The 60,948-nt window shown below is 42.5% G+C and overlaps 2 protein-coding genes across 2 annotated transcripts in view; one reads left to right on the forward strand and one right to left on the reverse strand.

The window, feature by feature from the left end:
- The window catches only part of asph (aspartate beta-hydroxylase), a 29,246-nt gene extending 23,736 nt beyond the window's left edge, over nt 1–5,510 (forward strand). The window contains exons 10-15 of the mRNA XM_083991342.1: nt 1–68; nt 191–268; nt 1,807–2,629; nt 2,768–2,818; nt 2,905–2,955; nt 4,641–5,510. The exon at nt 1–68 is cut by the window's left edge and continues 36 nt beyond it. Coding sequence (XP_083847468.1) covers nt 1–68; nt 191–268; nt 1,807–2,629; nt 2,768–2,818; nt 2,905–2,955; nt 4,641–4,648 — 1,079 coding nt within the window. The 3' untranslated portion in view covers nt 4,649–5,510. The remainder of the gene's footprint in view (nt 69–190; nt 269–1,806; nt 2,630–2,767; nt 2,819–2,904; nt 2,956–4,640) is intronic.
- Nucleotides 5,511–23,963: 18,453 nt separating this feature from the next.
- On the reverse strand, nt 23,964–56,413 carry plppr4a (phospholipid phosphatase related 4a; the record flags this gene model as incomplete). The annotated part of the gene is given in 13 exon segments (XM_083991017.1): nt 23,964–24,075; nt 24,265–25,056; nt 25,058–25,060; nt 28,473–28,630; nt 30,230–30,845; nt 33,971–34,199; nt 34,963–35,098; nt 37,512–37,685; nt 37,769–37,826; nt 44,211–44,406; nt 44,487–44,616; nt 45,337–45,522; nt 56,330–56,413. Coding segments are annotated over 13 exon segments (2,874 nt in total).
- Between the last annotated feature and the right edge of the window lie 4,535 nt (nt 56,414–60,948).

A 60,948-nucleotide genomic window follows, 5' to 3' on the forward strand; every position in this document is an offset into this window, starting at 1 on the left:
TCGCTGAGCCGGAACCAGAACCTGAGGCTGAACCAGAACCAGAGCCAGAGGTCGTGGAGACTCCTGAGGTTTGTACAGGACACACGCACACTCACAAAGACTGAAATTGTCTTCTAGACGTAATCAGTCGTGAACTAACACAGAAGCATGAGTGAACCTGTTGATGATGTTTGGGTGTTTCCGCTCCCAGGTGATTGAGGAGGATCCCGAGGTGCTGGAGGAGGAGCCTGCTGTTGAGGAGGAGGAAGATTCCCCTGTGGAGGAGGAGGTACACGCTTTTGTTCCTGGCTTCATGAACACTGCACTGTCCTGACTGAAATGTCTCTTATCTCCTGTGCAGGGTCAAAACCAGCATTAATGAACAGGTGTCTCAGTCAATAATCTGATCTTAACTTCCCTGTCAGTCTACCTTTGTTCCACCTGCGTCACAGCAGGAGTGTCGACCTTCAGCATGTCCTCCCACAAACAAAACAATAGCTGTTAAACAGGGAAACCTGCACCTCCTGCTGGTGAAGAGGATCACACCTGGAGCTGGTCGTTTTACAGCTGCTGGTTTATTCCCAGGATTTACACGTGGGCACTGACTAAATAAATAGATAATATCAATATTAATATAAATAATTCAATTAATATTTACTGTTGTCAAAAATGACAGCTTTTGTTCTAATATCTTAGTTTGGGATGAGTCGGTGTGAAGCCCCTGTCAGTTGACTGCCGTTTTATACGTTACAGTACAAAAAAATCAGCATCTAATTCCCACATGTCCTGGAAAAGCTTGAGTTGTCCTGGAAAATTACTTATTACACCTTGACATCAGCTACCAGCGCTCTGTTAGGATTTCTTTTCCAAAGAAGTGCCTATAGTGAGAAAACTAGAGACTTTGAGTTGATGAGTGTTTCCACTGGACCTGACAGATAGAGGAGCAGTGGAGAGCTGTAGTGGATGTGATTTAAAAACAAAAATGTTGTTTTATGATGAATTTGTCATAATTTCTAAGCATGTAAGAGATGATTTTATAGATAAGATAAGTTAGAACCATCTTTAAATCAGACTTCTGAGGATGAGAGAGGAATAAACATAGAAACAAACTGGTTAAATGTACAAAAAGCATGAATGGGATGTGTTAGTGTATGGTGTGATAACATGTCAAGAATGTCAGACTGTAGCAGCTGAAAAAAAAGCCTTGTAATATTATAGATCAATGGTTCTCAAAGTGGGGTCCTTTTTTTCTAGAATTGTTTTTGAGACATTTTACCACTTTTTTCTAGAAAATGTTAAACTTAAAAAATATATATATTTATATATCTTACTACTTTTTTCCAGAAATTTCTCCAAATTATTTCCAAAAATCACACAATTGGCCCTTATTTGAACAAACATTGACTAAAAAAAGTAACGTTCTCCAGTCTCAGAACAATTATTTGTGTATTTCTGGTGTTTGCTTCAAAATTTTGTCCAATGGTGGTCCATGTTCTAATTTGTGTCAATTTAGCGGTCCTTGATGTAAAAGAGTTTGAGAACCACTGTTATCCATCCACCCTCTAGTACTGGGGCAGAGTAACAGTTGGTCACCAAAAACCTTTGAAGAGACATGCAGTGGATTTAATTGTTGTTGATTATAAGTAAATACAACAGTCACAATGTAAATATGATTATGGAGGATCATCCGCTGACAGCACAGATCCTCAGGACTCATCTATCAACACACTGCGCTGTACATCTACAGTAACTGTGCTGTTGCTAGGCAGCTAAGTGAAGGAGCTTCAAGTACCTGCAGGTGTAACTCACTCATTGTTCTCTATGCAGGCTGTTCCCGTGGAGGAGGAGGCAGCAGCGGAGGAGATGATGGCAGATGAGCCTGCAGAGGAGGCAGCAGCTGAAGAGCCTGTGGAGGAGGAACCTGCAACAGAGGAAGAAGTGGCTGCAGAAGAGGTGGCCCAGGTGGTAGAGGAGGAGGTCGCTCCCTCTGAGGAGGAGGAGACTCCTGCTGCAGAGGAACCAGCTCAGGAGGAGGCAGCTGAGGAAGCTGCTGAGGAGGAGGTAGCAGAGGAAGAGGAGGTTGCACCTGCTGAGGACACTGCTGTAGAAGAGGAGGTGGAGGAGGAGGAGGAGGCAGCTCCTTCAGAAGAAACCGTGGAGGAGGAGGCAGCTACTGAGGAGGCTGTTGAGGAGGAGGTAGCAGAAGAAGAGGCAGCTCCTTCAGAAGAAGCCGCAGAGGAGGAGGCAGCTCCTTTAGAAGAAGCTGCAGAGGAGGAGGCCGCTCCTTTAGAAGAAGCTGCAGAGGAGGAGGAGGAGGAGGAGGAGGAAGCCGCTCCATCAGAAGAAGCTGTAGAGGAGGAGGCAGCTCCTGCAGAGGAACCTGCTGAAGAGCCCATGGAAGAGGAGGCAGCTCCTGAAGAAGCTGTGGAGGAGGTGGCAGAAGAGGAGGAGGCAGCACCTGCAGATGAACCTGCTGCAGAGGAGGAGGAGGAGGAGGAGGCAGCTCCTTCTGAAGAAGCTGTAGAGGAGGCAGTAGAGGAGGCAGTAGAGGAGGAAGCAGAGGAGGAAGCAGAGGAGGAAGCAGAGGAGGAGGCAGCAGACACAGAGGCTGCTCCAGAGGAGGAGGAGGAGGAGGAACAAACAGTCCCAGGTGAGAAGGGTGCAGATGAAGGTTCACTAGTTAGACACACATGGTTAGTTGTTGATATCAATAGTGATAATCTGTGAGTGGTTGATCCGTACATATAGAACATGCGAGCATTGGGCTGAGCTGTTTGTTTCCCCACAGTCACAGAGACAGAGGAAGCAGCAGAGGAGCTGGAGGAAGCAGCAGAGGAAGGTAGGTACACACACACATTTAGCCTCAAAGGAGCATTATGAGGTAAAATGATCACACTTGACTCAGCATCTTACTTTGTTTTTCAGTAACAGCAGAGTTTGTGGAGGCAGAGGATCAGAATCAGGACGAGCCCACAGGTAAATATAGTTTGATGCTCATGATCAACATTTACCTGTAACATGTGTCCCAGCGGTGTTGACAGCCAGCTGCTGCTATCTCCTCTCCTTGTTACTGGAAAAACCTCTTGAGTCCAAGTCTCAGAGAAGGATCTCACTGATACTGAGCTGATTACACTGTGTTGAATCCAGCTTTATTAACCCTGTGTGGAGGGAATATGATCACTCAGTGATAGAGAACTGGGATTAAACAGCATGAAGCAGCTGCAGAGGGTCTGTAGTAGAAACAGTACAGTGACCAATAAACAACAGAACAACAAGCTACAATCAAATACCTTCCAGTAGAGATGGGCACAGCTCAGGTTTAATTTTGGCAGCACTGAGCCTCTGTGGTGCAGGAGTGTGTGTGGAGTTGGTTTGATTTCAGAGGCTGACGGGCCTTTATGGACACGTTTACATCTCCAGTCTGATATTTAGCCAGAGATTCTCTTTCTTTGTCCCGGAAAACCTGGAAAATGAGAAAAAAAAAAGTCAAATGTCCTGGAAAAGTTTGCGTTGTCTTGGAAAATTATTTAGAGCTCTATTTGACTTTTTCAGATCCCAGTAGAGATTTCTACTTGTGTTCCCAGTATTAGACTGCAAGCAGGAGGATTTTCATTCCCATAACCGCAGGCTCCTTGTCTCCTCTGCTGAGTGACAGATCGAGGAGCAGCACAGAGCTGGAGGGACAACATGTTTGGGTTGTTCCATGATAAATTAGTCATAATATCTAAGCATGTAAGAGATGATTTCATAGATCAGTTAGATGCATAGACTGCACATGTTTAAATCAGACTTCTGGGGGCGAGAGAGGAATGAACATAGAAACAATCCTTGTAAATGTACAAAATAAGGTTCCACTGTGGAAAAGAACATGGTTTCAGTAGCTGTCATAGTCGTGGGAAAACTGCTGGATCTATTAACTCTGGCTTTTAACTATGGATATCACACAAATGGACAAACATCTGAGGTGGATATTGTACACAGTACAGACGTTTTAAAAATATTTATTTTTCTCTGTTACTGCCCCCTTTTATCCCTTATTTCAGACCTTGCTAATGGGTTGTGCAATATGATGTTGTTGTGTATTCTATGTACGATGCGTGTGTGTGGTCTTCTGTCTGGTGCTGCTGTGGTAACAAAGGGTTGATAAAGTATCTTTAACTGTAACTTTAAAGTGGTCAGGATAGTTGTGTATCAGTGGAGCTGCATGAGCAGGATGGACAGTGCAGCGCCGTCCTCAATGGATATATGTAATATCCATAGTTAACAGATCCATGCCTTTACTGCGACTATGACAGCTACTGAAACCATGGAAACACAAACATACAATTCCACCGGAAGAGCAAAAGCAGCTTCGGTTTGTGGAGTTGGGAACAAGGTGGATAACAGTACAGTAGTTGTCATGAGCTGCACGGCAACTTCCTGTGTCGACTACTGCTGCAGTGAAGCAGGGAAGGAGAAGGGATTTGTGGGGAAGCTGCTATTTTACCGTTCAGATCCAGGATCAGATCCTGGGTCAGTGTTAACGCCTCCAGACGGAGGAGGAGGAGGAGGAGGAGGAGGAGGAGGAGGAGGAGGAGGAGGAGGAGGAGGAGGAGGAGGAGGAGGAGGAGGAGGAGTATTGACAGCATCACTGAACCCCATCCTGTCTGTTCTCCCCACAGAGACGTAGAGGCTGCTGCGGTCGTCGTGGCGACGGAGAAGGGACCCACTGACATAGCATCGGCACCATCTGAGCACGCTCAGAGCGATAATGCATCTCTCCACCTCCAGAGAAACGAGTCGTTATGACAACCCCCCCTCCCTCCACCACCCCGCCGCCACCTCCTTTCCCCTCCCCTCCCCCCTCCCCTCCCTCCTCTGTTTCCACACCCTCCTTTACATTTCCCTCTTAGTGTCAAAGTGTGAGCTATGGGATGGAACCAGTTTACTAATCCGGTACTCCTGTTTGTCTTTTCCTCTAGTTTTGTTCTTTTCTCCTCCAGTCGAGCCCCCGTCTGCATTGTGCTTCAGGGTGGTTCATCTCAGTGTGTGTGTGTGTGTGTGTGCGTGTGTGTGGCCGTGTGAAGTGTGTGTGCTCTGCAGGTCTACCAAAACACACCTTCCTCTTGGTTTTGACCAGCGTCAGTAACACGGTTAAATGAATTCAACCAGGTCAGAGTGTGAACTGGACCAGCAGCTGATTGGTCAGTGAAGTAGAGGAGCTCCAGCCTCAGACAGCTACACATCCCCTCCCTCCCTCCCTCCCCCCTCCTCACCCTGCCATTTTATTTACCACTCAGTATGTGTTGACTCCAGGATGAGCCATATGCTAGCACGTGAACTTCAGAGAGAAAGTGTGTGTGTGTGCGTGTGTGTGCGTGCGCGCGTGTGTGTGTGTGTGTGTGTGTGTGTGTGTGTGTGTGTGTGTGTGTGTGTGTGGTTGTGTTGACACATCTCTTGCTAATCAATCCTTTCTGTGATGTCATGGTGTAGTTTTGGAGACTGTTAAACATTTATTTTCTTTTTGGGTTTTTTTGTACCCTGTTTGTGTGTGATTGTGTGTTTGTGTGGGGTGGGGTGGGGTGGGGTGGGGGTGGGGGTAAGGTTAGGGTTCTATATCGTTTTGTTTTTTTTCTTCTGTCTAGTTGTGAATGACAGAATAAAATCAGAGCTGAATGATGACGAGGTTAAAGTGGAGTGTGATGTACATGTTAACCAGCTCATTCCTCCTGCTCTTGTGTTTTCTAAAAACTTTGTTAAAGGGAAAGTTTCTTTCTCCATTTCCTTTGTAACATCATGATGATTTTTCTTTTCTTTTTTTTTGAATCATTGATAATTGTAAAGCAGATCAGAGCACAAAATGATTCCATCATACAACTCAACTGTGAGCATTCAGAAGCCAAATGAGAAGTTTTTGTATTTTCCTTTGGAGCTGCTGAACAGATTAGCAGGCGATGATCCTCTGTGATGTAACTGTGACTCTAAGCTGGTGTTGTGAGACCATCCATACAACGTCAGTTGTGTGTTTTTTTTTGTAGGAGTGAATTCCAACAGGACAGCGCTACAGTCAGAGGAACAGTAGAGAAACATTCCTCCGTTTTGAACCTCACAGTCCCACTCTGTGTCTAGTCCTCAGCGTCTCTAACTCCAGGTGGTCTGTAGGGACGGGCTGCGTCCCCGTGGTGTGCAGTAGCTCTTCTTCTCTAGGATGTCTTTGTCTTTTCTCTTTGTAACACTAGTTGGCCTTTTCTACTTCCTAATACTTTGTAAGTCAATGTGAACTGTTTTTAACATTGAGGATTTCATTCTTTACAGAGAGAGAGCTTCTAGATTTTTAAGAGGAACCTTTTTAAAAACCAACTTGGAGTTAAGTAAAGAGCCTCATTTTCTGACAAAATGCTTTAAAAGCTTTTTTACAAAGCCATAAGCTGTTGATGACAGGCAGGTTGAAGGGGCTGTGCTGCTTCAGGACAACGTTTTTACTCTCCAAGACCACGAGGAAGAGCAATAAAATAAAAAGAGAGCACGCAGCAGCAGCAGCAGCAGCCCGGTGAAAATTATTTCAGGTTTTCATGACTCATCTCTTTCCAGAAGACATGCACAGGCTGGGAAGGTTGTGATACAAGCAGTGAAGTATGTGGGGGTATAAAATCTGCCCCACTGCTCAGTCAGAACCTCCAGTCTGCAGATCTCATTACTGTCCTTTAGACGTTGATGATGGCGATTAAATTATTGTAAAGTACTGACAATGTGGATGATGAGATTTGATGTGTCACAGTTTTCTGAAAGTGATCTGTTCTGGGAGCTGCAATAAAAGGTTTGTGACAACACAGCAAAGACTCTGACCTTTTTATTCCTCCACACCGGACACAGCCAGAACCAGAGCCGCACTGTTCCACAACACCTGTCAACAGCTGTGGCAGGACAAGTTTATTTGTTTAACCCATTTTTACAAACAGTTTGTCTCAAAGGTCTTTACACAGCATCATAACATAACATAACATAACATCCTCTGTCCTTAGACCCTCACATCCACTGAGGAAAAAACCTCAGGGTGACAGACATGACACAGATGTTGTATACAGACAAGAAAACTGTTCATAACATGGATTATGGGGGAAGTGGAACCAGTCAGTTAACAAGAGCTGAGAAGACATCCAAGAAGAGACTAGTTGAACTCTGAGCTCAGGTTCATGGTCTGTAGAGAGCAAGGGAGCTGGCTAATGAGATATCAGGGGATGAGCAGACTGTCAATTACATAACTCATGCATGGAGGTTAGTGCACTGCCTGTGAAGTGGTGAGGCTGGATGACAGGCTTCAGATGCTGAGGGTGCCAGGGTCAAATGACTGGGAACTTATTGGGAAAATCTGTTCTAACAAATGATAAGTACCTGGTAGAGAGGAAGTACAGAGCAGCCTGATTGATATTTCATTTCAAAATGGCAGGCAGGAAGTCTGTTGGAAAAGATGGAACCTCTACATGGGAACAATACTGACTGAGCAGATGATGCTCCGTGTCTTCATTTTTTCTTTATTTTTGTTATTTTTCTCTGTTTTCAGAGTTTGTGAGTTGTTGTTTTTTTTGTAGTTAGTCGTTTTAATTAGTTTAGTTTTTAGGTTTTATTTATTCGCACCATAGAAATCAAGGACAATTACAAAAACTGAAATTAAACAGAAAAGTACGTGCGGGAGAGGTTAAAACCCTATATGGGCTTAAACAAAATTCAAAAATAATTCAACAACAACAAAAAAGAAAACAATACAAGTGCCTTATTATAAGAAAAAGAGTTGAAATACAATTATGAGTCTGTATAAGTGTAAAATGTTTGTGTATGAGTGTAATTCCAAAGTGAGGAACCTCTGTAAGTAAAAGAAAACAGACCTGAGAGTTAACAGTAAATAATTCATTGAAAGATTTAGGAAGCAACACATTTCTTTTGTGTGATGAATCATTTCTGTAAGTTAGTAGGATATGTGCTAGCCCAAACAATATTACAATAACTGAGATGTGGATAAATTAAACTATAATACAGTATGCTGACTGAGGGCATTCTGAGTTATGAAACCACTATTTTTTCTGATGATACGAATAGACAAATATGCTCAGTCTCTGAAAACCTCTCATCGATTCAAATGTTACTGTTAGTTGTTGTTGTTTTTTTTTAGCTTGCACTGGTACAAATGTATGCATTATGAACTCAGGAATGAGTTTGTTTCAAGGAGTCATGTGATGGTCGGTTGTGAAACATTTTTCAGCGCATCAGTTTCTCCAGCTCTGACCAGCAGAGGTCCTCATCAGCTCATCAAACCCAGAACCTTTTGGTTGAGAGGCAACAATACAAACCTCAGTTTGTGTGTGTGTGTGTGTGTGTGTGTGTGTGTGTGTGTGTGTGTGTGTGTGTGTGTGTGTGTGTGTGTGTGTGTGTGTGTGTGTGTGTGTGTGTGTGTGTGTGTGTGTGTGTGTGTGTGTGTGCTCTAGTGTGCTGAATTCATACTGAGCTCTGTGACAACATAGTTGCCATGGTGAATTTGTACACAACCTTTGCACACACACACACACACACACACACACACACACACACACACACACACACACACACACACACACACACACACACACACACACAGCAAAGTAAAATGGAACACAGATATTACATTTGTGCTCAGAAATCTCTCTCTCTGCTCTCTATCCACCACCCACCCCCAGGCTGTCCAGCCTCCACTCTCATCATGTTATTGCCATGGAAACTCAGCTGAGATCACAGGTCTGCAGCAGCACTGAGGACGGACAGGTAGACGCTGAGACAGAGGAGGTGAACTGGTGTAAATGGACGGAGTAAAAATATATTCTAATGAGGATGTATGTTTATTTATTCCAAACCCCATCTCTTCCTCCCTGTCTAGACTCTCCTCCCCTTTATGCTTCCATGGCAACACAGTAACCTTGATGCTGTAGTTTTGATTCCTTCCACAATGAAGGTAAATATGAGCTCAGCCTCAGCAAACATCCTCATGTTTCTCCCACAGTGAAGATTCTGAAGGAGAAAACAGGTATGAGGGAGGAAGAGGAGGCAGGCCATTAAAGATGATTTACCAGTAAATGGTAAATGAACTTGCACTTCTATAGCGTTTTTCTAGTCACTCAGACCATTCAAAGCACTTTACACTGTTTTTGTCTCATTCACCCTTTCACACAGTATTCTCTAACCTGTGCTGCAGGAACTGTGACTATAAATATGCATTTAACCATCAAATAGACAGTCACTGCCGTCTACTCGTGCATGCTTCATTTTAAAGGTGTACAGAAAAGAAAATTCAATTTAAGCCCACTCTGGGTCATAAAATTAGTGTAATAACTCATCTATCAGACGATGTAGGCCAAACTTTGTGCAAAATTCTATTTTTGAGTAAATCCGGGATGAAAGTGTGTATTTTTGTTTTCGCATTGGATAATGCAGGCGCACGGATTATACGTCAGCCTGTACACGATTCACCAGCCACTGATATTGGATCCGTAATCCGTCATTCAAACGTCTGAGACACACACACGGAGCTCGGTCTCGCCCCAAGTTTTGAATATCCCGCCCGCTGGATAACGACCAATCAAATTCGTTTTCCTTACTCGGGTAAACTCGTGTTGCAGCTCGTGACAACTCGGCGCGACAAACAGGACAAACGGCCATTTCTGTACACCTTTAACATGACCATTAAAGGGATAGTTAAATTTTTTGCAAAATTCCCCTATTGCTAAAAGCTGAGCAGCTCGCGTCTCTGCCCCGCCAATCTCAAAACAGCTTGCACTGACAATTAAAGATATACTGCTACGATAGGGATTATGGCGATAGGCAAATTTGCCAATATGTTGAACTATCCCTTATTTCATGTTCTTATGTACATATTGGCCTGATTTATAAACAAACTAAATACATTTACCATAATCAAAAAACATGAAACATTTACAATATTTATTAGGTTATTTTTCTTTTTTTCATAATTAGGCCTATTCATGTGCTTCTCACACTGAATCTTTGCATCTGCCAGCGCTGCCTGCTTCTTCAGATGCAGGGCATAAAGATGTCTGACGGTTTGTGAAATCTGTAAAACACATTAGCACAGAATTGTGCACACCGTTCTTCCGTCAATACTCACTATTTTCGATATCTGTGACCCATGATATTTTCTATGACCACTAGTACTACATGGCTTCTCATAAAAAGCAATGGAGCAAAAATAGCAATAGATTTATTTTTATTTTTATAAAATATGTTACAAAATACAGTATATTGGCCGAATATTGGTTGAGGGAAGAAAACAAGAATACAATTGTTTGAGCAGGCACCTTCCAAATAATTTATACACCTCATTTGAACATTGTTATCGGCAATTTATTGAAGCATCAAACTGCATAATGTTCTTATACTTAATTAATTTTCACCTATTGCACTTTTGGCCACTTCTATTTGTGCTGTATGAACTTTACTTTAGATGATAAGAGATTTGTGCAATGTATCAACTTCCACTGCTCATCATTAAGGCAAAGTGCACAGCTGGTAATTTGTGAAAGGAATTTAAATTGTGATTATAATTTTGGATTAGGCTACTTCCACATTCAATCAGTCCGCAGTTGTCCGCTCTCTCTGAGCTTTACGACAGCAGCGGTGCTTTTTCTTTTTTTCTAAGAGGTGTGTCACCTTACGTCAAGGTTGTTGATTGGAGGAAAGTAGCCACACCTGTCCTCTCATCGGTGATTCTGTGATCAATCTCTGTGGTCTACTGACGAGAATTAGTTACACCTGGCTTGACAAAGCTGCTCCTCCTCAGCCTGGCTCATCTACAAACCTCTATGATTGAAACATAAACAAACAGATCGCACATTGGATCAATAAGAAAAAGTAGCGAGTAGCGACCGGAATGCAGCTCAATGTAACGGAGTAAAAGTACCGCTTCTTCTGAAGAAATATACTCAAGTAAAAGTAAGAAGTATGCTGCACTGAAACTACTCTTAGAAGTACAATTTACTTTGAAAAGTTAAAATTTAAACTATATTTAATTGCTGTTTTTTAAGTAGCCAGGAATCAAAGAAAGTTTAAAATGACAAGAAATGATGTTGTGCCATCTCAGGCTGTGAAATTCCATATTTTATTACAGTTTTAATGTTTTCCTAATCTTGTCAACCCTGTTACCGACATAAACTTTACAATATACAGTATTTCTAATTAGAGTTTATTGAGAATTTTTTCTATATATAGTCTATATAGTTTTAATTATAATGGTAACAGTTGAAATACCAAGAAAGCCACCATGTCCTGCCTGACATGTTTGGCGTCTTACTGTCCATTTCACCTGGAGTCTCACACTACTCCAGTGCTGAGGACACACCAGTTGGTCGCAGCGACGGTACCACTGCAGGCCAAGACATGTACCAGCACAACCAGCTAATGGAGCTCTACTGCCAGACGGACAAGAAGTTAATCTGCTATCTGTGCAGTTTCCATAGCCATAAGCACCACAATATGACCACAGCTACAGCAGTGAGAGCTATCGAACAGGTAGAATCAAGAATACAGCAAAATTAGTAAACAGAAACTGTAGACAGAGTAGATTTTTATCAGCAGGAAAGATTAACAGTGTTGCACTCTCAAAATCAAAACAACAAAATCCTTTCAGAAACAACTGACTGAGACAAAAGGTGGTACAGAAGAATTTCCAGGAGAGGGAAGATGAGCTGAAAGAGCTGGGGAAAGCTGCTCTCAAGGATTTCAAGGTATGGATATGGAATCGGTGTACACCACTCAAGCCACAGATTTTATCAGCTAATATTTCTGTTGAAGCTACAGAATTAACTGCATGTTTGCATAACTAGTTTCCCTATCACTTCCCCATTTGCATATTTTATCACTTGAATAACAAACATTTAACTAGTACAGTGTCTATTTGCCGGCTACTGGATTTAGTTACACATGCACATTAGTATACTGGACCACTGGATGTTAATTTGTCTTGAATATACTATGTAATAGGTAATGTGGAATCTAAACTACCAGTCTCAAAGAAGGACTCTGCCACGCAGAGAGCATATTGTATAATAGAATCTGGTCTGTCTCTGTGAACAGCTCTGTACCCGAACTACAGTGAAGTCCTGCGATAAGATCTTTGAAGAGCTGTTCTCTTCCGTAAGCAAAAGACATGCAGAGATGAAGGCGCTGATTGAAGCACAGCATGAAAATGCAGTGGCTCAGGCTGAAGATCTGCAGCTGCACCTGGAGGAGGAGATCGCCAGGCTGAAGAAGAGACACACCGACCTGGAAGAGCTCTCTCTTACAAAGGACCACATCCATTTCATTCAGGTGTCAGATACTTTCTGTGTTGAGACGGGCAACTTTAAAAGTATCTTTATAGCTTGTATTCCTCATGTTGTGTCCAAGTTTCAATCCATTACCATCTGTACCTGAACAAAGATGGAGTACATCTCGGCTCATTAAATTAGGGCAAATGCATTACCCAAAGGTGACATCTGCTGGTCAATTTTTGACATAACAATAAATGAGGCTGAGGATGATTCTGGTTTCATTCAGTGCACCGGTTTATTGAATGCCCAGTCGTCTACCCGATTAAAGCAGAAGTAAGTGATATATTTGTGTTAATATAAGTCTTAAATAGTTATATCTTCCGACAGCAATCACTTACATAGAGTGTTTGGACTGAAACACGGGTCTGTCAGTCCCTCTGCTCTGCTCTGAGCCGAGGAGAAAACATTTATCGTATCCTACAGTTTTTATCCAATGAGGAGAGAGAACGGCATGCAGGGCTGTGTGTGCAGCCAAGGAACGCCGTGAATGTGGCGACGTAGGGACGAGGACTGTTATGGTGCGTTCAAGGAAACTCGTATTTTTCAGACCGTGAAGTGGTACCAGTTCGATCTGGTACGAGTTCACCGGTCGGAAGTTACGAGTGGCCGTTATAGTGACTTTCACCGGTAAAACAGGTCGGAAAAACACGAGTGGGTTGTCTGGAACGCTACAAAGTCGTAAGTTGTGACTTGAAGCTGTAATTTACGATTTCAAAAGCCTGCCTGGAACGCAGCATTAGCGAAAATGACCGGACCACTTACTTCTGCTTTAAGTGAAATCAGTTGTAGTCAAAAACGCATTTGCATAATAAACAAATGACTCATCATGTTGGAGTGCTGTTACAGTGTGCCCTGTGCATGCTAGATAGCCTATCAGACAGCAGCGTCATTAAATTCAAAAGTACAAACTGAGAAAGACAGGTAGCTTGATATCAAACTTTTATTTTGTTACAGAGACACCACTGGAAAACAGGAAAGTTAGGATGTCTGTCATTATCAGTACACTGTCACAGAGTCAGTCCAAATGTAAAAGTTCAGTAGATAAGTCACATGGTTCACTCTGAAGAGTGTGTGTGTCGTGTGTCTGGTGTGTGGAGGAGCGAGTGTGGAGTGTCTCACACAGTGGGGAGGATATTTTTTTTTTTTTTTTTTTTTTTACATGTTACCTGTCTCAGATCCCAGTTTAGTGACAGAGAAGATGATTAGCATTAGCCAGAAATATATAAGAAATAAAGGTAAAACTTGGAAAACATGGGTCAAAATGAGATTGACAGAAGAATCTGAGAAGTGAGATTATGAAAACACATGTACTGTACTCAATGTTGAACAGAATACAAATATAAACATCAAGAGAGTGGCTGCACAGAGACTGATCTTTATGAATATAAGCAGTGATTATCACCATCACGTAACATCCCCCCTCTGCTCTTCTTATTACAGTTGGACATGTTTTGATGTGTGTGTGTTGCAGCTGCAGCTGCAGAGAGCACCAACATTCACACACACACCTGCAGTGGCCACTGACAAACCGTTCAATGAGGAGGCCTGAGAATGTGATGCTGATAAAAAGACACCTTCAAAGTGGAGTTAGTGAGTCAGTGTTTCCTGGAGCTGTCAGCAAAGCACAATCTGTTTGGATGGTTTTTGACTGAAGTCCACTGTGAAAACAGCTCCAAAACCGACTTTTAAAAATGAGAACGTATGGTTGTTTGTGTTTGAGAAATGAGAAAATTATTTTTCAGTAGTTGAATTTAAAAATGAGCATAAACAACAATGAGAGCACAACAAACACTGGGGGAAATGGAAGAGCCACCTCCAATGTTCCATAAGGTGGAGAAGTCAAAAGAACAGCAGTAACACATTAACAGAGCAGGACACAGTTTGTGGCCTAACCCCTCTGATGAAAGACACAACTTTTTCTTTGTAAGGTCTGTGGTTCCACACTGAACTCTGGTATCTGGTAAGATTGTGATGGACTGACTGCTTTGCTGAAAATATTTATAAGTCTATATCACATTAATCTCCCCCACCCCCTGATCAGTCTGGGGTCACATACAAGATATAGTGATGAGTATAAAGATACAAATGTCTATTTACAGCAATAGAAACAGAAAACTGTTACTGTACTCCATCATTATAAACAGCTAGTAGCGCATGTCTTCAACTGATTACAAATCTGATTGGAAAACAAAACAAACCTAAACCTACATCAAGTATCCAATAAGACTTTGTCATCTTCTGTATATTGTAACAGCTCTGTTTGGCTCCTATTGAACTTTTCCTCTGTGTTGATTATATTGAGAGATAGGGTAAGGCTAACCATGACCTGACTCCAGTTCTGTTTAAGGAGGAACTATGCAAGTCTGGTCGCTTTTCCGTTGTTTTGCTAACCCTCCTCCTGGCCATGTGCATTTGTTTTGAACAAAGCTGGTGAAAAATCAATCAATAGAGCGGGAGATAACACTATATATACAATGTTACGACACGTATCTGTGTCGTCTTAAGTGTCATAAACAAAAGATTGTGGGTTACGGAGCGTGTTTGTGTCGCGGTGCCGCAGAGACGAGAGCTGGGACACCGGGGCAGCGACCGAGTAACTGCACTGATGCAAGGTTAGTTTTCAGCCGTGAGACGCCAGGTGGAAGGCAGAGAGCCGTTCTCACTCGTAACAAGTCACAAGTCATGTAGTTAACTATCACAATTAGTCTGGAGCTTTTTAGTTAAGGTAAAAATGTAGCATAGCCACTGGAAAAATCTGCTTAGTTCCTCTTTAAAGCACAGAAGAGATTCAAGCTTCTCTATTATCCCCAACAGAGAGAAAACACCTGTAATTTTCTTAAATACCAAACTATTTCTCAAAAACATATCCAAGACTGATTGTATGATCAGATCATTCACAGCTGTTCCTTAGTCCTTCGTCTCATAAAAACCAAACTGCCGTCAGCTGACCCCACCAGCGGCTTTATGAAACGACTTTTCAGTAGAAATGCAAAGTGACTTTCTTGGCCAGACTGTAAGATATATACCAAGCATATGAGTGGAAATGGTTTCCATGGAAATTACCAACAACTTGGATGAGCAAATATAAAAAGATCTCTTTCACATACACTAATCAAAAATATCTATATACTGTATCATATTCATAGAGATTTAATAAAAGAGAAAGACAAAGAAACATTGATTATCTACATATGACAAAAGTATTAAATAGTCATCTGTTCATTCACATTCAGTCTATCTTCAGCTGGTTTTTATCTATGAACATATTGGTTGTAACCAGCAGGTCACTCATTGTGTAACAATAGGTAGTATGGAGGCTAGCTGTATCCTTTTCATGTCTGCTACCCACATCTCTACTAGTACCTGACCCAAACCCATTTCTTACATCTACTAAGATCAAGAGCTGAACTGAAATTTGGTTGTTAAGGCCACAGACAAGTCTTGCTCCAGTGTTAGAGGGTTTAAAAGAAACCCGGGGGTCATGTTTGATGACCAGCTCTCCTCCATGTTGCATCCATCTCTTTACTCTATATCAGAAAAGCCAGGCCTTAATATACTCAGTCATCACCTTCCCTACTTTCTACTTTTCTACTTGACCTAAGTCTTTTCAGCCTCATGCTCCTTCACAGCCACTGCGTTTCAAAATGTCAGTCCAGACTGTTGTCATCTGTGGTTTTCTGATGGTGGAACAAGCTACTGGATACTATCAGAGTCTCCTCAACACTCTCCACGAGGCTGCTCACACGTTCTTCACTTGTAAGTTGTCTTGGATGAAAACATCTGCCAAATAACTAAATACAAATGTAATGTACGAGCTGACGTTACTGATGCAGCTAGGCACTGTTGAGGGCTTTAGTTTTATGGAGTGGCGAACGGCACTCTGAGCTGGACTGTTTGTAAAAATGGGCGACACAAATAAAACTGCCTTGTCTTGATTATGATTTGATTTCATGTAACAATTATTTCCAAATAGTGTACCATATATCAGTGGTAGATTTGCAGGTTAAAACAGTGTGTTGCTAACCCAGGTTTTGCTCTCTGATTCCAGTTTGTGGGTTCTGGTCATCAGAAATTAAAGGGGTGTGTGGTTGTAATGACTACTTGTAGCCTCGCACGACTTGGTGCTGGTCAACCCAATCTGCTTGGACACATGTAGCTGTTCTTTCTCTAACTGTTCTTTAGCACAACTGTAGCTGCTGTGTGGTGTAACCACAATTCATTCAAAACACCTGGCAGTAAAACTGATCTGAAATCATAGGATAATAGAAAACTAAGTATATTGGATCAGATGACAAGAATTTCTCTATAAAGACATTCTCCAGCACTGTGAGTTTTTATCTTACTGATCTTGGAAGTAGCATGGCACATCATGACCTACAGCCACTGCAACCATGACAACATGTCACTTCATTTGCTCATCATCAGAGATGTTAAACAGAAAGATAAACCACTGGAGGAATCCTGAACAGAAAAGTCTGAAGGTCCCCTGTAAGTCTTGCACTGACACCTCCTGATCTGTATAAACACAGAATCACTCCCGACAGTTTTTAGTTTTATTGTTTTACCCCCCAAAATGTATGTTCCTTCACCACTGATGATTCAGGGAGTTCACTTCCCAAGCCAAATGGAAAGCAGGCTGTGTTTTCCCACCAAGGACCAAGATGATCTTTAATCACAAACGTTACAGAAAATCTCTGATGGCCCTTTGGCCTTCTGAATATTGACCTTAGATCTTACCACAATGGTGATAACATGGTCATGTGATGCAGGTGCAGTGTGCCATGCTATACCTGGAGCAAATCCACTGCTGATCCTGTCCAGTTTGTCACAGAGGATTGCAGCTTGGATTCTGAGCCTCAGAGTGTGATATATCACTTTCCTTGAGGAATGAGGAGAATACGGCAGCTGTACACTGTGGTCTAAGGACCCCAGGTCAACGTAGGGGCTGAAGAATTCAACCTAACATACTGTCTCAATTGAAGATGTGTAGTGAACGCAACCCTGGGCCACTCTGAGAGCAATCAGTGAAAGTAATTGCAAACCATGTTGTGGATTGACAGGGTGTCAGGTAGAGGTGCAGGCTGCAGTGGTATCTCTAAAACTGTTGCAGCCAACATTGTTGTTCCAGACACACCGATCTAGAATATGTTGACCTCTTTGTATTTTTTATGACATTTTTTGTTGACTGATTCACATTTCTGATTTACCAGTGGGTATTGGGGTAGGATTTTCATTTTCTCTGTATATTAGCCAACATATCTATAGATTACCCAACATGTCTATGGTCAACCTACAGGATGTTGACCAGAAATGTCAGCGTTGTTTTTCTTTGTTTCATATACACCACATGTTGATTTATTCAGCACTGAGTTAAATTAGTATATTTAAATGAGTATGTTTAGCTGTAGTTTTACAAACTACATTTCTCCCGGGGTGGAAATGTAGTTTGTTCAAACTACTGCCAGGCTGAATTACATGAAGTTGTACACTTGCAAAGTAGCTTCCCCAATGCTGAGTACAACCAAGTGTGACCCCCAGACTAAACTAACTAACACTAAACTGCCCTTTCACACAGTTTATGCCTTATCTTGATGTGAGGCAGCAGCACTGGTTTCACAGCTTGTAGAGAGAGCGACCACCACAGAGGCAATCTAACGGCAGGAGGAGGAAGCACCTTCAGAGTCACCCACAGACTCTGAGACAGCAGAGCCGCCAGCTCAGGCTCTGAAGGGGGTCAGCAGGCGGAGGTAAGTCTGAGAGGCAGCCCCCCCCTGCAAAACTCCATGAACCAGCACCATACTAAACATGACAGGTGAAACAGAGGCGGCACCAAGACCATCCCTGCACCGTCAGTCCTGTCTGTCCTAGAAGAGGAAGTGCACAGTGTAACGGACTAGTAAGTCCTCCATTCCTGCACATGCAGCCCCTACCAGTGTCCTAGTACAGTGGTTCCCAACCTTTTTTGTCTCGTGTACCCCTTGAGCCTTTTTGCCATACCGTAAGTACCCCCACACTCATACATGTTGATGATTCTCAAAGTGGTCATATACACTGTCCGTGAAGGTTCTCAGTCATCCAGGTCATCTTATTCTTGTGGAGTTGTAGTAAAAAGGCAAGTGGACCACAACTGGAAGAGAAAAAGTCCAGTTGCCTTTTTACTACAACTCCACAAAAAGTCATATACACTGCCCGTCCAAAAAAAAGACACCACTTGGGTTTAACTAAGCTAATGGGTCAGAGCCTCCCATTGGATAATTACTGCATGGATGATTATGTCTCAGCTAGCAACAACTAATTTAACCCTAACTGATGCAGTCTCATTTCTTAAACAACAATGTCAGAAGCATCCCATCCTGTGGTCGTGAGAAAGATGTTAATCTGTTTCAGAAGGGTCAAATTATTGACATCAAGCAAATAAAACAAATGAGGAGATTGCTGAGAAAATTGAACTGTCCAACACATGATTAAAAACTGGAATAAGAGTGAGAAACCATCATCTTCAAGGAAGAAACATGGTCCAGTGTGACCACAGAGTCGAGACCTGAACCCCACTGAGAATCTTTGGAAAATGGATGCAACTCTGGACCAAAATAAATGTTGTGACATTGCAGAAGCTTATTGAAACGATGCCACAGCGTAATCAAAGCTAAAGGCAGTCCAACAAAATATTAGAGTGTGTGACTTTTGTTTTGGATGGGCAGTGTAGGCCTATAATGTAAGACAACTGATTATGAAATGAAAATCATTTTAATTTCTCTCTTTAATTTATACAAAGACATTTTACACGCATTCTCCTACATTTTAGTTGTTTCTGGTTCTCATAGAGCTTGGCGTGGCCAAATGTCTTCACAGAGCTGTAGGATTGTCACAATACTAACTAACTAACTCGATACTGATACCCAGGGAAATATTCACTTGATACCATATTCAATTATCCCGCAGCAGAGCTTCCCTTACAGCTTACTTTGGTATGTGTGGGGGGGATTCCTTTATTTTATTTTATTTCCAATCAAAATGACCTATAACAGGTGTTCTTTTTTTAAAACAAAAAGCTAACTCTGACTTGTGCATTTTCAGAGTCTAATATGTTGCTATTGTTTCATTACAATGCATTCCTGCTCTTAATTACCATCTTTTAAAATAAATAAATAAATCTTTCCACGTCCCCCCTGCAATGTGCTCACGTACCCAGGTTGGGAATCACTGTCCTAGTAGATGCAGCCTGGAGTCGCCCACAAGCAGCTGTTCCTCAGTCAGAAGCAGCTCGGAGCCTCATCAATCAAATGGAGCCTGTTAACACAGGGAGGCACAGAAAGATCCCACTACTACAGGACAGTTAGGTATGGACTTCACCTTCACCACTTCCAAATTGTTCAGTTCCTTCTCATTGTCAGTTTAAGAGTTTAATTAGAAATCTGTATGAAAAAATTCAATTACTCATGAAAATATATTTACAGTCCTTCACATTTAGTTCTAATATTGGCACATCTGTACCCTGCAATTTACAAATGGATCTAAAAAATGGTTTAGGCAGATTAAGCAGCTTTGGTTAAGGGGTGAACTATTCAATCAAACAGCTAAAGAAAGACTTTGATTCTATTTTAAGGAGTGAGACTAATCACATACTTGTTTCATCACCACAAAGCCTTGCCATTTCATTACTCTCGCAGTCAGAGTCCTGCACTGAGTTATAGTTTTGGGCAAATAACGTGAGATAGACCACACCCACTTGCCCCAGTCATTATAGAAGTTAATGTACTGGTTACCATTTGCCCCCAGAGCTCAGTTAGATTTCATGTGTTCAGATACAGGCCTGGGCTCATAATAACGCTGATTAAACCAACCCACAGTTACTGTCGGACCACAGTTTTCACCAAGCTTGCTCATTTACCACAGAAGTGTGATTTTTACTTGTGTGGCAAAAGACCAGAAATACACAGGTACAGTGGGCAGGTCAAAGCCAGGGGAAGCTGTGGTCTCTATGTGCAAACTGAGCAATATACTGTCACATGACATTGTTACTTGGAAACTCCTCTTTCAAAATGCTATTTCCATTTTTTTTTTAAATTCCTTGTCTCTAGCTGAAGCGTTGGCGAACATCCAGTCCTGGATGATGTGGCTGGTACCCTCCACTGAGTCACACACCACTAAACATTCACTCCAGCCACACACATCCGGCGGAATTTAACAGCACAGAACAAGAACATGCACTGAAACTTCCTAGAATCCTTTTCCATCAGACCATGTTCATGTTTCTGGTTATGGTCTCATATGATTGTTGGGTAGAAAAACAAACACCTGTAAAACTCCTCAACCCTTGTCTAATGCTGCGTTCACATGGAGTCCGGCAGACGGCAGACGGCAAACTGGATGTCATGTTAGTGGACGAGAAGACGACGGTAAAACTTGGGGGAGCACGGCAAAAAATACCATGGACGACAACCATTAGTTTGTTTTTTACCGTTCCGTCCAGAGGCATTTGCCGTTTACCGTCTGCTGTCTACCGGACTCCATGTGAACACAGCATAAGTGTTAAAAAATTAATTAATTAATTAAAAAATTAAAAAGCATCTGTGACATTCAACCATAATCTCTTGATACTGCACACCAGCCCCACATAATACAAACTACTATCTATGTCCTGTCCTTCAAAAACATATCAACACTTTACAAGGCAACTAGCAGCATCATCATTATCTCCACCAACATTATCATCATTATCTTTATCATGGTCCTGCCTACGACTCTTAATAAGCAAAGCGACATCTGACCAAAAGACAACAGCTGTAGCCTCCTGTGTTCTCTTTTCATATCAGCACCGTCATGGAGCTGCGTTAATTGTGCTTTAGTGAACTCTTAATAATCGTAATGCGAGGAGCTTTGTGTTCTCAGGCAGGTTTCTGAAAGTCTGCATTAACACAGTATATCTATGCGACTAGCCTACAGCCACATGACTTCTCTTTTGATGGCACTTTGGCACTAAGTTAAACAAAGAGTGTAAACACTGGGCTAAGAAAAGGATAAGTAGTGTCTGCTGAAGAGGCTGTATGCTGTCCTGTGGCTGATAATTGGTAACTTATACAAATTCTAGATATTAGATATTTTTTAATTTATTTATTTATTTTTTTATTTTCTTCAGCATCACTGGAGTGGAAATGTTAGAATGTTTAATAATTGATGAAATCAACCACACATGCAAAATACTACAACAAAGGTAGTGTGGAATTTTACAATGGTAAAGATGGAGGAGAGAGAAATAGAGTCACTTTTAATGGGATTAACTAAGATAATAATAGCTATCGTACAAGAAAAAATAGAACTATATATGAATGATGTTGTAGTTGAATGAAAATGTTACATTTAACATAACAAGTCATGATGTTCTAAAATGAAGCTAAAGCTTTATAAAAAATGCGAAGGTATCACCTTTTTTAGATGAAAATCCCATTGTAGTGAACAAGCGCAGAGATGGGAATTGTTAGAATTTAAACTTAAATGAAAGATGATCTTGTTTGGTGGATAGTTTGCATTGATATTAACAATGCAGGCAGGCCTGGCCTTACTGTATGAACAGCTGACTTCTTTAGGTTGGTCTTTTTGCTGTCATATTTCCTGTATCACGTGTGATGAAGAAATGAAAAATACTTGAAACTACATCAAATTGATTCCAATTTCAAAATGGTACAAAAATTGTTTAGATTTCTATATAACAAAAATACCTTTACTATTAAGTGTTAACTAAACATTCACAAAGTAAATAGTATTTACTATTTAATATTATTCACTACAATAAAATATACGATCCACAGATATGTGCATTACAAATACTGAAGTTCAATGTAAAGCATTTAATTAAACTTAATTTTTTTTTATTACCTGGTGCTTAGCATCTTGTCACTGATTAGAGGAGCTGAGTGTTGCTTCTCAACCTTAAACATGTTCTGTCAGAACATTTGATTGTTTTCACAACATGAATCTTTCAATTCTTGAAATCTTGCTTTGTCACATGTATTGTTTCTTGAATGCAAGAACTTTCTTCTAAATCTGCGACTTCATTATTGTAATTTTTGCAACATTATGTTTTTCTTTTAAAATTATGTTATTATCTGTATTGTGGTATTTTTTTTTAATCTACATAATTAAAACCATTCTTGTTAAATATAACTTTATTCCAGTAATATTAAACTTTTGTAACTGTATTTACTATATAATACTGTACTTTATCGTAAAATTACACTTGACAATTTATCATTGGCAACTTTCTCTCTGTATTGTTATGACTTGAGTTTTAAAAATTATATCTATACTTTTGTTATATTGTCCACCCATACATCCATTTCTAAGTGAAATTTGGTTGTAATATTGTATGGTTATTGTTAAAATACATTTTAATATTTAAATTGGTTTGGAATTAACTACTCTCGTAAAATATTATGTGCTATTTTCAGCTGCTCTGTCTCATAAGATTGCTTTTTTTTTCTCAAAATACCTCAACTTTTGCTGAAATACTAGATTTCATTCTTTTTCTAAACAGTGGCCTGAATACTGCATCAGAATTAAATCCATAATTCTGTGAGTCATGATGAGCTGCTAAAATAAAGTGAAAACAAGACTCATGCTGTATGTGCCAGAGTACAGTACAGCTACTCAGTAAGGATAATTCAGTTACTGCACATCATTAAAATACAGCATGTAAGAAATAGAATGCTTGTTGTAGCATATTCAAGCACGATGTATGTCCCAGAACAAACACAATACCACCATGAAAATTAGATACTCTTATTGCCCCTCGTAGCCCAGACACTATTAAGACTATGGGTTTCATTTCCACTGTGGCCACCCATTCTCATATGTACAAACACAGCACAGTTATGGGCTTTGAGAACAGTTTCCATCTAATGGCCTGTTGATACACTAGAAAATTTTATATAACAATACATTACCTGTGCTTGACAACAGGATGAGAGCTGAGAATATATGTCAAAATGTTAGTGGTAGAAATGTAATCCCATTCACGGCTGACTGGGCAGCCAGACAGGAAGGGGAGCACAGCCATTATGAGCAATCCATCCTCGCTGACAGGGAGCTGTGGGCCACACCGAGGAGGCTGGACTCTCAGCTTCTGAGCGGGGCAAAGGATCAGCAGTCCAATTAGCCCATTATCCTTGTCTCGTGAAGAAGAGAACTCAGTTTTTCACTTATACAAAAACAGTGGTTTATCCAGCAGTCCAACAGAAATAAATACATTAAAAAAAACAGGAAAAATGTTGAATCAAAGTCACACTAGACTACAGTCTTCTCCTTATTGCCCTGTTGGACTAATTGTGTTTGTACTCTCTATGGCTTGTGACCCAAAGGGGATCTAATAAGCCTACAGTACATCTCCTTGCAAGACCCAACAATTATTCAATATGGTACTAAATCAGCTGGACACCTGACAGGGACAATTGGCCATACAGTACGCCCTAACTGTCTAGGTGAGGGGTTGTGGGTAGGACGAGGGAGTTTCTGGTCATCCCCTACTGGTTGACCCTGGGTGGTGAACAGCTTTCAGAGAACTTCCAGTCCAAACTTCTCCTCTTGATTGGGTGGTGTTGGTCTAATTGGACGAATATTTTATCATGGATGTAGGTTGATGAAATCAAGGCTGATCCGTCATTCTTTATAGACCAACCCCAGAGTTGGAGGTGGAGTGTGAGTCAGGATGGGGCGGGGTAAAGTAGGGGGAGGGGTTGGGCTGGGACGGCCAAACATCCCCTGCAGCTGCCTGTTGGGATGGTTGGGATGGTTGGGGTGGTTGGGGTTGTTGGGGTGATTGGGATAATTGGGATGGTTGGGGTGATTGGGATAATTGGGATGGTTGGGATAGTTGGGATGGTTGGGATAGTTGGGGTGGTTGGGATGGTTGGGGTGGTTGGGATAGTTGGGATGGTTGGGGTGGTTGGGATAGTTGGGATGGTTGGGGTGGTTGGGGTGCATTGGGTGGATGGGGTGAATGGGGTTTTCTTGAAAATTTCTCAGGTTTTCATGGAAACGACTGCTGCTGTCGTTGTCTAGGTTGCTGTCGTCACAGATGCGGTGGTTGTTATGGAGATCCGGGGTGGGCCCTCGTTCGGGGACATGGCCCATGTTGTTGGTGCTGCCCTTCCTCCTCAGGGTGGACTCCCGGCTCGATGAGGCCATCGACTGGCAGTCCGAGCCGCCATCGCTGCTGGCTGCTGCCCCCTCTACTGGGGTGACCCTGATCGTGGTGAGCGCCTGAGGGTGGGGGTGGAAAGGAGGGGCAAAGGTGGCAGTGGGGGTGAATGGCATAGTGGCGTTGGTTGAAATGGGGCTGAAGTTGTGGTGATCATTGTTGAAGTTGGGGTTATTGGGGTTGTTGGGGTGCTGGTAGTTGTTGGGGTTATTTGGATGTAAGGGGTGCACAGGGTGAACAACATGTGGATGGTTTGTATATACACCTCCTCCTCCACCCATTCCTTCTCCCCCTTCACTCTCACTTTCTGTCCCTGTCACACTCCTCCGTCCATCCACTGAGCTGCCGTCCCTCAGTGAGTCACAGCTGTCCGTGTGTCTGTTCAGGTCATTGAGGGTGAAGGCTGACTCTCTGAGAGATCCTCGTTGATCTGGAGGTTTCCATCGCCACGAGCCGCTGCCGTCCGTGCTTGGAGGTTTCACCACAGGCTTGTTTGATCTGGACTCTGGATGGGCTTCAACACGGACTATACTGCCACTTCTTTCCAAACCTCCCCCTGAAGTGAAACACAATCAAATGAAATCCATCAAGTGACTGAGAAAAAACAAGAAATAGGAAACACAAAAATGACCAATACACCAGTCTGTCTCTCAGTACTTTGGTTTCCTTGTGAATATATACAGTAGATCGTCAAAACCAGAGAAATACTATATTAGTTGGAGACCACTGATTCATCCACATCTGCTGCCCCTGAGATTATTTGGGGAAAGACAAGTCCCAATTATAGCTGCTGCGCAGCAATGGGTCGGGTCCGGGCTAATTTTGGCAAATTTAGGCAAATTCTGAGCAACAAACAGGAGAATAGGAAGACAGAACAGTTGACCTTATAATGTTCATTTTGCATCAGTTGTGGATTGAACCCACAACCTCTGGAACCAAAGACCATTGTCTATCACACTGAGCTAATTGACAAGTGGCAGTTCAATAGTGGCTTCACAAATTGAGTAAGCCATTTACTGTCGTGCAGGCAGATTTGAAACCACAGTAAAAACAAAAATCAGTTTTTGAGGTAAAATTCTGATATGTATTTGTCAAAATCTACTATGAGTCTAAGATGTTAGGAGCCTTCGCACATGGTCCAGTCCAAGCTATTTGGATTTTTAAGTTTAGAGGCTTGCTGTGATGCCACCATCAGTACAACTGTCTTGTGTTTTGTGTGTCTTGTTGAGGACATCTGACATTTTGATCTGTCATCATCATCATCACCCTTGCTGGGTCTCGAACTCACAATCTCTGACACCAAGAACCAGCTCTTAACTCGCTGGCTAATTAGTTGGTATTGAGACCTGCTGTGTAGCTTCATTTATCCACTCAGGTGAGTCAGTGCCCGGGCAGCTGTTGTGATGAAATGGTCAAAATGTCAGAAATTCAGTTATCTAAACAAAAATCTGATAAAACATAAATTGCATCTTGACAGCATGGAAATGTTGGTGATTTGTTTTTAACTCTAAGTGTTTTGCTTCATAAGAGAAAATATGATGTTTAAAAATTCCACTCTCACATTGGCTGCAGTTGTTCCCATGAGAGCAGAATTCAAAATGTTCTCAAAAATTCAGTTTTTGAGATAAAATTCTGATATTTGCCAAACTTCATCAACCATGACTCCAGAATATTCTCAATTTTTTTCAGGAAGATTGAAAATGTATTTATCAAGAATTTGATGGTATACGTTTACAGTACTGTTTACAGTCAAACGTTTTCATGTACTGTAGGCTCAATTTTTGCTTAATCAAAAATCCAAGAAACAAGTTTTGTGGAGGACAGTCTGGAGATGCTCTGTAGCAAGTTTGGTGACAATTGAGCAAAAATTGTGGGAGGAGATACATTTTAGTTTAAAAAAGTTTAAAAGTTTTACAGTTATTGAAAAAAACAGAGTGATGGACGTCATAAGTGGACAAAAGTTTCAGCAGTATCTGGGCTACATTGTGGTGAAGTTTCAAAACTGTAGCATCTACCGTTGGTTTGGTAGGAATTTTTTTGAGTTTTTAAATTTAAACGCTTATTGTGCCCCCCCTAGGAGGGGGGGGGGGGGGGGGGGGGGCACATGTCCTTGGAGTTGAGTGAATCTGGCATGGGACTGGACCTTTGTGCAAAGTTTGGTGACTTTTCACCCATGGGAAGTATGACTTCCTTGGAGGAAGAAGAAAGAAGAAGAAGAAAGAATTCCTAGGAATACAATAGGTTCCCGGCAGCTTAGCTGCCCGGACCCTAATAAACTACAGTGAGGAATAAGATATATTTGTTAGTAGGATAAACTCATTGATGATTTTGGTCTCAATGGTTTTATACTTTGTGGACAATAGAAAAAGAGACCTCACATACATGTATCCTTTAGGGGTGTAACGATACACAAAAATCACGGTTCGGTACGTACCTCGGTTTTGAGGTCTCGGTTCGGTTCATTTTCGGTACAGTAAGAGAACAAAATGCAAAACATAAATTTGCTTGTTGTTTATTAGGAATTTTTCTAAACCAAATTTACATGTTTTAGTCAAATGTAATTATTTTACTCACCTACTAATGTTATGTTGTAGGTATTGTCCCTGGTACAAATAAACATATTAAACTAAACTAAGCCGTTATACAAAATATGAAAAAATATAATACTGTTGTAAAGTGCTACCTAATAAGTTCAATAAATTATTCTCAAAATAACAAAACATATAAAATATGATTTTAAAAAAAGCTTCTTTTTTTTTTTTTTACATGTAAAGTGCAGCACTAACAGTTCAGGCCAGTGACGGACTGACCATAGGGCAATGTGGGCAAATGCCACAACGGCTGCCTGACAATGCAACCGTTCGGCCGCAAATAAATAAATAAATGAATGAATAATGCGGATCATCACGACGGCACAGTGCGTAGTGTCAACACAGCAGCGACATGCGCCTGCTCTTGGCGCATCTGCAGCAGATCCACAGGTGCTGGAGCTCGTGTGCAACACAGACACAGAGAGAGAGATAGAGAGAGAGGGACGGACAGAGGGACAGGCAGACAGACAGAGAGGAGATAGGAGCCACAGCCCCCACCTCCACTCCTCCTACAAACAGGAAGGGTCTTCAAGCCTCTGTTTTCTCGCTAGCTGTAGCATTAGCTGTAGCATTAGGGATAGCCACAACGTAAACGGGCTGCACGTGTAGCTGCAGGCGGACTGTAAACACACACAACTTCTGTACCGAAACTCACTCGTTCTCAGCGCTGTGCCGAATCGGTTCAAAACAAATACATGTACCGTTACACCCCTAATATCCTTTCATTGTTATTTTTGTCTGTCTAAACTACATGCAGTCTGTCTTTGATTAAAAACATAAGTTGTTTGTGACACTAAATATCAAAGAGTGTCAGGTGGCAGAAGCTGGCATCAACTGTCCAGGTTACCAGTTCCCAAGGTTTCCTGCTATAACAGCATATAATTTCCAATTAGCCTATTGATTGTTTTACATTGTTAAATCTATATTGTACAAAGTTGGGAGCATTGTTTTGGTTACTTAACTGGTGTATGGCCTTAGGCTTGGCCCACCACCTGCTTATGTTTGAACCTCAGCCAGTCAGCTTGAAACTAACATTGGCTGACATAGCGTTGATGGTTGCGTTGATGCTAATGCTTCCTCTCTCTGTACTGACAAGGTTTCAGGTATATTAGGCCCCGCCCCATTCTCGACAGTCGACAGGATTGGCTCCCTGGTTTGTGACGTCTGAAACCCAGGCCATTTGAATCTGTGCTTATGAGACTGTCACTGGTTCTGTGCAGTTTAAGGTTTTAAGGCTCAGTCGTGGTGTTGATTCATTTCACTTGTCATATGTCTGACTTACAGTATATAAAAACATCATGTAAACATTAACAAGGTGAAACACCTGATGTTGATCAGAGGGCTTACTGTAAGTGACAGTGACTCTTTCAGTGATACAGACCTCCTCCCACTGCTCCGGTGGTGGAAGCAGGTGGTGATGGGTCCTGGTCCATCAGGGCTCGGTACCTGATGGATCCAGTGCAGCTGACAGTGCTGCCACCGTCCTCCGATCGGGGGGAGTAGAGCAGACCCTGCTGTTTGGATAAGGCTATAACCTGGAAGAGGAGAAAGGCAAGGCAAGGCAAGGCAATTTTATTTGTATAGCCCGTTTTTAAAGTACATATTTTTTTGGCGTTTTTGCCTTTATTTGATAGCACAGCATAGATAGACAGGAAAGGGGGAGGCAGAGAGAGGGGGAATGACATGCCTGAAAGGTCTGCCTGACGCGGGAGTCCATATAACATAGAAATCTGTACTGAATGAAGGAATGATACAGGGATTTGAACAAATTCCTGCTAATATCATGGAAAATATCCCGGAGAGAGCTGTGAGTTCAAAGATCTAGGTCACATTTGTTTTCTTGCACCATGTCAAAAGACACTACAATCCCTCAGTCATTCATGTAGACGTCAACACCTTTGTGAAGCCTTACTTGATGCTTTTACACTTGACACAGAGAGATTTCTTCTTTCTACTTCCAAGAGCTGAGCTGTCTATGAAGCAGCAGACGTACTTCTCTAATATCTAATGAAAAATATCCATTATTGCCTTGCAATGTCTTTGTATTTGACTGTATTGTTTGTTTATAAAAAAGTTTAATAAAGTTTGTTGAAAAACATCCCATCCCATCAGTCACAAGAGGGAATCGTCAGCATTCACATCTACATGTGTTGATAAATCAGTGCTGTCAGCTGTAGTTCATTATTTACATGTTAAAATGAATACTGATGGAATAATCTTTTTTTCTTAATTGTGTTCAGTCTGTGGCTCTTATGAGAACACTAAAAGCATAAAAGCCTTTTGATTTTTTTTTTTTTTATCCCTGCGGTGCTCCAGTCAGAAACAGCCTGACTGACATAGCTGGTTACTCTGTTTGCTTCACTTCACAAACTGATGTGAGAGTGAAACAGATTTAAACAAACAGGAGGAAAATACGACATAAAACCACGCTGCTCCTGGACTGGACCTGAACTCCTGATATAACCTGCTCTGCCCTTTTATCTTCATCACTGTGGTCTATGCTATTATTTATGATCTTTACTCCTTTTCATTGTGACTTTACCTTTGTTACATGCATTATTTCAGAATTCACATTATAAAAACTATGAGCAGCTGGTAACCATGAGCAGCTGATCAGTCATAGATTCAAAACGGCATTTCTAGGAGGCTAGTTTTTTGTGTCACTGCCACTGTGCCACAGCAGGGGATGCTGGTCTTCTAGTAGTCTGAGTAGTCACAATGGTCAGACACACCTGGATTAATCAGGTTGTCCAATAATGTAAGACAGGAAATGAAGGAGCAGCACTAAGTTCAGGAAGTATTGGAGTTGTGCAAAGAGCCCATTATTATACACTGGACCTGCTGAATTACAGTGTTTACCTATCGCCTCTACCTCATGTAACTCAAAATAAATTTGAGGCAACTCAAGTTCAACTTCATGACAACTGAGTGAAGTGTTCTCTTTGTTCTGAACCTGTTGGCTGTGTCTGACACAGTGAAGCACCACAGGTCACTCTCACTCAGTGACATGTGAAGGGCTTGGGTCTAAAAAGAATCACAGGAACCTGTAGGCTGTGACCTAGAACCCTTCCTGTCCCACAGAGAGCGGTGGGCTGTGTGAGTCGACGTAGGGGAAGAAGAAAGAAAGAGTTAACCTGCATGAGGCGCGGCTGTCCTCCAGCGCTGAGCGGCCTGCAGGGGATGCTGGTCTTCTCAGCCACTCTCAGCCATTTCTCCCTCACCGACCCCCCACCGTCCATGATGCTGTCCTCTGACTCACTCTCCTGATCTCTGCAGGTGGGGTTCTCCTCCTCAGGAATATGAACCAGCTGAGAGGATCCGGGCCTGGACTGGATGGACACTCTGGCCCCGCCGGCCAATCCTGTGCTTCCATTATGGGACATGTGATTGTGATTGGCCATAGGAACAGAGCTAGCCGCTAGCTTCATGTACTGAACTGGGATGTGGCCTCCAGCACGCAGCTCCGCCTCCTGGGTGGTGATTGAAGGTGGGTGGACTCCAGCGTGCAGCTCTGCCTCAAGGCCCATGGCGGACGGTTCGGAGGAGCAGCGCAGTTCCATGTTCCTTTGAGGGGAAGAGGAACAGGTTGGTCTTATTCCATCCATCACCTGCAGGGACAGCTTCCTGTTGTCGTTCTTATTCTTCCACTGACTGAGCAGCTGCTTGGAGCGGGTGGAGTCCATTGAGGCATGGATGGAGGCGTGACGGCGAGGAATGCGTCCCTCTTCCATCGAGGAGCCTCCATGGGACCTGGAGTAAGAAGGACAGGTATTTATCAATAAGACACAAAAGTTTTTCTGATTATATGTTAAAATACAGAGTTAGAAGAGTAAAATCACACTGGGGCAGGAAGAGAAACTGCTGTTTCAGATCAATAAACTGAATGTATAGACTACTGATCAGTGAAAACCCCAACCCTCACATGGATCAGGTGTTGACAACCTCTGACAGTCACTGATTGATTCTTTACACTTTTTACAGTTATCACACTAAAATGGGAACATGAGAAGCAGTCTCTTAAAGGGATATTTCACCCAAAATCGATAATTCACCAATTTTCTATTCACCGTCAGGTACTGTAGGTCGCTTTTGGAGTTCCAGGGGGGTCCGGCTGGCGACGGATTTTCATATAATGGCGGCGGATTGTGCTCACTTTTGAATCGTCCAAAACACACACTATGAAACATCCAAATACCTCATCCGTACTGGTGTCCTGAAGCCGCCACATGAAAATGTTGTTTGGAAAGAATTAATGTGATCTGTGTTTTTATCCTTGTTGTAGCAGTAGTTCCCAGCGGCTGTGTGAGATTTGCTGTAAGATGTTCTTCCGTTTACATCATACATCCATGGTTTACAACGATGAACATCTCGCAGCAAATCTCGCACATGCGAGACATCAACAGAGCCCCTGGAGTTACTACTACAACAAGGAACAGAGATCACATGAATTTTTTCCCAACAACTTTTTCATGTGGCGGCTTCAGGACACTTGGGTCAGTACAGATGAGCAGTATGGAGGTATTTGGATGTTTCATAGTGTGTGTTTTGGATGATTCAAAAGTGAGCACCATCCACCGCCATTATATGAAAATCCGTTACCAGCCGAACCCCCCCTGGAACTCCAAATGAGTTTTGATGACTCCGTAAGTTCTCTAAACCCTTCCTTGGCATGACAGTGAGTAGAAAATTGGTGAATTATTGATTTTGGTATCCCTTTAAACTCGCAGAATAACAAGCTCAATTTCTGCTGTTTTCTTGTATACAACATCTATTGCACGTCTGCCCGTCCTGGGTGAGGGATCCCTCCTCTGTTGCTCACCCTGAGGTTTCTCCAATTCTTCCCTTTTAAAAGGGTTTTCAATGGAGTTTTTCCTCAGTCGATGTGAGGGTCTAAGGGCAGAGGATGTTGTTATGATGCCATGTAAAGCCCTTTGAGACAAACTGTTTGTAAAAATGGGCTATACAAATAAAATTGCCTTGCCTTGCTTTATACTCCGTTTTCAGTTCTATATCACACAGTTCTCTAGATGAGGCAAAACAATCCAAATCAAAATCTGTGTTCCCTTGGAAATTGGCACCAATGAACTGGCAACATCCACTCTTCCCAGGTCAAACACTGGAAATCAGAGCTGTAGCACCATGAAAAGGGAACAGCTGAGCTGAGCGCTCCTGTTTTGGAGAAAAATGGAGGTCAGTGGTGCACTTAAACCTTTTGGATATAACACTTCATCACTTCGTTTGACCCATATAATGATTTCAATATTTTTAATGGTGTAATTACTATTGTATCATTTCATAAGTTATGGCCAAAAAGGTGTTAATCACCCTGACAGGGGGTGACTGCTGTACTGTACAAGTTTCTATGGGAGAGAGGGAAACAGGACATTGATGTGAAGAGGAGCAGCACACATCCAGCTGCTGCTGGTGTGGCGTTCTACATAGAAGATAATGGGAGCAGCCATTCAGGCCAAGTGTGTGTTGAGCTTTAGACCCTGTGAAGTGGTGAGCTGAGCTCCATAAGAACAGCCACCACCATGTTCTACCACAGAAAACCATGTCATTCCTCACACCCACTCAGACCTTGATGCTTCTTCAACAGATAAACATCTGAAATCTGTTAATGTGTCAAATGTGTGTTACTGCGTCAGACAGAGAGGAAGAGACAGACTGGACAGCTTGCATCAGTCAGACAACCAGCTGTTAGGAATATACTGTATATATCCCTTCCTCCTCCTGGATTTGTTTAGGACAATGCACATTAATCAACATATCAGCAAAAAGCATCAATATAAATACACTGTGTGTTTACAGTGAGTGAGACTGTTAAGAGTTTTACAAAAAGGTGAGATCAGATCTGAATGATTGGTTCTATAAATGAGTTCTCTTCACTGAGGACTCCAGACAATAGAAAAACTATAATATCATTATTTAAACATTCAGCCTATATCACACATCACATCCAAATAACTCATAAATGCTCAAGTCGTGTAGATTATTAGAACAGTGGCTCCTCTAAGATTCAACACAGAGCAGCTGTGAATACTTCTGCTGACTGAACAAACTCATTATCATGTGTTAGGTTTTAATCTGCTCACACCCTGAGGCACACACTCTTTCCCTACTCTCCTCTAAACCATTCACAAAAACTCACCAAACTTCATTTGCTCTGTACATCCCACATAGACACACTGACTTCAGTGGTTGTAATCTAAGCGCTCTCATCCTCCACATGCTCTTCCACAGGCCAAGAGAGCAGCTGAGGTGCTGCTCACACTTACTGACCTAACACAATGTTACTTTTTTCAGTTACTATTAAAACACATCTCTGTAGCTAGACTTTCACCAGTGTCCGCCCTACAACATGAATAATTAATTACATATATATGTAAAGACAAAAGATCAGTTTTGGGTGTCTACATTAAAATGTTGGGGCGGTGTTTTGAGATTTAGCCACACTGGGACCCATTTCCAAAAAATACCTTTTTAGACCTCCCAAATCACTGTGTCCATGTAAATGAAACACCAAAACCATAAAAAAAAACTCATATCCATGTGGTGGGGCCCTAAATGTTGAATAAATAAACATTAATCTTGTCTTGGCTTTAGAACTGCTTGAACAGGACTTGACAGCTTCGCATGTTCAGGTCCCTCTGCACTGGAACAATTAGCAGCTAGCTGGGCCAGCTACTAATTAATTGATATTAGAATTAGAAAATGTGAGCATGTACTGTCTGTTTAATTTCTGAGGCAGTTCTCACTAAAATGTCTGTCTCCACTATTACTGGAATAACCTCTAATCTTTGATTAGCATGTGAGAGTCAAACAGTGTAGTATTATGGGGAGCAGCCTTCTTTGTCTCTTATCAAAACAGTTACCGTGGCAGTGTACTGCTGCTGAAGGTCATCATGTTGTCACGGTTGTCTAAGGGACTGGATGATGTTATCACCTCCACCTCAGCACTGGCTCTCTTCAGATTGGACAGAGAGGGCTCTCGATAGGAGGAGCTCCGAGTCAGGATAGGTAGTGGTTGGTCGGCGGACAAGGCGTGGGAGGAGGTCCTGGTGATGATGGGTTCTGGTTGGCTGGGAGCCAGGGTGTGGTGGCCTATCAGAGGACAGCATGGAGAGGTTAAACTGTAAAGTTACAACAGTGGGGTGATGAAGTTACATAATTTACTGATTCAAAGTGAGTTATTACTAAGTGAGAGAGAGAGAGAGAGAGAGATAGACAGAGATAAAGATATAGAGATAAAGTCGTGGCGATAGAGGTAAAGAGATATAGAGACAGAGATATTTAGAGATGGAGATATGGATATATAGATAGAGATAAAGAGATGTAGAGATATAGAGAAAGAGATCATGGGCTCTAAATAATCACAACAACCACTATTCAATGCAACTAATGGGATCAGCACATACATTTATATCTATATCGATTGTCCCGTCACATCTGATCTGAAGGCGGTCGGCAGGCGTAATGGAAACTCAACCTGACTGAATTACTGTAACACTGAAACTGTGATGCAAACTAACAAAAAACTGAAAACAAACTAACTATCATCTCTCTCAGCCAATTACAACCAGCCTCAGCATCAGATAGTGAGTATATATTCAGCATCTCTCATCTCATCTTCAAATGAAAAGAGAAAAAGAGAGATGCTCGGCAATATGTCCTTTACACAGAGATTTGCACCTTGCACGCTAGAGATAGAGAGATAGAGATACAAAGATATAGAGATAGAGATATAAATTCATATAGATAGATAGATAGATAGATAGATAGATAGATAGATAGATAGATAGATAGATAGATAGATAGATAGATAGATAGATAGATAGATAGATAGATAGATAGATAGATAGGAGACCTGGGCGGTTGTTGCTAACTGTAGCCTGGCTGACGTTGGGCAGGGAGGACACGGGGGGCTCTCTCAGGATGGGGGGAGATGGTCGACATCTAGACCGATCTTCACTTGGCTGGAAATTCCCCACTGCATACACACCCTGCACACAAACACACACACACACACACACACACACATGGTAAGACAGAGGGGTGTGCTGAAAGACAGAAGGATAAAACCGCTGGTGGTCTGGTGCAACATCTATCAGCAGTGACAGTCTAACAGAATCTTTAACTGTCCAGTGATGATAATCCCAACAACATCCAAATATCACTGACATGGTAAACTCTAGCAATGCAAATGGAATATCAAAGTATCAATCAGGGAAAGTAAAATGATGTGGTTTGTGCAGACAGCACACACAGAGGCTGCCAATCAGACTCAGTTCAGCATCTTTTCTTTTCATTTCTACAACCACCGTATGTTCTGTAGACTATTACCTACAGAACATATGAGGGCAATTATCAACTCTGTACACTGAACAACAAAATACAGGACACATATTCTGCAATACATGTTAAAGGTTATCTACAACTTTTTCATCAAAAGGATTAATTTTTCAAAAATAATGCATCCACAGAATGTCTAGAGGGGTGCAGAATAAAAGTATTAATTTTACTGAATAAAAAAAAATTGTTTATAAATAATTGTTTAATAAATTTTGGCGGGTCCGAAATATATAAATATTTACATCTGGTTACATTGGCAACGTCGGCATGGAATGATCTCTGTGGCAACAGCATTAGAACTTTAGCTACTGCTGTAACTGGCAACCAGTAAAATGTAAGGTTGGAGCGAGAGCAGGCAGTGTGAGTTCTACACCTACTGGCCAGAAGGAATTAAACTTGTAGCTATCACCTTTAATTATATTACAATTTGGCTCATTTCTCTAAACAGAAATTACATTCTTTTTTGAGAATGTAATTCCTGTTTAGAGAAATGAGCCAAACCAACTGAGAAAAACTGTAATGAATTATGTTCCACATCCATCATTTTCTATATGCGTAAAGATAAAAGACATCCACTGGTGAAATGTGTGTCGTTTAAACCTTATATCTGGAGCCAGTGTTTCTTCCTGCAGGAGGAGGCAGAACAACAAGTGCAGACAGCTGAGGAGGCCAGTGTGTGTGTGTGTGTGTGTGTGTGTGTGTAACTGTTGTAGTTCATGTCCATGTGTGTGTGTATAGAGTGGAGGAGGATGGTGTGTGGGAGGTATCATACTGAGTATCCACCACTTTCTACATGAGAGCCGAACATCCATGTCCATGTGTTGCACTGTGCCTCACGTCTGCAATCAGTGTTACATTGAAATAATGTGTATTACTCCCCAGCAACCTGCAGGAGCCGAGGCATTTCATTTGAAACACTGAACATCATGAAACCACAAACGCAAAAGCCTTTCTCCACTGCATGGTGCTGGCTTTTTTAACTGGTAAATGGAAATAGACTTCCACTTATATGAGCTTTTCTAGTCCCTAGAACCATTAAAGGGATACGCCAGCATTTTTTTTCCATGTCTTGCCTCACTCCTGAGTCCATGACAAGCAGATAGACACCATCCTTTTGACTGTGCGTGCAGTAACAAGGGAGAGCCCGTATCGCCCGTAATTAGCTTAGCTCAAACGCTGGAAGTGCATAGGTAGTGTTAGCCTGCCTCCACCTAAAGTCATCAGAGAAACTCTTCAGCAACTCTAAACGGAAACCGGCGGGCCGATCTTTGTCTCAGAGCTGACAAAACTCTCCGGTAAGGCATCTTGAGCGGTCAAATGCCGGTAACGGGACGAGATCGGTCAAAGCGGAGGGTTCAAGCAAAGACGGTTTATTTTGGTTCAAGCTAGCTACATCGAGGGTAGGTTAGCTTCCTATTTCAAAGTAAAAGCACAAATTCTATCGTCATGGTTTTCTGTATGTAAAGGGCAACAGGTGTTTTATTTTGTGAAAGTAACCGGAAGTGCGTTGGTCATAACAGCTAGCTTGAGTAGCGCCGAATTTGTCTGAACAAAATTGTAAAGTGATATAGAAATGGAGACATAGAGATACATAAAGAGATAGATACAGATATGGAGATATAACGATATGGAGAGATAGAGGTATAGGGGTATAGACCTAGTGATGTAGAGATAAATATATGCAATTGGCAACAACACATTTCTGTTCATGCCAATAAAGCTGTTTGAATTGAATTTACATAATAGAGATATAGATATAGAGACAGAGATAGAGATATATAGATGAATATAGAGATAGAGACTTCACACTGTTCAGTGTAAGCACATGTATACAGTATAATGACAGACAACAGTTGTGTTTCCTGTGTCCTAGTGCAGAATCATTGCAGGATGTAAAATTCAAGTAATGTTGTTGACAGAAACAGCAACAAAGGACAAGCAGGACACTGCTGAAGAAGTGTAGTTGTAAGGGTGACTAAATGTATTACTACATGATGTGTGTAACTCTAGGTTAAAGTCTGATCCATCAGCAGTAAGCAGCACCTGGCCTGTAAGAACAGTTACCAGATAAACAGCGATGGCAGCTCCGAGTAACCAGCCACAGTACACATCAACAGGGTGGTTTCTGAACTGGATGATCCTGGTCAGCCCAGCCAGGATGGCCAGCATGATGAAGGAGAAGACCAGCAGAGGCTTCAGCAGCTTGGCCGAGTCCGTCAGCACCGTGTTGAAGTACATCTGAAACACAGTTCATCCTCTTTTACTGTACGTTGAAGCTGGAAGGCTCACTCTGCGCACCAGTGTTCACAGCCACTACTTACTGAGATGTAGACAGCAGCAAAGGCAGCCAGAGTTGCATGCTGGGAGGGGAAAGACTTCCTGTTAAGACAAAGACAGAGCGTTCTTGAAGCTAATTATCATGTTCAGACAGCTGAGGACAATACTGAATATTCATGTGCAACGAGGAAGTGACTTTCAAAGAAACTTGTGTGTGTGTGTGTGTGTGTGTGTGTGTGTGTGTGTGTGTGTGTGTGTGTGTGTGTGTGTGTGTGTGTGTGTGTGTGTGTAGGTGTGAATACTATCTAAATACCCGTTTGTACAGGCACCAGGGGCCAGGTGTAGACAACTGTGTAGATTCATGGTTTAAACTGTGTCCACACACCAAACCACACATATGCATAATGTGCATGGTTCCACATGGTTCATAATTATTTCCCTCCCACAATTGGCTGAAAATAGATGACAACCCTCCCTCAAACAATCACTTTGAATAAAAAAAACTGTGTGTGTTCCACCCAATGATCACACAGAAAAAGATGAGAAAGAAGAACAATTTCCCTGATTGTGAAACTGAAGCTCTTACTGATGGGAGGTAGACGTTTACTTTGTACAATCACACAACAATTATGAGCTGTTTTAGTCTGAACCTCCTGTGTCAGGGCCACAGACTTCACAAAGAGGCTTCAGACTGGCTCTAACACTGTGTGAATAAAACAGGTGTAACTAGCCAGTTGGTCTAACCTCAGGTGTGTCTTAAAGACATGAAGAGATGAATTAGCAGCATTCATTTACTTCTTAGGTCAAAACTTTTTGTTTTTGGACTTGGCCCTAAACGGGCCCTAGTTTGGTGGCGCAAGGTAGCGCAGCCGGTGTAATGCAAGTTTCGACCAGCGCAGCCTAGCGCAAGGTCAGATTGGCAGATCGCGCTGTGCTGAGATAGGTGTGGCCGCGCAGCAGGGGGAGTCGTCACAGATTCAGCTTGGCGCAGTGGAAGTTTCGTGCGAAAATGTCCCGCCGAGGGTGCGCTGAAAGCTCGCCACCTCAAACAAGGTCTACTCTCAGCGCAGGGCGAAGCGCAGCAGGTGCAGTGGAAGTACGCACTGTGCCCTTGTGATGATCCGCTTTATTTATTTATTTATTTATTTACTTATTAATTTATTAGCGGGCGCGCGACCGCGTCGTCACGCAGCCGTAATGAAAAACAAAACACAAATCATCATCTCTCTTAGCCCACCACAGCATCCTCGGTATCAGATAGTCAGTATATAGCCTATACTCAGCATCTCTCATCACAGAAAAAAAAGAGAGACGGACAGACAGAGAGAGAGAGAGAGAGAGAGAGCGTCCTTTACGCTGATTCCATCCCTGTTACGCATGGTGTTTGTTTATGTTGTGATTAGTGTACACCTCTCATCTTTCTTACACAGGGAATAATAAATTTAATTGAATAAATGTGAGTTTCTTTATTAGTTTATTAGTTGTTGTTTTTTACACTGGGCAGCGGTTCTCAGTGTATCAGATCAAACCTGATTAAGGATATTAGTAAACTCATTATTCGGCCACTCTGAGCTCGGACCTCTGGACCAAAACAGCTGTTTCCTCCTGGGAGAGGTTCAGCCACTGGCGCCGCTGTCTCCTCCGTCCATGTCAAAGTATAAAAAATGATAAACTTGCAGCGCGCATCACTGTGGCGCAGTTAAAGGTGAGGAGAGGAGCTCATTTGATTGGTGAAGATCCGAATCGGCCTTTCTCTCCTCCTCCTGTCTCCCTCCCGCCCTGTCTCCTCCCCCTTTGCCGTTTGCGCCGGTAGGAGGGACGAGGGGAGGGCTTGCGCTGGCCTGAGTCGGACTGCGCTGCCCACCAAACTTGCGAAATGGACCTGGACACGCCTCGTTGGCGTGGCGAAGCTGCGCTGAGCTTAGACTTCGCTCGGTCTAGGAAACTAGGGCCCATTTGTGAATATATTAACTGTGGCTGCCATGGCTGCTGTAGTCAGAAACATTGCCTCAGTTAGTTTGAAAATCTGAAACTGAAAAACTAGCTCATGAATTTATTACCTCTCGACTGAACTTCTGTAATTCTGTATTATCAGGATGTTCCAATAATTCAGTGATGTAAAACGCTGCTGCCTGACAGGAACTAGAGGACGAGATCACAGCTCTCCTGTGTTGCCTCTCTGCATCGGCTCACAGTAGAATCCAGAATAGAATTAAAAATCCTACTCCTCAGCTACAAAGCTATTAATGGTTGTCGTGGAAACACCTCATATCCTCATAGTGCCCTATCATCATAACAAAACACTCCACTCTATAAATAATAAGAATAATAAATATTATTATAAAAAAAGAAAAAGAAATAACCCTTGAGTCCACTGTACAAGTACACAGCGGATCTCTGCCTGAGAATCTCAAAGAACACAAGAGGGGTTAGAACAGTGGTTTCCAACCTTTTTTGGCTTGTGACCCCATTTTGACATCACAAATTTCTGGTGACCACACAATCAAGTGCAGTCACATGATCACGGGGTCACCGTCAATCAAGATGCGCCAGCCCAGATATTTTTATATGCTGCATTATATTCAAGAAAGTGAAAGTATAATTAGTTAAAAAATATATTTTTATCAGTATTTTTTTTTTTCAATTACTAGACATTTCAAGCGACCCCACATGGGGTCCTGACCCCAAGGTTGAAAAACACTGGGTTAAAAAGTCAGGGATAATGGGGAGCTAGTGTAAAGGTGAGAGAGAGAGAGAGAGAGAGAGAGAGAGAGAGAGAGATGGTGAGGTATAGAGATATACCGTAGATAGATAGATAGATAGATAGATAGATAGATAGATAGATAGATAGATAGATAGATAGATAGATAGATAGATAGATAGATAGATAGATAGATAGATAGATAGATAGATAGATAGATAGATAGATAGATAGATAGATAGATAGATAGATAGATAGATAGATAGATAGATAGATAGGAGACCTGGACAGTTGTTGTTAACTGTAGCCTTGCTGATGTTAATTAAAGGTGGTTAAACAGGATCAGCTCAGTCAGTGATTAAAGGTCCAGCAGCTGAGTTCTGGGCAGTCTGTAGTTGTATTTTATTGTGTTAGATGACCGCAGGAGGCTGCTAGAGTAATGGAGCAGTGTCATTGGTAGTGTCATGACCAGTGAAGTCCAGCAGCACAATGGTGCTCAGGCTGATGTCAGCATTTATCAACAGGTAGTTAGTGACTTTTAATGGGACTGTCTCTGATTTTGTTCCATAGCAGACTGAAGCTGCAATGACACATGGTCTCTTGCACTAGGGTGCAGGATATGACTATTATAAAGAACCAGACAGTAGGATACTGGACGTTATGATTTGGTGCTGTACAAATAAAACTGTATTGTTTTAAATTGAATTTAAAGGCATGGTATCCAATGAGTCACATCTGATTACACATAAATTATCCAATGTCATAACTGCAAACTGCAAATACTGAGAGAAGAGCAACAGTCTGTTTGATCCAGTCGAAAGCTAGTCGATAAAGGTCAGAAGGAGAATATTTGAACTATGCAGTGGAAATGATGAGATTTAACAAAATAAATCATGCTCAGATTTCTGAAGGCTGCTCTCCTCCACAGCGCAGACTGAGAGTGTGTGTGGAGACATGGCACAGAACAGTCTGTACTGCTGCTGCCTTGTCACCAGATTTAATTGTGGCTTCCACACTGTTTGAGTAGTGTGCGTTGTGCAGCTCTTTACTTTCAGATCACTGTGTTTCTTCAATGTAATGCCATGAAATTAACATTGTGCTTGGTGCAATACGACACAAAGTAGTGGGTGGTGATGCTCTGTGTGTGTGTCTGCCTCAGGTTCACGGAGCTTGTGACTGTCCCACTGTGCTCAGCAACACGGCAAAAGCATGGACATGTTGAAGGTCAGTCCCAGGGACATAATATTATACTTGCAAATTGTGGATTATATAAAGAAGGACACATCACTTCATGGCTGCAGCTCATCTTAGAAAATAAACCTCTGACTTCTTTCAGGGAAACACTGCAGAGAGACACGTTATGATTAATCACTGAACAGTCAACAGTCTGTTGTACGACTCACTAGCTGTCTGTGGTCTCAGCTCTTCTACTGTCTCAGCTCACTCATGGCTGTTGTCTAAATGTCTGTTAGGAACTGTCCAGAGCTTGATTTAACATTATGTTGTGTTGGGTAATACCCTCATTTTCCAGATTTATAACATTCATGATTTAACATTTCCACCTGTAATTGAGCCACGAGATCAATCATGGTAACCATAGTAACTCATTTATACACCTGCCTTTGTGCGCATAGCTGGAGTCATTCTATATCCATGTATCATGATGTGTGGGGTGTGTTAGCTGCCTGTAATGACCTCATCCTACATCAGCTTTATGATTTAATGGACATAAATAAAGGAAGTCTCTCTGCTTCATTATAAATAAAAATAAATAAGTTTTGAACTGAGACTCCATTGAGATCTAAATGACAAAGACCAAGACATTCAATTGTCTTGCTCCATGACTGAGAACACCCACTCACCTCTTTGTTTAAAGCAGAAGTGAGTGATATATTTGTGTTAATATAAGTCTTAAATAGTTATATCTTCCGACAGCAATCACTTACATAGAGTGTTTGGACTGAAACACGGGTCTCTCAGTCCCTCTGCTCTGCTCTGAGCCGAAGAGAAAACATTTATCGTATCCTACAGTTTTTATCCAATGAGGAGAGAGAACAGCATGCAGGGCTGTGTGTGCAGCCAAGGAACGCCGTGAATGTGGTGACGTAGCGACGAGGACTGTTATGGTGCGTTCAAGGAAACTCGTATTTGTCCGACCGTGAAGTGGTACCAGTTCGATCTGGTACGAGTTCACCGGTCGGAAGTTACGAGTGGCCTTATAGTGACTTTCACCGGTAAAACAGGTCGGAAAAACACGAGTGGGTTGCCTGGAACGCTACAAAGTCGTAAGTTGTGACTTGAAGCTGTAATTTACGATTTCAAAAGCCTGCCTGGAACGCAGCATTAGCGAAAACGACCGGATCACTCACTTCTGCTTTAACCTTTGTCTTGTGTTAGCTTTCTGCTAGCATCTATGGTGTTAGGGTCAGTTTTAACCCGTGTTTTAAATCAGCTGTAAAATACACTAAAAACTTTTTTTTTTTTCATCAAGTTTGTTTTTCATCTCTTGTTTACATTGTTAGGCTTCCTTATCCATGAAAATGTTGGTTTTAATATTTTTGGTCTGGGCCCCTGGGCCTATTTTGTCAGTATACCTCTTGTCTTCAATGTAACCTTCCTCTTGTCAGCTTTCTGCTACCATCTCTTGTGTTAGGGTTGGTTCTGACCCGAGTCTTAAATCAGCTGTAAAATACATTAAAAACAATTATTTATCATCCCATTTGTTTCTCATATCTTGGTTATGTTGTTAGGTTTCCTTATCCATGAAAAGGCTGGTTTTGCACTTATGATTTCAGTTTTAACTCATTATTGTTTTTATCATTTTAACCTGGGTCAAAACCGACACTAACTACACAAATGTCATCATTTTAAGTTAACCAGGTTTAAATAGAGGTTCCTGACAAAGTCAAAAAGCCTCAATGCAGGGGCGGTGTTTGGCTCAATGGTAGAGTGCCCCATGTGTTGAGGCTATCGGCCCTCACTGCAGGTTAGCCTCGTAAACCAGCCTCTCCTGGAAATGCAATTCATTTCATTTCTGAGGGAGAGTCTGGCCTCATTGCCGCTGTAAGCGTTTGGCCTGAAACCCTCAGAAGGCCGAGCCAATCAGCGTCGCGGCTGTGATTGACACAGCACGTTGGCCAATCAGGCCGACTGGTGCAAAGCCCCGTCACTACACCAACTTGCTGATTGGCTGAATGGGGTTGTCTGTCAACGCTACTACTCCCGCCCAGCTCCCACCCACCCCAAACGCTTACAGGGGGAATGAGGCCAGACTCTCCCTCAGAAATGAAATTAAATGCATTTCCGCGAGAGGCTGCTTTACGAGGCTACCTGCAGCTGGCCCCGGTTCGAATCCTGCGTCGAGCGGCCCTGTCCTGCGTGTCATCCCCTCCCTCTCTGCCTCCCATTTCCTGCTTCTCTCTCAACTCTCCTGTCCATTAAAGGCAAAAAAGCCTGAAAAAATATACTTAAAAAAAAAAAAAAATCCTTGACGCAATATACAAATTTATGTGGTACTCTTTTGCATTAAAAACCTAAAAACGGGTCAGTGTTGACCGTAACATAAGAGCAAGGTTAAAGTCAGCACGAGGGAGATCTGGATCTGGTCTGGATGTAGAACTGAGCTACAGGAAGATTACAGCCTGTATCAGCGTGCTTGCTAAAACTAGACATGACAAAATGTTCTGCAGACACACACACTAACTCAGCACACCCACACACATCCTCTAGCACAGTCAATAGTTCCCTCGCACAATCCCACATTGACTCAGTGGAGGGAGACTCACCTCCCAGCATTGATGAGGCCCATGTCCTGTCCAGAGCAGATATCATCCAGAATGAAAGATTCATCACAGCTGGACAGGTTGATGTGGGTCAGGTTGGGTTTGCACACATCCAGCCAGTAGGGGGCGTGTTGACCGGTGGACAGCTGGAGGATGTCGGTTATCAGTGCTGTCACACACAGGCCAAAGATATGGACACCTAGGAGCAACAGTGATGTTAATGTGTGTTTCTGTTACAGTGCACAGTCAGCTGTGGCTGTGATTGGTGTGTCCTCCCACCTATGAAGCGCACGGCTCTGCGGATGTAGGAGTTAAAATTACAGCCTGCAGCGTTGATGTTGGCCTCGGTCTGTGTGGCTGACGACCTCCTGGACAGATAGCAGTAGAGGATGGCCTCTCCGATCAGGATCTACACACACACACACACATGCACACATACTTCACTGTTGAGGCCTCTGTCATTTTCATGCACAGACTATTCCCCCTGACATCCTCCTCCATGAACTTGATGTTACTGTTCACTTTTAAGAGGTTCATGTTTGAAACTGGACCTGACCTGAACCCTTTCAGATCTGAAGTGCACCCCACCCCGATTGAGCCAGCTTGTTGAGCAGCCTTCACCTGTCAGTGCTGCGCTGCAGAACAGCTCCTCTGATTGGTGTTAGGCGCCGGCTGGGTGTTGGATCTAGTGAGATGTGCCTTTCTTTTACTGACCACAGCAGCACCAGGTGCGGGTTTACGTCCACACACAAAGAAATCTTATCTTATTGAACCAACTGTTAAGTGTAAGATCATTCATTGAATAATGGGCACATTTCTAAATGATGTTTGCTAGAGGATGATTATTTTACCATTGAAACACTGATTAATGTAGATTTTGACATTGTTGTTGCAAGATCTTCCAAACACCTGAAGCCAACTGAGCAGTGAGGATGATCAGAGGGGGAGTAGCTACTGTGGTAGAAAGCCAAAGTGTGCTTCTTTTAATGATATCTTGCATTTCTTATCTAAACAACGCCAAACTCTGCACAGCACTCAGTTGTACCATTAGCAGGACAGACAGACAGACAGACAGACGTCATTTTTTGAGCGGTCCAGAGTAGCAATAAGGAGCTGTAAGTTTACTTACAGTGACGGTTGGAGCAGCAAATGCCAAACTGAAGAGCAGAGGTAGTGGGCAGACTTCCTGCTTGGGCAGGATGTAGGGCAGAGAGAGACTGCGGTCATTACAGCTGTACCCAGAATGCACCGGTTGGAATATATCTGTCAGCTCCAGGAAGTAAAGACTGACGACTGAGGAGGCCAGGATAGGGAGCTGCAGAGAGGAATGAAGAACAGGACACAAGATATCAATATGAGTATGTATCACCAGGATGATGAGTAAATACAAGGACTGCTCAGTACTGGTGCTGATAAGACTGATCATTGATAGACTGATATTTAATACCAGCCTCTGGAGCTGGACAGTCCTGAAAACTCTGACTGAAGCCCTGAGTCCTGAGCCCTCACAGACCTGAGTGGGCTTGGAATTGTATAAATACTGGTGAAACTAGGTGTATAGTGAAACCTATGCTTGCATTCTGATTCTTCTAAGGCCATGTATTATGTACCATCCTAAATCCTTGTCATGTTATAACCCCTATGCAGTGTCACAACGCTATGAACTGTGGGAAATTACCTCGAGCAAAGTCTGCAGAGCTGCAGACTTTTGGAAAGGCTTCATTAAGGGCTAGAAAAAATTCTGCCTAGAGCCCTCATGCACTTGATGATTTCATAGTGGGACAGGCCTAAGCCCTCACGCACTCCGCTCCTCAAAGTCTCTGAGTGTGGACTGAGATTGAGCTTCAGAGCATCCAGGTTTCACACTCAGCTGTGACAACACTGGCACCAAATAAGGCCAGAAATACTCATTTGAATGCTGAAATGAACATTTAAACATGGACACAGGAAAAAAGCTATGACAAGACTAGGTCAAAACCCAGTCTGTGTCTGGACCCACTATTTATAACTGCACCGTCGTCAGACAAAATCAGCTGGATTTACTGTGATAGTTGGGTACAGTATACCTTACTTTAAAGTTATTGTTGAAAGAGAAAACTGAAACTGAAGAGAGAGAGAGAGAGAGAGAGAGAGAAAGAACATGTCATGTCACATAACAAGGAGCCAGAGCAGGCCACACAAATCTAAACCCTTATAGCACGCTCTACCAGGAAAACTACTGATACACACACTTGAATGTAATCAGACACATTTCCTTTTTTGTATCTGTGTAGTTTAGGATCCATAATCATTTAGTCATTTAGTACTTCAACGGTGATTATTGAGTTCCAGTCAGTCTCTAGTTGTCATTGTTGAGTCTTTCAGAATTTCAGCATTCAACAGTTATACAGTAATGAACTACTATGCATGTGGCTCAATGAATAGATAAACAATCTCTGTGCAGTTGAGAAGTCCAAACAGTTTTGTCATATGTAACAGATCAGTGTTCAGTGTGTTCAGTCAATTACCAGCATAAAAGTGAAACAAATAGCGCATGGCTTCAGCTGCATAAATGTGTGGAATTGTTGTTGTGATGTTAGGATGTGATGTAAATGTTGGATATCACCCGCGGCAACACGTTTCAGCTATAGGTTAAACAGTTAAAGACGATAAACAAATAAAGAATTCCTACCTAAAATCGACAGTGACTGTTAGCTGCAGCCATACGCAGCAGAGCTGAGAGCCAGATCATTACCTCACAACGATCATCAAACCCTGCACAGATGCATCATAAAAATCCTTGGTAATATGTTCTCTTCATTTTATTGCGATGTACTAGCAAGATTACAAATTGCAAAATGATGGGTATGATAAAAGTGGCTGTTTATGGAGTTACAGACCCCACTGAGCCTCACTTCTCTCTTCTTCTCTCTGCTACATGATCTGACTAGCTGCCTGAGGTGCCCACATTACTGCAGAGAGCTATGTAAAGACCTGTTATTGACTATGGTCTGTCTCCACAGCCTGCAGGCCAGGGTTATCCAGCAGAAATCCAGCTCTTATCCTCTGAGCAAATCAACATACAGGGATGTACAAGGATGTGCATTTCTAATTTTATAACAATATTAAGAGCAGGCATGGGCAAACTATGGCCCGCGGGCCAAATACAGCCAGTTGGGCTTTTTAATCCGGTTCGTCAAGTCTTGGTACAAAATTGTCCAAATTATAGCAAAGACCACAAACTTTGATGCACTGGGAAAAAGGGCTTTTACATGTCCTTTATATTAGTTCACACAAACACTCTCCATCCATCTGATACTGGCCCATCCGTCAAATTGTATATCACATTGTGGCCCCCAAAAAGGGGAATAAAGGGGAACTATGCAGTCCCTTTTCCTGTGTGTTGCTAACCCTCCTCCTGTCCATGTGCATTTGATACAACAAAGCCGGCAAGAAATCCACAAAAAACAAAAAAAATACCTCTCAATCTCCGATTGAGGTCGGGTTGCTGATCGGCATAAGTCATAGACATTCAATAAAGCATTTTAATCTTATCGGTTAACAGCAACTTAACTAGCTTAACAACACAGCTTCATGGATCTATTACGTAACGCTATACGGAAGCCTGTGAGGGCGCACAGAGAGACGGAGGAAACGTTAATAAAAAATAGATTTTTGAAGTTTATGAATCGATCCAGAATCGAACCAGAGTCGATTTTTTCACCCACCCTCATTATGATGTGTATATCTGTGTAGTCTTATTTGTCATAAACAAGAGATTACAGGTTAGGTTACAGGACACGTTTGTGTGGCGGTGCTGCAGAGACGAGAGCTGGAACCCAGGAAGAATAGTTGATGTAAACTACATCAGCTAATGGAGATCCAAATCAAATCAAATCAAATCAAGCTGAGACACCGGGTCGGAGGCTCTGGTCTTACAAGGTTGGTTTTCAGCCAAGAGATGCTAGGTAGAAGGCAGAGAGCCTCCATTCTCCCTGGAACTAGTTACAAGTCATTGATTTAACCAGCACTAGGACTCTATGTTTAATTAATTATTAGCAGAGTTAAGATAGAAAGCCTGCACAGTAGAAGATGACACGGGTCCCATCCCACTCCTACAAAATGACTCCTGTCCCATGTCACTCCTCCAGAACGACTCCTTTCCCCCCAAGTCTCACATGTTGTACAGAGACAACACTCTGGCCTGTTGTGTTGATTTACCCAGCTTCACTACAGAACCTGAGGACACAGGGAAGAAGAAAGATGGAGGACCGGTTCTGCTTGTGAACAACAGGTGGTGCAACCCTGGTCAGGAGAGGATCAGGACATTGAACCATTTAGTATTTAAACAGGAAGGACCCCAGTCCTGTGGAAGACATCAGGTCTTCCAGTGCCTAAAGACCAGCTGAGATCATAGACTACCAACCACTGGCCTTCATATCACTCTCCATCTTGTGAAGCCACAAGATGAACATGCACCAGACCCTCTGTTTGCTATTTCACGGCTTCAGTTCATTTCAGATTAGAGATGTGTACAAGCCAACGGCAGTATGAACTAACACAGCAGACTTCTTCAGTGTGATCAAGGCCATTGATGGATCCAAGGCCTTTTTGCTCTCACAGACGATGAATGACCACGTTTACGTTGCTGCCAGTAGATGGAAAATGCTACAGAAAATGACTTTGCTTTCTAATGAATGAAGTCATAGTACTGAATCTGAATCCAAACAAATCCATCAGTTACGTCTCAGCCTCTTTTTGAATCTTTTCTTCTGGCACCTCAAGCTGAACTCTCTGACTAGATTTACTTGCAGATGACTGAACGAACCACTCTCAGCTCAGTTAAGACATACAGTGTGTTACATAAATTGTTGTCTCAAACAAACTCTGGGCCTAGTCCACGCCAGAGATGAAAAGGAATAGAAAATGTTGTCACGATAATAAAGAACAAATGGCATTATCTGTATTATCTTGCTGAAAATGTTCATTAAGTAACAAAACACAACCTGAAATCACTTCACTGAGTGAATATTAGCTGGTAAACATCAGAATAAAAACATCTCCTATACATCTATGTCATAATGGGGAACCAGTAGCAGTGCTGGGTTTGGCTGCTGCATGTCCACTCTGCTAACAAAGGAATATTATATTTTTCCTCTGTGATGTGACTTCCTGGTCACTGGAGACACCTGTCACCTGCTCAGTGTGGTGCTGTTAGGAAGCAGGAGCTGCAGCTGTTTCTCTCCATCTGTCTGCAGCATTAAAACAGTCTTGTAGCAGGTACATACACTCAGTCATACTAAAACTCACTAACTTTGGTGTAAAAAGTCTGCTCTACTGCAGTGTTTCTCAACTAGGGTACTCAGACCCCTAGTGGTATTGCAAGGGGTCCTTCAAACGATACAATATCATTTTATTGATGACCCACACAGACATTTATCATTTTTATTTTACTTAAAGGGACGAGTATTTGTATTTGGTTATAAAAAAAAAGTCTCATATTAATGTGGATGAATCTATGTTACCACTTGTTAATGGGTCCATTTTCGATAAATATATTGTTTTGTCTTTATCATTATTTTGTTATTATTTAGTGGTCGGCTCGCCCAGCATTTCCTACTTTCGGTTTCGTGGACGCTGCCCGGAGGGTCATGGGAATAACGCCGCCGGATCACGACTGACCAGAAAAAGACGTGTGTGGTACGTCATGTTTACATTACAGATAGGCCGATTATCGGCACGACTGATAATATTCAGCATTTTTACGATAATCGGTATCGGCTGTTTTTATCACTGATAAGAAAACCGATAAAATAAATGTATTTTAAAACGCTCCTTTGGCTCTGATGCCGCGGTCTCTCTAAGTCACCACTCTTGGCTGTGTAGCAATGTCTTTTAAAGGGATAGTTCGGGTTTTTTGATATGAATCTATATGGCATCCCCATCATCAGTTACGTGCTGTGACGGTGACTTTCCCCGGACTGTGTCCCGTGAGCGGAGTTCCGGCCTGGTTTCGGTGCTGACGAATGTAGTCCGGCTAGTTGGCTGGGGTCACGAAAATAAAGCGTTTTTCTTCTCAAAACAATATGCATTCAAAAGAGTGATACATTTGCATCACAAAACCGTTGTCCACGAAAAAGTCTGACCTCGCAATCGCTTGGCGCTATTTTCTCTCCCTCCGTATCACTGCGCGCTGCCGCCTGTAGACGGCCGTGCGCGTTTCTATCAGCTGTTTCACGGAGTTTACTGCTCGGATAGTTCACATAAACATATCTGATTATGACACAAGTGATGAAGCCATGGAGTTAGGTAAAGAGGTGGGTGATCGTTGCAGCGCAGTTCATGGTGGAAGATCAGACCTACAAACATACACAGACAGACAGCGTGCATCACCTGCACCGGACGGTGCTGCTGGAAAAAAAAAAAAGAAAAAAAAAAAAAGAACGGCACTACTCTCCAGCCAGCTGACGTGCAGCTCACCTGCGGCTCGCCTGCAGCTGTCAGAGGAGCCTCAGATCTTCCATAACGGACTGCGCTGCATTACTGATCATCACCCTGTCCGTCACAGCTACAGCTGTGGTCTAACTTCAGCTTGTCACTTCCCTGTCCCTCCTCTCTCTGTCTGCTCGTTTTAACTCCATCTGACGAAGTTCAGCATCACATCAGGTTCATAAAGCTCTCCATTTAGCTCTGTGCTAAAACAAGGGATGGCTTCATCACTTGTGTCATAATCAGATATGTTTATGTGAACTATCCGAGCAGTAAACTCCGTGAAACAGCTGATAGAAACGCGCACAGCCGTCTACAGGCGGCAGCGCGCAGTGATACGGAGGGAGAGAAAATAGCGCCAAGCGATTGCGAGGTCAGACTTTTTCGTGGACAACGGTTTTGTGATGCAAATGTATCACTCTTTTGAATGCATATTGTTTTGAGAAGAAAAACGCTTTATTTTCGTGACCCCAGCCAACTAGCCGGACTACATTCGTCAGCACCGAAACCAGGCCGGAACTCCGCTCACGGGACACAGTCCGGGGAAAGTCACCGTCACAGCACGTAACTGATGATGGGGATGCCATATAGATTCATATCAAAAGACCCGAACTATCCCTTTAACACAGATTTTAAAACAAACTAACAATATACTGAATTCAGTCTAATTCCAGGTGTGTTATTCTAGATTCTGACATAAATACATGAATGTGACATGACATGAATATCGGTTCTAAAAATAGGTTAGAATAGAATAGAATGTCTTTATTGTCTTTGCAACATGCACAAAGAAATTGAGAGGTCCATCCTCCCCCTAGGTGTCAATAAGTAAAAGAAAAAGAAGAAAAGCAAACACACAGGTAAAAAAAAATCAACAAGCGCACCATATTCACATTCAATCAATAAATATAAATAAATACAGCTCTATTATTTTCAGTCAGTTAGTTGGCTGCGTTTAGTGCAGTTATAGCTCTTGTATAAAAACTGTTTCTCAGTCTGACTCTAGACTTTAAGGTCCTGAACCGTCTGCCAGGGGGCAGCAGTTTCCTTGATTACTAATAATCAGTATTGGCCCTAAAAAAAATCATATCGGTCAATCCTTACTTAAAGCAGAAGTAAGCGGAATGTTTGTGTTAATATAAGTCTTAAATAGTTATATCTTCCGACGGCAATCACTTCTATAGAGTGTTTGATCTGAAACACGGGTCTGTCAGTCACTCTGCTCTGCTGTAAGCTGAGGAGAAAACTTTCCTTGTATCCTACAACCTTTATCCAATGAGGAGAGAGAACGGCATAAAGGGGCGGTCCTCTCTGTGTGTGCAGCCAAGGGATGCACGTGAATGTGGTGACGTAGGGACGAGGACCAATAGATCCATGACGAGGGCAGGGACTGCTAACTCCATCGGCTGACAAAAAGTTAACCAAAACGACCGGATCGCTTAGGCTACTTCTGCTTTAACATGACTCCTGATTGTAAAAATGAAACTCTGAGAAGTAATGCTAAACTTCCACAGTGGAGATACACATATGCCGTACTTGTGTACGGCGGTTATTTGTAGAGAAACACTGCCCAGCTGATTACAGGAGCCTTTTGAGCTGGTGAACTGAAAGCAGTGTTAATGTGAGACTGGACACACTGCAGAGTGTTTGATAGTAGTCATTAGTCCCAGCACAACTGACACGGGGCCAGTTTTCTGGGTTCTTTGGCTTGGAGGGGATGGTGACTCAAATGTGAGCGCTGTTTTTAACTCAGTAGGAATCTGCCTCGTATTGCTCAACAGACAGTTGCTGGTGTTTTCCTGGTGGCATGTACCAAGAGGTACAGTTGTGCCGGCACAGACAGCACTGACCAACTGTCCTTTCATTAACGCTTTTTTTCTGTTAGTTGTTGTTATTGTTGTTTCTGTTTATGTTTGTTATATTTGATGTACTGCATATGTAAAACAAATATATACAGTATATACATACTAACATTTTACCCTCAATAAACATTAATTCTGGACTACATGCTTATAATATTATATAACTTAATTCTCAAAATGTAAGATGTATCTCTCTTTAATGTGCCCTGATACTTTGTTGTTGTTGTTGAGTCCTGCCGTGCCTCTATTAGTGATAACAATCAGACAGTGGTGAATGCAAACAACAGTTACTCCTCCATTTTGTTTAGTCTCCTTGGACACAGAAACATTGCTGAATATGAAGAGTGCATGGCTCAAAACCAGAGACCAATAAGTGCTGAAGTAATTGTTAGGTAAAAGCTCTTCATTCCCGAGATGGGATTTATTCATGGAATAGTTCAAAGCTAATTATTCTCTAGTGTTGTGTATTTTATTGTGTTTTGGGCTGCATCTGTCCTGAGGCTTGTAAAATAAAGAGGTAGACGTCTCTTTTCCAGTGTGATAGACCTGCCAGAGTCCACTGTCAGCAGATATTCTGCCACATAAGCAATGCTACTCCCACTGTAATGATGTCCTGCCACATCTGCTTGATATTTTGTTAGAACTGTGAGAAAAACTGTTCATCATGTGTATTGAATTACTGTCCTAGAACTAAACCAGGCTCTGCTCCAGCCATAACACAGCAGACTGTGCACAGATGTAAACACACACACACTGCACATGGCTGTATCATCAACTGAATCCAGTCAATGCTTTATGTAACAAATGATAACATGCTGTATCGCTCCCTTAATCATCCAGGGTGGACCGTATCTGCATATCTGATGGAGTGAGCACACATCATGGCCACTGTGTGCACATACAGGGAGCCAGGCTGCAGCAGGGCTGTTTTTCTCCTCTTAACATCTCTCTAGCCCTGAACACACAGATATAAAAATACACCCCATTCAGAGGGCCATGTTGCCTAGCAGCCAGTTAGTGGGTAGGATGGTGTGATTGTGCAAGAAAGAAATTGTTGCCAACACAGAGCAGCTCTGTCAGGAAGATGAAGGGAAGATGAGTAGTAATTATGATACATTCTCAGTGTAACACAGTAAATACTGATGTGTTTCTCACCATATTTCACAATAGCGTTGGTTTTGGAAAAAGAGGCCAAACTGAAGCTATTCTTAATCAGGCACGGACCGACATTTAAGAAAATAATGCTTCCTCACACACTACAGGACAGAAGGAGAAATGTACGTGATCTCATCTCACATGTCATAAAGTACCTTTACCTTTACCATGTAAACTAAATGGAGAATGCCATGCAACAACTTGCTGTGATGTAGAAAAAGAAATATTGGAATGAGAGAATGGATGAGGAAATGGTTGGTGAGATGCAGTGAACATGTGACAATTTAAATAGTCAACAATGTGAGGTAATCCAGCAACATCTTTAGGGACAGCTACGACATGATGCAATGAGGCAGATCCACCGTCAACACTTCCTGCTGCAGCTGGCAGGACACTCACTGTCTTTTGTCTTAGATTCAGTTATACTATTAGTAGTTCATGGATTATGAGTATATTTGTTAAAGATTAATGTGACAGATCCAGTTTAATCATAGACATAAATGTTAGTGACCACTGACCAGCAACATGCTGAGGCAGTCACACTTAGAAGCTGGCCAGGCTCATGTTTCATGGCGCTGTCCGTGGTGCTGAAGTAACAGACGCATTTTTAAAAACTCCACATCTCATATATCATATAAAAGCCATGAATCAAGTTCTCTTGGGTAAGACGTAGAGTAGTAGAAGAGGTGAAACATGTTTCCTAATGATCTTTGATGTCACTACCACAGCTATGCCTTGGAATGTATATGAGCGCCGTTGCTGTCACTTCAACCATCACTGCGTAAGTCACTAATGTCAGCATCAAGTGCTATAATATTTACTGCAGATGAGCAACACTTTCAGCAAGAGGTGTGCAGTGATCACAGGACAGTATGAACAGTTTCACTGTTGGATGTTGAGAACATGACGCAGGTCAGACTTCTTCCCACAGTCACTAATTGGCCACTATAAATTGCCCATAGGTGTGAATGTGTGTGTGTGTGAGGTTAATTTGTCTCAATACGTTTGTCCTGTGATAGACACTGCTGACCTGTGTCCCGCCCTCTCCCCATGTCTGCTAGGATGTGGATAGCATTACCATGCATGAATAAGTGGTATTGACAATGGATGGATGGATGGATGGATGTTTTCTTGCGTGTTATTCAATTTAGATTGACACAATCAATACATCCTGTCTGTCTTAGACTCCTTTTTTCTAATTAACCATCTACATTTAGTGATGAACAACCAGATACAGCTAACTGGATATATTTCGTTGCTTCAAAAGAAGTAGCAGAGTATCATGATTCATGAAACACTACACCATTTAATTCACACCATTCAAATCATATGGAAGTCAGACTCCAGGTTCTACGATTGGGATGGTGAACTGAGCCTGGCAGTACATCATAATATACAATGTATACATGCACATAAACATCTGGTTAACGCTCATTTAAATGTCAATCAGTCCATCCATCCATCCATCCATCCATCCATCTTTCCTTCCTTCCATACCACTTATCTGTGTGAGGTTGCCAATCTAGGTAGGGAGCCAATCCCAGCAGCTCAGCAAGGTACATTCTCAACTATGCCTAAGAATATCAACCTATCCTGTCAGTGAGAAGGCAGGAAAATGTAAATGTAGGTTATATGATATCCAAACATATTTTATATTCCAAAGAGCCAAAACTACTACACAATTATATATATACTGTATTATACAATTAATATTAAAAATCAGTGGCAGTGTATTAAACGTTGCACATCCTCAGGCCTAGAGAGAGGCTGCTCCACAGTCTGGGGGCGGATGATCTAAATGCAGCATCATATAAGCTTTAGTCCTGGAATAAGGAACAATTACTGGGAGAGAATCAGTGGAACACGGTGATCTGTCAGAGACACGCTACACTGTGGCTGACAGGTTCTTCATATGATGATTGGACGCATATAGTCTGGAAACTATGTCACTGTGGCATGAAACTGAAGGATGTCTCCAATCTTCACCCATCCAGGTGGTTCGACTGATGATACATGAATGACGTTGAGCTGCTACAGATAACAAGCTGTATAAATCTTTGCATCCTGCCACACAAAAATTTTGCTGTATGCACATGGAATCATAACATCCTGTGGAGACCGCAGTGTCACTGGCTACAAAAACAACTGGGTAAACAGGGATGAGGAGAATACAGATTCTCTGTATCACTGCTATCGTAGGCTACTGCATATGACTGTCTCATCGCTGTGTATCAACCATAACCTAATACTTCCTACATTATCATCAGCATAACCTGATTGTGGTATTCAGTGCGGTTGCTTGGCTTCCTGGGCTGCAGGCCACTAATAGTTATAAAAACATTAACATACTCTTGAGAAAGAGGCTGACCATCATCTGTCAGCACAAACCGCCCCTCTGTGCCGGCCCCACTAAAAAACCAGCTGCACCAAATACAGACCCAACCTGACTGAATGAGAGCACTGGAACCAAGGCCTGACAGACAGCCAGCAGTCAGCCACTGGGTCAGTCAGTCAGTGGATAAGCAGCTGACCAATCAATCAACCAGCCAATACACAGGCCATAGATGGATAGATAGATAGATAGATAGATAGATAGATAGATAGATAGATAGATAGATAGATAGATAGATAGATCACCTCTACAAAATAAAAGCATGGCAGCAGAGTGACGCTGTCCTTGGTCTCCTTCCCGCCTTTCAGCCGCTCCTTGGCACGAGACATCACGAACGGTTGGTGGTCTCTCCCGTTGCCGGGAGACAGGGAGCTGTACTTGATTCCCGTCCTAATTTTGGCGTAGTACCGACCGAGTCCTCCCAGGACCCTTAACAGCGGACCTCCATCGCACAGCGAGGTGAGCTGGAAGTGACGGTGTCCGTCAGTGTGATTAGACGGTTGTCGCCCCAATAATATGCGGTTTTGGGGGCTTCAGAAAAATGTGTCAGCGCTGAATTGCCACCAGCTCCCCCGGGTCTGTCGGTCCTGTGTGCGGACATGTGAACGCATCCTGCCGCAGCCTGAGCACCGTGCTGTGGGGGGAAGGACGGCTCCACTCCGGTCACCCCGTACCTCGGTATCGCTCCTTCTCTCCGGCTCCCCCAGCTCTGCTCTACTCTGCTCTGCTCTGCTGCAGCAGGTGATGCTGTTAAGGTGGCGAAGATACACCGACTCATTTCCTGTTAGGACTTTCAAAATAAACCCATTTCACAATTTCTCCGTATTCAGCACAATTGTAGGCTACGTGTTCAATCAACAGTTTTATTGACATTTGACCACCCCCGTGCAAACATAAGCAATTTCATCGGCTATTATTTACTGTACACTGGTGTTTCGCCTATATTTTAATGGTAAGATAACTAGAACATGATGACAGTATCCGGTCTTTTCAGGCTAACGTCTGCTAACTTGACATAAAACAGCAGACCAGGCACTGGAGGAGAGTTGAACTTAACGAGGTCGCACTCGGCACCTGTTTATCCATGCAAATATGTGTTTAGGATTAAGACATATCGTTGTGAATTGCTCTACTTAAGAGCTTGAGCGTAGTAGTCAATATAAATGATTAATTTAATTGACCAACTGTGATTTATTTCAAACATGCAGAAAAATAAAATGTTTTCGAAAGTTTTGGAGGATCACAAACCAAATCCCCTTCATCATTGCTTGTGGGCAATAGACTGTAAAAAGAATGGACATGCTGCGTTCGATTGCACTCGGAACTCGGAAAGATCCCGGTCGGAAAGTCCGACTTCCGAGGTAAATGCGTTTCATTGCGCAACCTCGGAAAACATGGCCGGCCACAGTAAGCTCATATCTTTCGAGCATCAAAAAGTACTGCTGGGGAAGAACATTAGCTGCTTGGGGGAGAGAGAGAAATAGAAACGCCACTTCTGCAACACACAGTCTTGAACGCACCAGAGAGGGGAATCCTGCATGTGTCACTATAGGGCTGTGCGATACTGCAAAATTTGGTATCGATCCAATACCAAGTAAATACAGGGCCAGTATTGCCGATACCGATACCGATACTTTTTACTACTACCATCTCTATATTTTTTTGTAGGTAGCATATCTATTTTTCAGTTCCAGTGAAATAATTCATTTAGTTTTATTTCAACTGGCTGAATATATTCCCTATGTGACTGTCTGAATAGTCTATTATTCAGTCTGCTAAATTACTGTGATGACCAATTACACTGAAAAATAACATTAGCCTATCTAATGCTGGAGATGACTAAATCTTACTTTCACTTCACTATAAGCTACCTGGACATTCATATATCCAAATGGCGCTCCTCTTCCGCTCTGCCATCATGCAGCCACAGCAGTGCGCTGCTTGCCTCGCAGTGAGTGAGTGGGGGGAGAGGAAAGGGGAGGGGCTAATTGAGCATGAGTGAAGTGAGAGAAGAGCGGTGTTGTACAGCCAGTCGGTCACTCTGTAAATGCCTGGAGTTGTACAGAAGAGAAACTGAAACTTAAGAATCGATCTCATCACACAAGTATCAATCAATACCCAATACCAACGTTAGTATCGATAGCCTACTATCGATATTTTAAATCGATCCGCCCACCCCTAGTGTCACAGCGAGCTGTGCAGATTCAACTCTTGCTGCAGTACGCATGGAACTAGGCTATATTCCCTTTTCCACAACTTCTCCCTTCTAGGTTGGAAAATAAATAGCCTAAATAAATAAATACCTCTCGCGGTGTGCGACGCCATATTGCTGTGACGTAATTCCGACCGACTCGGGCTGCTTGGATCCAACCCGAGTTCCCGAGTCGGAGTTCCGACTTCAAGGGCCGTTCTATTGCATTTTTCCGAGTTGGAGGTCGGATCTTTCCGAGTTCCGAGTGCAATCGAACGCAGCATTAGCATCCGTGAGGTCACCCATTGGTTTTGGGGAGTCGTTTTTGTGACTCAAATATGGCGGCCTGAACAGCGCCATGTTGGATTGGCCGGCCGAGAACCATGGATGTATAACCCGCCCACTGGCCTCGAAGCAGCTGTCCAGGAGCTGCTCGGACCTATCACTTGTAACAGTTGTAAATGTTCCTTTAAGAACGTAAGTGTGGCGGCGCCGGGACGTCATTGAGCGTCGCGCCGCGTTGTTTTGTTTTCAGTTGAGAAGAAGGCTACCCGATGAGTGGACGCCATTAGCTTACTGAGCTGGTTTCTCCCTATGGTTTCTCCTTTTTCTTCTTCTTAACTCAGCTAACAGTGAGTAAAGTGAGACCGCTTCTTTGTCATGTATGATAGTATGAAGTGTTCGGCTCAATAAAAGGGCAAGAGCGAAGTTCCAAGTGAACTATTTTTGTGGACATTACTGTTTTTCCTGCTCACACCACCGACTCCATGACCGACTCTCACTCACGAACTGTTACACACTCAACGTTTACGCGCCCTAATTGGCCAGAGTTTTAACCTAATAACAGTAAAACGGTAGAGTTAAAAAAAAAAATTCACCCCCCTCAGAGTGTGTGCGGGGGTAGAAACTATCGATTGAGACGAAAAAACGTTCTGACACCAGGCTTTTAACATGTTTATTGAGGATGTAAAGTTGGCGATTTTAACATGGGGGTCTATGGAGAATGCTCCCTTCTGACACCAGCCCCCAGAGGAATCCGAGGGGATTGCAGTTTTTTGAACGCGGAAGTGAGCTTCACTTCTCAGACCGACAACTGCCCCCTTGGGGCAATCAGAGGAAGTCGCAGTGGCACATTCCAGCACCCAGTGGCAGACATTGTAGCCAACCTGTTTGGCTTGAGCTGTTAAAATGAAGCTATGCAGCAGCAAATAGTAGTAGCCTAATGTATTATTGCTGTTATTTTGATATGTAGGGTCTGGATTTCATCTAAGCTACAGAGTGATTCATCTTCTTCATACTAAACCATACAGGGAAACCAAAACTAATCGATGGTTGTGACGTCATAAGTGTGCTAAAAACCTATTTTCCGCATGGGTAACGCGCATGAGTGTGAGTGAGCGCCCCCCTTCAGCACAACAGATCTTAGTAGCATTATGTGGGACACACAGGCCTCAGGACACAGCCATGAAACACGGTGATATGTTGAAGCCTCGGGCCGCTGCCTCCAACATGCTGTCAGTGTTCTGATGCACACTGGTCAGTCCCCGTCACAGGAACAGAGTCAGGCAGGCAAGGCAATTTTAAATAGCCAGTTTTTACAAACAGTTTGTCTCAAAGGGCTTTACATGGCATCATAACAACATCCTCTGCCCTTAGACCCTCACATCGACTGAGGAAAAACTCCATAGAAAACCCTTTTAACAGGGAAAACTTGGAGAAACCTCAGGGTGAGCAACAGAGGACCCAGGACGGACAGACGTGCAATAGATGTTGTATACAGACAAGAAAACAGTTTACAACAGAGAATATTGGAAATATGGAAATGTTAAGAGCTGATGAAGGCAGCTTCTGGTGGGAGGAAAGGCAGGGAGAGCAGGCCGGCTTAACAGCATGGGAAAGGGGGGGGGGGCACAAACAGCGCGATTTGATCTCAAAAGCCGGACCAGTAATATAATAGCATTATAACCTATAAATAATGACAACTCAAAAAAATTCTCTTTGCAAAGAATCACAGATGTCGAAATCCTTCATCAAAACATTATGAACGATCTGAAATTTCTTGAGAAAAATATGTGCAATTTCAACAATATTATGTTTCTTCTGTTTTCTATGTAGTTTTCACACTTGGCAAATTCATCCCGCGGGCCGGATTAGACACTCTGGTGGGCCGGTTTGGGCCTGCGGGCCATATGTTTGACAACCCTGGTCGACACTGTAAAAAAGATAATCGTTTGGGTTAAAATAAGGACTTCCTTGGCTTTGTTGTCATGGTTGCAGTATAAACTTTTGCTGCTTTCACATAGGAGTCAACATGCTCTCTGTGTCATTCATCCACACACAACATTCTGTACTTTCTCCTGTCATAATCACTATGGCCACTAGATGTCACCTAGCAACAAAACCTAACTACAGGTCATAATAATCTGCTGCACAAATGACATCTGGGCTGGACCTTTACAGGAGGGCAGTTGGAAATGTATGGCATAGAACTGATGAACACACACACACACACACACACACACACACACACACACACACACACACACACACACACACACACACACACACACACACACACACACACACACACACACACACACACACACACACACACACACACACACACACTCCATTCATCTCTCCCAATGCTTGTTGTATCTGACCAGGTCAATA

Source organism: Trachurus trachurus (assembly GCF_905171665.1).
Source record: "Trachurus trachurus genome assembly, chromosome: 17".
Classification (NCBI taxonomy): Eukaryota; Metazoa; Chordata; class Actinopteri; order Carangiformes; family Carangidae; genus Trachurus; species Trachurus trachurus.